The following is a 54,017-nucleotide window of genomic DNA, read 5'->3' as shown; positions in this document are numbered from 1 at the left end:
CCAACATGCCTAGCTTATTTTTTTTGTATTTTTAGTAGAGACGGGGTTTCACCATGTTGACTAGGATGGTCTTCGATCTCTTGACCTCATGATCCACCCGCCTCGGCCTCCCAAAGTGCTGTGATTACAGGTGTGAGCCACTGCGCCTGGCTCCTTTTTGTTTTTAAAAAAAGTGAGTCTCACTGTCACCCAGGCTGAAGTGTAGTGGTGCACTCAGCTCACTGCAGCCTCTGCCTCCCGGGGTCAAGTGATTCTCCTGCCTCAGCCTCCCAAGTAGTTGGGACTACAGGTGTGTGCCACTATGCCTGGCTAATTTTTTGTATTTTTTTTTTGAGACGGAGTTTCACTGTTGTTACCCAGACTGGAGTGCAATGGCAGGATCTTGGCTCACTGCAACCTCCACCTTCTGGGTTCAAGCAATTCTCCTGCCTCAGCTTCCCGAGTATCTGGGACTACAGGCGTGCACCACCATGCCCAGCTAATTTTTGTATTTTTAGTAAAGACAGGGTTTCACCTTGTTGACCAGGATGGTCTCAATCTCTTGACCTCATGATCTACCCGCCTTGGCCTCCCAAAGTGCTGGAATTATAGGCGTGAGCCACCGTGCCCAGCCAATTTTTGTATTTTTAGTAGAGATGGGGTTTCACCATGTTGGCCAGGCTGGTCTCAAACTCCCCACCTCAAGTGATCCGCCTGCCTTGGCCTCCCAAAGTGCTGGGATTACAGGCATGAGCTGCCACTCCTGGCCACTTTTGTATCCTTTTGAACCAGTCTAGAAAGCTGTACCATATCTACAGCAAGCTTGAGAGTTATTTATGTCTTTGATAAAAGACTCAAATCCAGAACTGGAGTTGAAAAAAAAATTCAATGAAAGACTGTTTCATAGGGTATAAAAAGACAGATGCAACCATATATTTAATTTTAAAAAATGGAATCTATCTTACATAAGGATTTTGTGAAAAATCTTATACCTATCTGTGTATTACAGAGATGGATAGGCCTTCCACAGCTCATTGAGGAAAGAGTATATAAACAATTTTGATAAGGAGTTGAAGAACAATTTGAAAATAGTTTACAAAGAGAATCAAGAGGCAGAAAAAGCTTCAAGAGGCATGGAGGTCTTCAGAAATTGCTCTGGAATGCTGTTTCACTTGTATCAATGTTATGTTCCTGGATAAGAGAATAAGACACAGAATTTCAGTATTTCAGTACAAAGCCTGAAATGTAAACTCTTCAGTGCTTTGGACTTTAGAGATTCTGAATCTTCATTAATTAGGACACATAGGTAATATCTAGCTTTAGGGCTGAATCCAACCCAAAGATCAAATTTTCACTACGAGGGCAGAGCTTGTGACCACTGTACACCACCCATCATGATGAGTAACAGAGTTGAAAGCACTAGTGCAAAGTACATTGGCCTTGGGTGCCTGTCCAACCACGCCACCAGGGTAAGTATTACTGGGAACCTACCCAACCTCTCATCCCATCATTCTCTGCACTAAGCAGCCACATTAATACCCTCATCTCTGGGTTCCCTTCGTGGATGGCACTTAGAGTATGATAATTGCCCATACACTCCTGTCTCCCATTACACAGAGCTCTGAGAGGGTTAGCAAAGACTGCACTCATTTTGTTCACTGCTATGGCTCCAGCCTCTACCACTATGCTAGAGGTGGAGAGTAAAACACTGCCAAATGAGAATCTGGCAGAGCCAGCTTCCTTCTAGGAGAGGCTGAGAACCTAACTGGTCTTTCCACTCAGCGTCTAAAATCCTACGCTTATATTTTGCCTGCTTACATTAAAAAACAAAATACTCGGCCGGGCGCGGTGGCTCAAGCCTGTAATCCCAGCACTTTGGGAGGCCGAGGCGGGTGGATCCCAAGGTCAAGATATCGAGACCATCCTGGTCAACATGGTGAAACCCCGTCTCTACTAAAGATACAAAAAATTAGCTGGGCATGGTGGCGTGTGCCTGTAATCCCAGCTACTCAGGAGGCTGAGGCTGGAGAATTGCCTGAACCCAGGAGGCGGAGGTTGCGGTGAGCCGAGATCGCGCCATTGCACTCCAGCCTGGGTAACAAGAGTGAAACTCTGTCTCAAAAAAAAAAAACAAACAAAATACTCAGCGGGGTGTGATGGTTCACGCCTGTAATCCCAACACTCTGGCGGGTGGATTACCTGAGGTCAGGAGTTCAGGACCAGCCTGGCCAACATGGTGAAACTCTGTCTCTACTAAAAATTAAAAAAAAGCCAGGCGTGGTCATGGGCATGTGTAATCCCAGCTACTCATGAGGCTGAGACAGGAGAATTGCTTGAACCTGGGAGGTGGAAGTTGCAGTGAGCCAAGATTGCGCCACTGCACTCCAGCCTGAGTGACGAGAGAAATTCTGTCTCAAAACAAAAAACCAAAACTTTTTTTTGCAGCAAAAGTGACACAGTCACTATAGAAATTTTAATAAAGAAGGAAAATAAAAATCAAACACTATATATCTTTTTTTTTTTAAAAAGATAGGGTCTGTGTCACCCAGGATGGAGTGCAGTGGCATGATTACAGCTCCTCAGTGATCCTCCCGCTTCAGTCTGCCAAATACCTGGGACTACAGGTGTGTGCCACTATGCCAAGCTAATTTTTCCGGTTTTGTAGAGATGGGCTTTCACTTTTGTTGCCCATGCTCAGCTTCTAAATCAGGAGTGTCTGACCTTTTGGCTTCCCTGGGCTACACTGGAAGAATTATCTTGATTCATACATAAAATATACTAACGATAGCTGATGAGCAATAAATAAATAAATAAATCCCCCCCCCCCCAAAATTGGATGTCAAAATAAATAAATCTTTTTTTTTTTTTGAGACGGAGTTTTGCTGTTGTTACCCAGACTGGAGTGCAATGGCATGATCTCGGCTCACCGCAACCTCCGCCTCCTGGGTTCAAGCAATTCTCCTGCCTCAGCCTCCCGAGTAGCTGGGACTACAGGCGCACGCCACCATGCCCAGCTAATTTTTAGTAGGGCCGGGGTTTCACCTTGTTGACCAGGATGGTCTCGATCTCTTGACCTCGTGATCCACCTGCCTTGGCCTCCCAAAGTGCTGGGATTATAGGCATGAGCCACCGCGCCCGGCCAAAAATAAATAAATCTTATAATTTTTTTTTTTTTTTTGAGACAGAGTCTTGTTCTGTCACCCAGGCTAGAGTGCAGCGCTGTGACCTTGGCTCACTGCAACTTCTACCTCCCAAGCAGCTGGGACTACAGGCATGCGCTACTACGTCTGACCATGCCTAGGTAATTTTTTTTCTTTTTTCTTTTTTTTTTTTTTGAGACAGAGTCTCACTCTGTCACCCAGGCTGGAGTGCAGTGGTGCAATCCTAGCTCACTGCAACCTCTGCCTCTGGGGTTCAAGCTATTCTCCTGTCTCAGCCTCCCGAGAAGTTGGGATTGTAGGCCTGCACCACCATATCTGGGTAATTTTTGTTTTTTTGTTTTTTTTTGTGTCGGAGTTTCACTTTTGTTGCCAAAGCTGGAGTGCAATGGCACAATCTTAGCTCACCGCAACCTCCGCCTCCTGGGTTCAAACAATTCTCTTACCTCAGCCTCCCAAGTAGCTGGGATTACAGGTATGTGCCATCACACCCAGCTAATTTTGTATTTTTAGTAGCAATGGGTTTCTCCATGTTGGTCAGGCTGGTCTCAAACTCCCAACCTCGGGTGATCCGCCCACCTCAGTGTCCCAGAGTGCTGGGATTACAGATGTGAGCCACCGCACCCAGCCAATTTTTGTATTTTTAGTAGAGATGGGGTTTCGCCACATTGGCCAGGATGGTTTTGAACTCCTCACCTCAAGCGATCCATCCACCTTGGCCTCCAAAAGTGCTGGGATTAAGGGCATCAGCCACACACCTGGCCTCTACCCCTGGCTAAATTTTGCATTTCTTGTAGGGCTGCAACCTCCCACCTCAGCATCCCAAGTAGCTGGAACCACAGGTGCACAGCACCACACCTGGCTAATTTTTGTTTTTTTTTGAGATCGAGTTTTGTTCTTGTTGCCCAGGCGAAGTGCAATGGTGCGATCTCGGCTCACTGCAACCTCCGTCTTCTGGGTTCAAGGGATTCCCTTGCCTCAGCCTCCCGAGTAGCTGGGATTACAGGCATGGACCACCATACACAGCTAATTTTGTATTTTTAGTAGAGATGGGGTTTCTCCATGTTGGTCTGGCTGGTCTTGAACTCCCAACCTCGGGTGATCCACCCGCCTTGGCCTCCCAAAGTGCTGGGATTACAGGTGTGAGCCACCGTGCCTGCCATTTTGTTTTTTTTTTTGAGATGGAGTCTCGCTCTGTTGCCCACGCTAGAGTGGTGGGATCTCGGCTCACTGAAACCTCCACCTTCCAGATTCAAGCAATTCTTTGCCCCAGCCTCCCAAGTAGCTGGGATTACAGACACACGCCAACATGCCCAGCCAATTTTTTGTATTTTAAGTAGAGACCGGGTTTTACTATGCTGGCCAAACTGGTCTCTAACTCCTGACCTCATGATCTGCCCGCCTCGGCCTCCCAAAATGCTGGGATTACAGGCATTAGCCACCATGCCCGGCTGAGATGGAGTCTCATTCTGTTGCCCAGGCTGAAATGCAATGGTACAATCTTGGCTCACTGCAACCTCTCCCTCCTGGGTTCAAGTGATTATCTTGCCTCAGCCTTCGGAGTAGCTTACAGGCATGTGCCACCACGCTGGGCTAATTTGTATTTTTAGTTTAGAAGGGGTTTCTCCATGTTGGTCAGGCTGGTCTCGAACTCCCGACCTCAGGTGATCCACCTGCCTTGGCCTCCCAAAGTTCTGGGATTACAGAAGTGGGCCACCACACTTGGTCTGCAGTTACCATTTTCTAGCATCCTATGTTACTCACTTATGTTTATTGCTTATTGTCTATATCTTCCAGCTAGTATATAGGTTCCGTAAGTACAGGGATTATTGTCTGTTTTGTTCACTTAATAGACAATAAATACTTGTGGGCTGAATCAACATAATAAAACATGACAAGCACAGTTCATGGATGATACCAGTACTGGAGGGGCTCCCACTACACTGTGCCTTCTAAGCTCTGTACCTGGTTCAATTTCTTGAACTCCACTACTTGGAAGAAGATGTGCTCAAGGATATGTTTGGCATCTTGTTGGTCCTTTGGGAGTTTACTGGTTACTCCAAGAATGTCACCACACTTCCTGACATAGAATTCCAAGTCTTCTTCGGTACCTAAAACAGTTGGGGTAGTAGTTAGATTAACTCTTAACTTCTGCCCTTCCCAAAGTACAGACTTAGTGTATTTCAGATATGTCCTATTATGTTTCCACATTTCCTTTTTTTTAAAAAAAAGATGGGGCTTCACCATGTTGGCCAGGCTGGTCTTGAACTCCTGACCTCTGGTGATCCACCCACCTCGGCCTCCCAAACTACTAGGATTACAGGCATGAGCCACCACGCCTGGCCATGTTTCCAGATTTCCTAAGATCACTCACCTTTTCCTAAAATAATGTGACTATAGGGTTTCAACACTGGAAAAGTCTAGAGCTCTCCAATGTGCTGCTTTTATAAATTAGGACAGAAGTCTGACACTCCTAATCAGAATAACACTGGACTGGTACTGGCTTTCCTATTCCTCAGATCTAGTATTCCTACATTATAAAGAACAGGTGCAATAGTAGGAAATAAAATTATCATTCCCTGAATGCAACAAAGATCAGTATGAGAAAAGCATATAGGTAATTAAAAATACCATTTACTAAAACAGTATTGTATGGCCAGGCGCCATGGCTCACGAGGTGAGGAGTTTGAGACTAGCCTGCCAGCATGATGAAACACCATCTATACTAAAAATACAAAAAAATTAGCCAGGCATGGTGGTGCACACCTGTAATCCCAACTACTCGTGAGGCTGAGGTAGGAGAATTGCTTGACCCCAGAAGGTGGGGGTTACAATGAGCTGAGATCATGCCACTGTAATCCAGCTTGGGCGAGAGAGCAAGACTCTGTCTCAAAACAAAACAAAACAAAAAAACCCCAACAATATTATAGAAAGAAAATTAAAGAAAAAAAAATAACCTAGAATTCTACCAACAACATAGCTCTGTGAAGCCATCCTCTGGAGCCCTGCGTATAGGATGGACAGCCATTACTGCCCTTCTCACACTATAATTTCTTTCTTCCTTTTTTTTTTTTGAGACAGAGTTTCACTCTTTTTTTGGGGAGGACGGAATTTTGCTCGTTACCTAGGCTGGAGAGCAGTGGCACAATCTCAGTTCATCACAACCTCCGCCTCCTGGGTTCAAGCAGTTCTCCTGCCTCAGCCTCCTGAGGAGCTGGGACTACAGGCTCACGCCACCATGCCCAGCTAATCTTTGTATTTTTAGTAGAGACGGAGTTTCACCATGTTGACCAGGATGGTCTCAATCTCTTGACCTCGTGATCCACCTGCCTTAGCCTACCAAAGTGCTGGGATTACAGGCTTGAGCCACCATGCCTGGCCTTTTTTGTACTTTTAATAGAGATGGGGTTTCACCATGTTGGCCAGGATGGTCTCGATCTCTTGACCTCATGATCTGCCCAACTCGGCCTCCCAATGTGCTGGTATTACAGGCGTGAGCCACCATGCCTGGCCTCTTTCTTTTTTTTTTTCGAGACAAGGTTTGGCTCTATTACCCAGACTGGAGTGCAGTGGCATGATTTCAGCTCACTGCAACCTTTGCTACCCAGGCTCAAACCATCCTCCCACCTTAGCCTCCCAAGTAGCTGGGACTACAGGTGCGCACCTCCACGCTTGGCTGATTTTTTGTATTTGAGATGGGGTTTCACCATGTCGCCCAGGCTGGTCTTGAACTCACAAGCTCCAGCAATCTGCCAGCTTTGGCCTCCCAAAATGCTGGGATTATAGATGTGAGCCAGTACCAAGCCAGGCTGTAATTTATTGATTCTCCCTCTGATTTGCATTTAAAAAGTTATGATAGAAATGCATGGCTTTCTTTCTTTTTTTTTTTGAGACAGAGTCTCACTCTGTTACCCAGGCTGGAGTGCAGTGGTACAATCTTGGCTCACTGCAACCTAGTCTCACTCTGTCACCCAGGCTGGAGTGCAGTGGTGCAACCTTGGCTTACTGCAACCTCTGCCTCCCGGGTTCAAACAATTCTCCCGCCTCAGCCTCCTGCGTAGCTGGGATTATAGGTGCCCACCACCATGCCTGGCTAATTTTTGTATTTTTAGTAGAGATGGGGTTTCACCATGTTGGTCAGGCTAGTCTTGAATCCTGACCTCATGATCCACCCGCCTCGGTCTCCCAAAGTGCTGGGATTACAGGCTTGAGCCACCGTGCCCGGCTTTTTTTTTTTTTTTAAAGACGGAGTTTCGCTCTTGTTACCCAGGCTGGAGTGCAATGGTGCAATCTCGGCTCACCGCAACCTCCGCCTCCTGGGTTCAGGCAATTCTCCTGCCTCAGCCTCCTGAGTAGCTGGGATTACAGGCACACGCCACCATGCCCAGCTAATTTTTTTGTATTTTTAGTAGAGATGGGGTTTCACCATGTTGACCAGGATGGTCTCGATTTCTTGACCTCGTGATCCACCTGCCTTGGCCTCCCAAAAGTGCTTGGATTACAGGCATGAGCCACCGCGCCTGGCCCGAAATGTATGTTTTTTACTAAGACACTCAAACCCACAGCTGTAACAATCTTTCATTCTAGTTCTATTGCTACCAACTACCTAAAATTACTGCTATGTGTAATTCTGTGTGTAAATGCAAGTTTTCGCAAAAATGGGATCAAACTATAATAGTTTGGTAAGTTGCCTTCATCATTTAATGATGTATTATGGACATTCCATGTCAAAGTTTATGCCCTACATTTTTTTTCTTTTCTTTTTTGAGACAGGGTCTCACTCTGTCTGCCAGGCTGGAGTGCAGTAGTGCAATCTTAGCTCACCGCAGCCTTGACTTCGTAGGCTCAAGCAATCCTCTCACCTAGGCCTCCTAAGTAGCTGGTACTACAGGAGTAAGCCACCATGTCTAGCTAATTTTGTTTATTTTTCTATAACGAAGAGGTCTCACTGTGTTGCCCAGGCTGGTCTCAAGTGATCCTCTTGCCTCTGCCTCCTAAAGTGCTGGGATTATAGGTGGGAGAGCCATTGCACCCAGCCTACATTTTTTTTTTAACAGATATATAATATTCTCCTTTGTTTCTATTTATTTATTTTTCAGAAACAGGGTATCCCTCTGTCACCCAGGCTAGAGTGCAATGGTGTATCATACCTCATTCCAGCCTCCAACTCTTGGGCCCAAGTGATCCTCCCGCCTCCGCCTCAGCCTTAATAGAGACAGGGTTTCACCATGTTGACCAGGATGGTCTTGATCTCTTGATCTTGTGATCCACCCGCCTCAGCCTCCGAAAATGCTGGGATTACAGGCGTGAGCCACCACACCCGGCCGCAATTTTTTTTTTTTCTTTAGAGACGAGGTCTCTCTATGTGACCCAGGCTTATTTCAAACTCTTTTTAACCAATATCCCTACTGACGGATAAACCATTAGGCTGTTCTCAATTTTTTGAATGCTACAATTAACATCTACAGAGCTGTTTCATCTTTGTTTTGCATTTCTACAAGTATTTCTGTAGGACAGTTGCTAGAAACAGAAATGCCAAGTCAGAGCTTCTGCTTCTTCACCATTCTGTGATTCCTCCTGAACAAATTACTATGTCTTGCTTATTTTTGACTGCCCAGCGCCTGCCATGCCTGGCACAAAATACAGATGTAGTAAAGGTCTTTGTTTGCACTGAACAATTTCCATTTTGCTTACTTCTTTCTGGGCTTTGGGCATATTCAGATGTTGCCAACATAGCTGGTATCCTCTTGTACATGCAGTATGTATTTTTTCTTTTTTTTAAGATGGAGTGTTGCTCTTGTTGCCCAGGCTGGAGTGCAATGGTGTGATCTCAGCTCACGGCAACCTCCCACTCCTGGGTTCAAGCAATTCTTCTGCCTCAGCCTCCCAAGTAGCTAGGATTACAGGAATGCACCACCACGCCCAGCTAACTTTGTATTTTTAGTGGAGACAGGGTTTCTCCATGTTGGGCAGGCTGGTCTGAAACTCCCCACCTCAAGCGATCTGCCCGTCTCGGCCTCCTAAAACGCTGGGATTACTGGCGTGAGCCACCGTGCCCAGTCCTGGGGCCTCATTTCTTCATCCACATGTTAAGGTGGGCACACTTGGCTCTCTCTCAGATCCTGTCCAATTTGAAATCTCTATGATTCTTTGGGCCCTGATTCAATTTCCTTATTTAGGTGCTCCTATGACCACTGACTGAGTTTTGCTAAGTGGCAGCCAGTCAACATTAATTCTATGGTCTCTCAATAGGTCAGAACTAAGAACTTACAGGGATCAAAGCTGAGACCTCTGGCTTTCTACTTGGCACCATGTTCTAATTCGCTGAGCTAAATGGCCTTGAGAAGAACAACCAACATTATTTACATGACAAATAAGAATTTTAAGTTTATACTCCTATTCATATTTTGTTTTCCCTAAACAAACTCTAAGCTTTCTCTCATAGCAACTGTCAGAAATTCACGATCAAATAAAATTCATGGCCGGGCACGGTGGCTCACGCCTATAATCCCAGCACTTTGGGAGGCCGAGGTGGGTGGGTCATGAGGTCAAGAGATCGAGACCATCCTGGTCAACAAGGTGAAGTCCCATCCCTACTAAAAATACAAAAATTAGGTGGGCATGGTGGTGCGCGCCTGTAGTCCCAGCTACTCAGGAGGCTGAGGCAGGGGAATTGCTTGAACCCAGGAGGCAGAGGTTGTGGTGAGCCGAGATCGCGCCATTCCACTCCAGTCTGGGTAACAACAGCAAAACTCCGTCTCAATAAATAAATAAATAAATAAAATTCATAAGAGAAAACAAAGTTTAAAAGTTGGCCAAACTTACACTTATTGGTAATCTGAGCAAGCCGTGCCTTCTCAGAGGAGAACGTTTCATCTAAGTCAAATAGCTCCAGAGGAAGTGGTGGTAACTCCCGGAAACTGGGAGGAAAAACCTAAAAGGAAATAAAGTCGTCATTCAGAAATGAGCGGGATAATGCAAAGGACATAAAGTCTCTTAAGAAAGAGCTTGTCCAAAGTCATAACTAACAATGATGAGACACAAGGAGAATAAGGAAGTCCACACCCTTAATTCCTCAGCTGGGAACCACACCATGTGGAAATCACTACAGAAAACTAACTCAGTTCTTCCCTGAGGATGAAACACCCAAAATCCCATCACCTCATCTACCCTCACCCATCAGACCCCTATCAAGAAAGATTACCAGCCCTGTGTAAACAACCAAGTGGAACCAGTTCTAATCACCACTAAACTGACCAAGCTGACATACCAATGCCAATTAACTTAGCACAATGACACAAAGCTTGAGACTTAGGTTTGTGTTCAACATTTGATTGTACAATTTGTTTTTCATTTAATCCTAAGTATTTAGGGATGGAAGTTATTTGGAGAAGCAGATGCAGATTAGTGTAGAAAGTATTGAACTTGGGAGTCAGATTTTGCAGGTATGAACCAATGGTATGCAGGTAAATGTTTAACTACTGACTTTCAAAACAAAATTGAAGCCCTGCTTTGTAGCATTTGCCATTTTTTTGTAATGTAAATCTTCCCAGTATGGCCAATTTCAAGCTACCAAGGAAGATCAAGCCAACTGACTCAACATTTCAGAATGCGGTGAGGCAGGGCAATTTTATTTATTTATTTTTATTTTTTATTTTTTTGAGACGGAGTTTCGCTCTTGTTACCCAGGCTGGAGTGCAATGGCGCGATCTCGGCTCACCGCAACCTCCGCCTCCTGGGTTCAGGCAACTCTCCTGCCTCAGCCTCCCGAGTAACTGGGATTACAGGCACGCACCACCATGCCCAGCTAATTTTTTGTATTTTTAGTAGAGACGGGGTTTCACCATGTTGACCAGGATGGTCTCGATCTCTTTACCTCGTGATCCACCCGCCTCGGCCTCCCAAAGTGCTGGGATTACAGGCTTGAGCCACCGCACCCGGCCCCGGCAGGGCAATTTTAAAGGCAAGTTGAGTGAATGTTGGACTGAAATGTTTAAAAATAACCTGTTTACATATATAACCAACCATAACTATCCCCTGGGCTGCGAGAATTATTCTATGAATCAGGGACTTACACCTGGAAAGGCAGTATACAAAGTTTTCTTCCTTATTATCCAAGAAATCTCATATATGCCCTCCAACCCCATAAGATGGGAATAGGAAATGTTTAACAGACAGAAGGCTCTACACCACTGATTCCTCAATTTGGAAGCACACCACATGGAAGTCCCTATAGAAGACTAACAAATTTGGTGTCCATGCATGTTTAGAGGCAGAGCACTATGACTTCACGAGGAATGCCACAAATGTCACATAGAAGGGTCTACAGTGAGGGCCTGCTGACAAGATAAGAGCAACAGTGGGGCTCTGCAGTGGGATCCCCCAGGCACACCTACTCACCGCAGCCTGAAGGGTTGGCAGTGGCGTCTCAAACTGAGGCTGGATGAGCTGGAGCGGTTCATGTTTCACATTTAGCTGCTCGTAAGCCCTGTGTTCATAATCAAACAAAAAAGCAAGGATCAACAAGACACCATAGCACAGCATGTCTAACTGACCATACTGTGTTGTTCTCCTTTTAGAAATACCACTGGACCCAGCATCCCATTACTGGGTATATACCCAAAGGAATATAAATCATTCTGTTATAAAGACATATGCACACATATGTTCACTGCAGCACGATGCACAATAGCAAAGACATGGAATCAATCGAAATGCCCATCAATGATAGACTGAATAAAGAAAATGTGGTACATATACACCATGGAGTACTATGCAGTCATAAAAAAGAATGAAATTGGGGGCCAGGCGCGGTGGCTCATGTCTGTAATCCCAGCACTTTGGGAGGCCGAGGTGGGTGGATCATGAGGTCAGGAGTTAGAAACTATCCTGGCCAACATGTTGAAACCCTGTCTCTACTAAAAATACAAAAACATTAGCTGGGCGTGACACACGCCTGTAGTCCCAGCTACTCAGGAGGCTGAGGGAGAATTGCTTGAAGCCAGAAGGCAGAGATTGCAGTGAGCCAGGATCTCACCACTGCAGTACAGCCTGGGTGACAGTATGAGATTACATCTCAAAAAAAAAAAAAAGAATGACATTGGCCAGGCATGGTGGCTCTTGCCTGTAATCCTAGCACTTTGGGAGGCTGAGATGGGTGTTCACCTGTGGTCAAGAGTTCTAGAGCAGCCTGGTCAACATGGTAAAACCTCATCCCTACTAAAAATACAAAAATTGGCTGGGCATGGTGGCGGGTGCCTGTAATCCCAGCTACTGGGGAGGCTGAGGCAAGAGAATCCCTTGAACCCAGGAGACAGAGGTCTCAGTGAGCCGAGATCACTCCATTGCACTCCAGCCTGGGCAACAAAGCAAAAATGCTGTCTCAAAAAAAAAATGAGATTATGTTCTTTGCCAGGGACATGGATGGAGCTAGAGGCAATTATCCTTAGCAAACTAACAGAAAACCAAATACCATATATCCTTATAAGTGGGAGCTAAATGATGAGAACACACAGACACATAGAGAACACACACAGGTGATGAAATAATCTGTGTCACCACCCCATGACACAAGTTTACCTATGTAACAAACCTGTACTTGTACCCCAAACTTAGAAGTTAAAACAAGGCCGGGCGCGGTGGCTCAAGCCTGTAATCCCAGCACTTTGGGAGGCCGAGGCGGGTGGATCACGAGGTAAAGAGATCGAGACCATCCTGGTCAACATGGTGAAACCCCGTCTCTACTAAAGATACAAAAAATTAGCTGGGCATGGTGGCGTATCCCTGTAATCCCAGCTACTCAGGAGGCTGAGGCAGGAGAATTGCCTGAACCCAGGAGGCGGAGGTTGCGGTGAGCCGAGATCGCGCCATTGCACTCCAGCCTGGATAACAAAACCAAACTCCGTCTCAAAAAACAAAACAAAACAAAAAAAAAAAAAAAAAAGAAGTTAAAACAATCTCATAAATTATCAGTTACTTAACTCTCTAAATAGAATATGCATTCTTTTTTTTTTTTTTTGAGATGGAGTTTCGCTCTTGTTACCCAGGCTGGAGTGCAATGGCACGATCTCGGCTCACCGCACCCTCCGCCTCCTGGGTTCAGGCAATTTTCCTGCCTCAGCCTCCTGAGTAGCTGGGATTACAGGCACATGCCACCATGCCCAGCTAATTTTTTGTATTTTTAGTAGAGACGGGGTTTCACCATGTTGACCAGGATGGTCTCGATCTGCCGACCTCGTGATCCACCCGCCTCGGCCTTCCAAAGTGCTGGGATTACAGGCTTGAGCCACTGCGCCCGGCTAGAATATGCATTCTAACATACAGATTACATAGTTAAATTTGTTTTCATATTAGATCAGAAAATGTTAATGTATTTCAATGAAGTATCTTTTTTTTTTTGAGATGGAGTCTCTCTGTCCCCCAGGCTGAAGTGGTGCGATCTCAGCTCACTGCAACCTCCATCTCCTGGGTTCAAGCAATTCTCCTGCCTCAGCCTCTCAAGTAGTTGGGACTACAGGCACATACCACCATGCCCAGCTAATTTTTCGTATTTTTAGTAGAGATGGGTTTCACTGTGTTAGCCAGGTCGGTCTCGATCGCTTGACCTTGTGATCTTCCTGCCTCGGCCTCTCAAAGTGCTGGGATTACAGGTGTAAGCCACTGCATTTGGCCTCAATGAAATATTTTAATGGAATTTAATTTCCTGGTAGTTAGTCTAGTTTCTGTCTGTTTCAGATACCCATGTAGATATGTAGTGTTTCACTTTCTTTGGTGACTGCTTGAAATTTTGACTTTTTTTCTTTGATTTAGTGTAAAGGGTTGAGATATCCCCTTCCAACAATAGTAATAATAATACGTATAAAAAAAATTTAAAATACCTATATTAATTCCAGCTTTGAAATTTGAATTTATTCTTCCCATCTCACTCATATGCATCAATATGTTTAAAGTATTATGTGCTTTATTTTTTAATTTTTTTTATTTTTTTCATTTATTCACAAAAACCACAATATAAACTTTTTTTTTTTTTTAGATAAATTTTCACTCTGTTACCCAGGCTGGAGTGCAGTGGTACAATCATAGCCCAGTTTAATCTTGAATTGCTGGGCTCAAGCAGTCATCCCACCTCAGCCTCCTGAGTAGCCAGGACTACAAGGCAGCATGCACCACCATGACTCATAATTAAAAAAAAAAATGTAGCCAGGACTACAAGGAAGCGTGCACCACCATGATTCATAATTTAAAAAAACTTTTTCAGCTGAGCGCGGTGGCTCATGCCTGTAATTCCAGCACTTTGGGAGGCCAAGGCACGCGGATCATGAGGTCAAGAGATGGAGACCATCCTGGCCAACATAGTGAAACCCTGTATCTACTTAAAAAAAAAAAAAAAAAATTAGCTGGGTGTGGTGGCGCACATCTGTAGTCCCAGCTACCTGGGAGACTAAGGCAGGAGAATCACTTGAACCTGGAAGGCGAAGGTTGCAATGAGCTGAGATTGCACCACTGCATTCCAGCCTGAATGACAAAGCGAGCCCCATCTCCAAAAAAAAAAAAAAGATAAAGCTCACATGCTAGACTGTAGAAAGAAAATTAAAAATGTTAAATTAAAAAAAGATAAAGCTATGAATATAACAAAGTCCAAAGTAAAATGTGAAAAATAGATAAAATGTGTTATTATAAATAATGTAATGATCTTTTCAGGAATCTTCTCTACTGAATCATATATTATTACTCATTGAGAACTGAAAGGAAGCATTTCTTTCAAGTTTCCTATCATGTTTCTTCTAAATAAGTTTTTTGCTTCTGCCTGACAGAAACAGTGAATCTTGTAACTCCTGTGTTTTCTTATTTGTTTTCACCATCAAGAGACAGCAGTCAAATTTGAAGTCTGTTTCTGGCAAGTAAACAGATTTGTATGATACTCACTTCTGTGTGCTCACTCAACAAATAATTCCTGAATGTCCACTACATACCAGGCAGTTCTACACAGTAGGAGTATAGCAACAGTGAAAGATGCCAAGGCAGGCCATCATGGAACATTATATGGGGAGGAGAGGCACATACTAAACAAAAAAACTAGTAAGATGTCAGGAACTGATAAGTATTAAGAAGACAATAAATCAGAGGAGAAAGATAGAGACAGGGAAGCGGCGGGGAGTGCGGCTTGTCAGAGGAGCCCTGAGTGAGGGAGGAAGTCATGCAGTTATCTTCTAAAATGTCCCTGGCAGAGGCAAGAGCAAGAACAGGCTGAAGGGTGCCAGGAATTTTCACAGAACAGCAGGCCACTCAGAGCAGCTCCAGCAGAGGATCAGTGGTAGGAGTGAGCTTACAGAGCTAACAGCTCATCTTACCCCTATGCTATTTTTCTATTGTGGCTTCTCCTTCGCCTTCATTCTCTCAAACATTCAAGTTATGCATTCTCTCCTAAATCTCCACTATCTCTTTGGAAATTTTTAGCTGATTATCTTGTTTCCTATTTTATCAGAAAGACTGAAGCCCTAAGAATTTCCACAATTTTCAATCAACACCTTTTCTCATCCACCAGAGTCTGCATCCATGTTTCCCATCTGTTACTGAAGGATCCATGCTCCTGTCTAAAAGCTAAGACTGGGCTGGGTGTGTTGGCTCTCATCTGTAATCTCAGCACTTTGGGAGGCTGAGGTGGGTGGATCACTTGAAGTCAGGAGTGCGAGACCAGCCTGGCCAACATGGTGAAACCCCATCTATACTAAAAATACAACTATTAGATGGGTGTGGTGGTGCATGCCTATAGTCCCAGCTACTAAGGAGGTTGAGGCGGGAGGATTACTTGAACCCAAGAGGCGGAGGTTGCCGTGAGCTGAGATGGTGCTACTGCGCTCCAGCCTGGGTGACAGAGTGAGACTGTGTCTAAAAATGTGTGTGTGTGTGTGTGTGTGTGTGTGTGTGTGTGTGTGTATTAAAAATAAAAGCTAAAAGCTAAGACCAGGCTGGGTATGGTGGCTCACATCTATAATCCAATACTTTGGGAGGCCAGGGTGGGATGACTGCTTGAGCCCAGGAGTTCCAGACCAGCCTGGGCAATAGAGTGAGATCCTGTCTTAAAACACACAAACAAAAAAAAGCTAAGACTTACCAAACCCCCTTTTTCCCATTCTCTCTTGCTTACTCTCATGTTTCACTCCAGCCATTCCCCTCACTGTCTCCTAAAGTATCCATTTTTCTCTCTGCTCGAACATTCCCAGAAGTATAAAAACATCCTGTGACTTCTTCCATCCAAAAAACATCTTTCTTGGCCGGGTGCAGTGGCTCATGCCTATAATCCCAGCACTTTGGGAGGCCGAGGCGGGTGGATCACGAACGAGGTCAAGAGATCAAGACCATCCTGGTCAACAAGGTGAAACCCCCTCTATTAAAAAAATACAAAAATTAGCTGGGCATGGTGGTGCACGCCTGTAGTCCCAGCTACTTGGGAGGCTGAGGCAGGAGAATTGCTTGAACCCAGAAGGCGGAGGTTGCGGTGAGCCAAGATTGTGCCATTGCACTCCAGTCTGGGTAACAACAGCGAAACTCTGTTTCAAAACAAAACAAAACATCTTTCTGTTGTTGTTTTGAGACGGAGTCTCGATCTATTGCCCAGGCCTGAGTGCAGTGGCACAACCTCGGCTCACTGTGATGACCTCCGCCTCCCAGGTTTAAGTGAGCCTCTGGCCTCAGCCTCCTGAGTAGCTGGGATTACAGGCATGAGCCACGCCCGGCTATTTTTTTGTATTTTTAGTAGAGTTGGGGTTTCATTGTATTAGCCAGGACGGTCTCGATCTCCTGACCTCATGATCTGCCTGTCTCAGCTTCCCAAAGTGCTGGGATTACAGGCGTGAGCCACCACACCTGACCCAAAAAATACCTTCTTGACCTTACTTCCTCCGGCTCACTGCTGACCCTGGCCCTTACCCATGCTCTGTTCCTCTCTGTAGAAAATACCTCAAAAGAGCTATCTATATCTGCTATCACCAATTCTCTCTTAAACCAACTTCAAATAAGCTTTTGCTCCCACCATGTCATAAAAAAGACTTTGTCTATATCACCAGTGACCTCCATGTTGTTAAATCTGATGATAAATTCTCAGCCCTCATTTTTTATGATCCATCAGAAGTATCTGACACAGCTGATTACCTTTTTCATCTTGGTAAGACTTTCTTTACTTGGCTCCCAGAATACCATGCACTTGATTTTCTTCATCTCACACTGGCTGATGCTTTCCATCTTTTCTCTTGGCTTTTCTCTTTTTTTTTTTTTTGAGGCAGAGTCTTGCTCCGTTGCCCAGGCTGGAGTGCAGTGGTGCCATCTTGGCCCACTGCAAACTCTGCCCCCTAGGTTCAAGCGATTCTCCTTCGTCAGCCTCCTGAGTAGCTGGGATTATAGGCATGTGCCACCATACTTGGCTAATTTTTGTATTTTTAGTAGAGACAGGGTTTCATCACCATACTGGCCAGGCTGATCTCAAACTCCTGACTCCATGGATCCACCTGCCTCAGCCTCCCAGAGTGCTGGGATTACAGGCATAAGCCACCGTGCCCGGCCATCTCTTTCTGCATACTTAGTGCTAGATAATAGCATTACCAGTTGACCAGATACCCAGGGAGAAATGGGGGTGACAACCATCTCCATTTACTGATGGTGTTCCTGGGACTTAGGACTCTCTGTGCTAAAACCAGGAGAAGTGTGGGGCAAAATGAAAGAAGCTGGTCACCCTAAATGCTTGATCCAGAGTCTGGAACATGCAGGGGCTAAGAACCTCTGGCAGTTCCTCTGCATCAACCCCTCATGCCTAGCCCAGTTTCTTTGTTGACCTCATCATAGATCTGAGAACATATTTTGCATGCCACATTTACTGTAATTCTAACTCCCGTCTCAGGCTCATGTTTCCAAGCCAAACACTCTAATGGAGCACAATGTAGCTCAGAGGCCCACAGGTACTTACTCGATGACACTGTGGAAGGAGGTTGTATCCAGCTGGAAGACAGACAGGTTGAAGAGGGTGGTAAAGTCCCTCGGGATCTCATCGCTCTCCTGGAGACACTCCCGATTCCGCTTTGATAGGGTTGCTGTGTGGGGCAGCATCACGTAGTCAGAAATCTGAAAGCCACAAGAGAGTTCCTTTCAGCACAGTAAGAACAAGAATTTATTCTGTCACGTCTCCACTGTTTCAGGTCTAAACCTGTAACCTTTATACTTTCTTGCCAAGAAATTTTACTGTTCATGATCACTGACCACTAAATCTTAAATAAGCCAATCTACGTGGAAAGAGGAACAAAACTCACTTGGCTAAACCCCAGCAGTGGCTAAATTCAACTCTCCAATTACACCAGTACTCATGGCTGAACACAGCTGGAGAAACACACAAACCTGTCAACTGGTCTTTTGATTTCATGATCTCTGATCTTGAGTGCTCAGCAATCAACTACATCTCCGCAGTCTACTCAGTTTCCCATTCTTCTAGACAATACTTCCCTTTTGTCGTTCAGCTGTCAAAATAATTTTCCCAGCTGGGTGCAGTGGCTCACACCTGCAACACTTTGGGAGGCTGAGGTGAGTGGACTGCTTGAGCACAGGAGTTGGAGACCAGACTGAGCAATATGGCAAAACCCTATCACTACAAAATTACAAAAAAATTTAGCTCAGCATGGTGGCATGTGCCTGTAGTCTCAGCTATTTAGGAGGTTGAGGTGGGAGGATCACCTGAGCCCAGGAGGTCGAGGCTGCAGTGAGCTGTGATCATACCACTGCACACCAGCCTGGGTGACTAAGACTTTATCTAAAAAAAATTGGTTTTCCCTTTCACCATTTTAGCAATGACCTTATATTCAATTTTAGTAAGAAAATAGAGGCAATCATGAAAGAAAGTCCACAAGCTCCCACCACATGTACCCACCCACTAGCATCCAGGCCTTGTCCTCTTGGTTACTCCTGGTGCATGACAGAGCACCTGTGATGCCAGTACAGACAGTTCTTCCATTGGTACACCAGATCCCAGTCCTTCTTCCCTACCCAAGGGCATCCCTCCAGCACTGCTGAGAGCCCTCAGTTATGACACATACTGCAGACTGGTTAAAAGTAAAAGACCAAGAAAGCCTAAATGCCCACCAACAGGAGAGTGGTTAAATATATTACACTTAAGGCTGGGCGTGGTAGCTCATGCCTGAAATCCAAGCTCTTTGGAGGCCAAGGAGGGCAGATCACCTGAGGTTGGGAGTTCAAGACCAGCCTGACCAACATGGTGAAACCCCATCTTAAAAATAAATAAATAAATATTACACTTAAACAATGAAGCAAAATATCCATATACACTTAATGTTTCCATATAAGGAGAGACATGCAGTTCTCTTGTTTCCTAAATCAAATCAGTCTCTGAGAAGCCATGTCCCTAGGTGAGGGAAGAAAGAGTCAGTGGACAGCCATCTTTGACTGTCTTCTCACCTACCTTCTATGACCAATGGCCAAGAAATCATTTTCCTGACATTTCAGAGTTTAAGAAATGGAGAGGCAGCCAAGCGCAGTGGCTCACGCCTATAATCCTGCACTTTGGGAGGCCGAGGCGGGTGGATCACGAGGTCAAGAGATCAAGACCATCCTGGTCAACAAGGTGAAACCCCATCTCTACTAAAAATACAAAAATTAGCTGGGCATGGTAATGCGCGCCTGTAGTCCCAGCTACTTGGGAGGCTGAGGCAGGAGAATTGCTTGAACCCAGGAGACAGAGGTTGCAGTGAACCAAGATCGTGCCATTGCACTCTGGTCTGGGTAATAACAGTGAAACTCTGTCTCAAAAAAAAAAAAAAGAAATGGAGAGGCCGGGTGCGGTGGCTCACGCCTGTAATCCCAGCACTTTGGGAGGCAGAGGTAAGGTGGGTGGATGACGAGGTCAAGAGATCGAGACCATCCTGGTCAACATGGTGAAACCCCGACTCTACTAAAAATACAAAAAATTAGCTGGGCATGGTGGTGTGTGCCTGTAGTCCCAGCTACTCAGGAGGCTGAGGCAGGAGAATTGCCTGAACCCAGCAGGCGGAGGTTGCGGTGAGCTGAGATCGTGCCATTGCCCTCCAGCCTGGGTAACAAGAGTGAAACTCCGCCCCCGCCCCCCCCAAAAAAATGGAGAAACAATCGCAGAGTAAGCAGAGTTTGAATTAGGAGACCTGGATTTGGAACATGGCTCTGAACTTGCCTGCCATTTGAATACACTGCAATCCTGAAAGATTTTAGTTTCCCCATCTATAAAACAGGAATAAGACCACCTGCCTCCCAGGGCAGTTGTGAGGATTAAGTAAGATGACTTATGTGGAAGAATACAACACACAATGCCTGAGACATTGCCATCTATTAACTTAGCCCTCACAATCATCCTGTGAGGCAGAGAAAACAGGTATTAGTGCCCCCTCTTCACAGATAAGAAAACTAGAATGAAGGCTGGGATTGGTGGCTCACGCCTGTAATCCCAGCACTTTGGGAGGCCAAGGTAGGTGGATCACTTGAGGTCCGGAGTTTGAGACCAGCCTGGCCAACATAGTGAAACCCCGTCTCTACTAAAAATAAAAAAGTAGCCAGTCATGGTGGTGCACATCTATAATCCCAGGTACTCGGGAGGCTGAGACAGGAGAATTGCTTGAACCCGGGAGACAGAGTTGCAGTGAGCCAAGACTGCCCCAGCCTTGGGTGACAGAGTGAGAATCCATCTCAAATAATAAAAAAATAAATTAAATAAGATAAAATAAAATATAAAATTAAAAAAACAGAAAACTAGGGATGAAAAATGGTCAGAAAGAACCTGTATAAGGTCCAAGAGCCAGTGGTGATTTCACTGTGTTGGTTTCACCACTCTCCATTGTCTGATGAATATTATCATAATGCCTTTAGAATTCTTTTTTTTTTTGAGACGGAGTTTTGCTATTGTTATCCGAACTGGAGTGCAATGGCGTGATCTCGGCTCACCACAACCTCCGCCTTCTGGGTTCAAGCAATTCTCCTGCCTCAGCCTCCCGAGTAGCTGGGACTACAGGTGCACACCACCACGCCCAGCTAATTTTTGTATTTTTAGTAGAGACGGGGTTTCACCTTGTTGACCAGGATGATCTCGATCTCTTAACCTCGTGATCCACCCACCTCGGCCTCCCAAAGTGCTGGGATTATAGGCGTGAGCCACCGTGCCTGGCCTGCCTTTAGAATTCTTAAATCTAAAGGCAACAGAATTATAGTTTGCAACATAAATTTTGATACTCTTTGTTTCTTTCTGAGAAAATTTCATATTTCTGAAAAAAGTATTTCTTTGTGAAAGCCCATTTTGAAAGTTTGGGCTAGAGTGCCCATAATTTAAATTCTGATTTATATACATGCATACATATATATGCTTCCCCCTCCAATGAATTAATTAATTACATATTTTGTTTATTGACTTATTTTTTTTGCCTCCCCATTATTTTAAACAATGTGACCTTCATCTCCCCAAAATAATTCCTTCTTTCCATTTGTCTTACAGATGAGGTAAGATAGACATGTATTCCTTTTGAGTTGTTACAAGTGGTATTGAGAAGCTGGACCCATTTTTCATTTAAAAGTTTCTAATAATTCGTAGCATCCTACCTCTGGGTCCTCAGCATCAATCTGGTTTAGGTGGATGTCTCCTGTTGTAAGCCACTGGAAAACAACATCCTAAATAAAAAAAAAAAAAAAACATAATTAAGATAGTTTGTTATTTGAAAAGAACTGAGGGTCAGGACTAGAAAATTAAATCAAGAAAAATGATAAATGAAAAAAGATTAAACCAGTGATTCAGAAAAGGGTAGCTAGCCTTGTCTTGATGCAATCATATGAGAACTCAAAGGTTTTCTTCACCCCCTAATGCAACGTTTTTTTTTTTTTTGAGACAGAGTCTCACTCTGTTGCCCAGGCTGGAGTTCAGTGGTGTGATCTTGGCTCAATGCAATCTCTGCCTCCTGAGTTAAGGTGATTCTCCTGTCTCAGCCTCTTAAGTAGCTGGGATTACAGGAACCTGCCACCACGACAGGCTGATTTTTGTACTTTTAGCAGATGGAGTTTCACCATGTTGGTCAGCCTGGTCTTGAACTCCTGATCTTAGGTGATCTGCACCTTGGCCTCCCAAAGTGGCAGGATTACAGGCATGAACCACCGTGCCCATCATAATGCAACTTTTATTATCAGAAATTTATAATTTATCTACTTTTTTAAATAATTTATCTTTAAGCACTCTAACCTCTAACCACAAGCTAAAATTTATTAAAACTTGTTCACAATCCTGATTAATCTGTTTCCAACCCAAATGCCCATTGATGATAGACTGGACAGAGAAAATGTGGCACATATACACCATGGAACACTATGCAGCCATAAAAAACGATGAGTTCATGTCCTTTGTAGAGACATGGGTGAACCTGGAAACCATCATTCTCAGCAAACTGACACAAGAACAGAAAATCAAATACCACATGTTCCCACTCATAGGCAAGTGTTGAACAATGAGAACACATGGACACAGGGAGGGGAGCATCACACACTGAGGTCTGTTGTGGGGGAATAGGGGACGGACAGTGCGGAGTAGGGAGATGGGGAGGGATAACATGGGGAGAAATGCCAGATATAGGTGATGAGGATGGAGGCAGCAAACCACATTGCCATGTATGTACCTATGCAACAATCTAGCATGTTCTTTATATGTACCCCAGAAGCTAAAATGAAATAAAATGGATAAATAAATAAAGTAAAACTTTTAAAAAGCAGAATATCTAGGCAAGGCGTGGTGTCTCACACCTGTAATCTCAGCACTTTGGGAGGCTGAGGCGGATGGATCACCTGAAGTCAGGTGTTCGACACCAACCTGGCCAACATGATGAAACCCCGTCTCTACTAAAAATATAAAAATCAGCCTGGTGTGGTGGCAGGCGCCTGTAATCCCAACTATTCAGCAGGCTGAGGCAGGAGAATCGCTTGAACCTGGGAGGTGGAGGTTGCAGTGACCCAAGACGGTGCCATTACACTCCAGCCTGGGTGAGATAAGGAGACTCCATGTCCAAAAAAAAAAATAGAATATCTAGATCTCCCATAATGTGTCTAGAGACATTTGAAACTTCATGTAAATTCCACAGAAATAAGATCTTAATCTCCCAATATAACAATTATAAGGCTGAAGGAATTTATTTCATGAAAAAAATAGTTCAGCGGGAGTTTCTTCCTCTCACTGGAATCACACCAATGGACAGCTCTGACACATGGTCTACAGATATTTGCTTCCTCCCTCTGCCATCCTCCAGAAGACATGTTCCCTTTGCATTATTTTGACAAAATTGCAATGCCTTTACTTTACTTGCCACATCAGTCAGTGAGCACACCTCTACAGAACCCATCCTAATTACCATTCCATGACATCGGCCCCTCCTCTCCATTCACACCTTTACTCCCATAATTCAGGTCTCTATTCTTTCTTGCCTAGTAATACCACTGGCTTCCTAACTGGATCTAGGCTGCTTCCTCCTTTCCACCTTCCACACAACTGACAGAAGAGTCTTTCTGGGCCAGGTGCAGTGGCTCACACCTGTAATCCTAGCACTCTGGGAGGCTGAGCTGGGCGGATCACCTGAGGTTAGGAGTTTGAGACCAGCCTGACCAACACGGAGAAACACCGTCTCTACTAAAAATACAAAATCAGCTGGGTGTTTTTAACGCATGCCTGTAATCCCAACTACTCGGGAGACTGAGACAGGAGAACTGCTTCAACTCAGGAAGCAGAGGTTGCGGTGAGCGGAGATCAGGCCATTGCACTCCAGCCTGGGCAACAAAAGTGAGACACCATCTCAGAAAAAAAAAAAAAAGAATCTTTCTAAAACATTCTAGAATTTCTTTCATTAACAACAACAACAAAGAGGTTTCCAAAACACAGATCTGGCATTGCCCAAGGCTGCAGAAAACCCAAGGGCTCCCTGTGGCTTTCAGCATCAAGTTCAAGCTCTTTGGCCTTACACGTGATACTGCTGTTGAACTTGTTCCTCTCTGTCTCTCCAGGCTCAGCTCCCACCCTGCCTGGCATGCTTAGAAATACCCTTCTGGGTTTACTAATTTGTCTTTCTCGCTCAGTGTATTACAGATTTTTCCAAAGCAGGGACTATGCCTGACTTGCCTTTGTATTCTTAGTGCCTGGCATATAATGGGTTCTGAGTAGCTGGTTTTAAATGAGCAAATAAACTTGTCAGTATTTTTTTCAATGACATGAAAATAGGACTTATACATTGTACATTAATGTGACAAAAAAAAAAGCTCACCATGATTTTGCTGTTTTCTTCTTTGTCCAAATACTGGTCACTGAACATGTGACATGAACCAAGCACTGCCAGCTTCCCACCTTGGTTCTATTAACAACAAAGCAGGGTCAGATACTCAAATCTGAAAATGCATCTCATGTATCCTAGTCCCCAGACACTTTTCAGAATCATGCTGGCAACTGTCTTATATACTGAAGAATGCCAATTCACAACTAGATTTTAAAGTTTAGAAATACCAACCATAATAACTACTATACTTTAACCTGCCTCTCATTTTAGGCACTTCTGTATTTTTCTATTTAACAAAAACTAACATAAATTAATTCTACATTAGCTGGGTGTGGTGAGGCACAACTATAGTCCAGCTACTTGGGGCAGGAGAATCACTTGAGCCCAAGAGTTCGAGGTTACAATGAGCTATGACTGCACTACTGCACTATAGCCTGGGAGACAGAACAAAATCCTGCCTCTAAAAATTAAAAAAAAAAAAAAATTAAATTGATTCTACAGCATTTTCCCATTTTTATTTATCTTATAAATGAAGATCATAATTTTAAGGGAAAAAAAGATGAACCTAATGACAATCTGCACAGTTAAAGATACCTATGGCTACCAAAAAAAAGTATTTAAATAAGATCCAAATAGAAAAGCTAAGGCAGGCTGGGTGCAGTGGCTCATGCCTGTGATCCCAGCACTTTGGGAGGTCGAGATGGACGGATCACCCTGAGGTCAGTAGTTTAAGACCAGCTTCGTCAACATGGCGAGGTGAAACCCTGTTTCTACTAAAAATACAAAAATTAGTCGGACATGGTGGTGTGTGCCTATATACCCACAGCTACTTGGGAGGCTGCAGCGGAAGGATTGCTTGAACCCAGGAGGCAAAGTTACAGTGAGCTAAGATCATGCCACTGCACTCCACGCTGGGCAACAGAGTAAGACTCTGTCTCAAAGAAAGCTAAGGCAAGGCTGGGTGAGGTGGCTCATGCCTATAATCCTAACACTTTAGGAGGCCAAGGAGGGTGGATCACTTGAGTTCAGAAGTTCGAGACCAGCCTGAACGTGGTGATACCCTATCTCTACTAAAAATAAAAAAATTAGCCAGGCATGGTGGCATGTGCCTGTAATCCCAGCTACTCGGGAAGCTGAGGCAGGAGAATCCCTCAAACCTGGGAGGGGAGGTTGCAGTGAGCCAACATCATGCCACTGCACTCCAGCCTGGGCAAGAGAGTAAGACTCCATGTCACATAAAAAAGAAAACTAAGGCACAAGCATGAAAGAGTCACAAAATAACAACTGGCTAATGAGAAAAATTTTTAATAATTTTTTTTTTTGAGACAGTCTCACTCTTGTCGCCTAGAGTACAATGGCCTAATCTCAGCTCACTGTAACCTCTGCCTCCCAGGTTCAAGCAATTCTCCTGCCTCAGCCTCCTGAGTAACTGGGATTATAGGCATGCACTGCCATGCCTGGCTAATTTTTATATTTTTAGTGGAGATGGGGTTTCACCATGTTGGCCAGGCTGGCTCGAACTCCTGACCTCAGGTAATTCCCCTGCCTCGGCCTCCTAAAGTGCTGGGATTACAGGTGTGAGCCACTGTGCCTGGCCCCAATACTTGTAATTTTTAACAAATAAAAACAAAGTACTTTTGCCTATCAGATAAATTAATATGAAAAAATTATATAAACAGTGCTGATCAAGTTTTAGTGAAATGAGTTCTTCAAAAAAAAGGGAAGAAACCAACAAAAAAAAGAAATGAGTTCTTCTACACATTGTTGCTGAAACTGTTAACATATGCAACAAAGCAGTCTGAAACATAAAAAATTCTATGCACAGTTGTGTAGTTATAGTCACAAAAAATTAGAAATCCAAATGTTCTCAAAAAAGTAATTCAGAATAATGGAAACTTCTTCAGCAGTTAAATTTCATATCATAAAGGGTTTTCAGTAACATGGGAAAATGCTTCTAAAATATCACTGAGTTAAAAGAAAAAAAAGTACACTGTAATTTTTTTTTTCTTCCATTTTTAGAGACAGGGTGTCACTCTGTTCTGTCAGGATGGAGTGTAGTGGCACAACCACAGCTCACTATAGCCTTCAACTCCTGGGTTCAAGTGATCCTCAGTCCCCCCCAAGCAGCCAGGACTACAAGAGTACAACATGACATCCAGCTAACTTTTTTGTAAAGACAGGTCTTGTTATGTTGCCCAGGCTCGTATTGAACTCCTGGCCTCAAGTGATCCTACCTCCTTAACCTCCCAAAGTGCTAAGATTACAGGCTGAGTCAGCACGTCTCACCTATACTATAAATTATATAGCTATCCTACTTTAAAGCTTATGAGGCAAATAAAATAAGGCAAAGCAAAAGTGGGAGAGAGTGAATAATATGTCAGCCTGGGCTGTCTTGGGAGTTTTAGAGTAATGTGATGGGGGAATTCTTTTTTCCTTCTGCTTTATCTCTGTATTGTTCAATTTTTCTACAACTATTGTAATATTTCTGCAACGTTATTTTTTTTATTTTTTTTTTGAGACAGTGTCTTGCTCCGTTGCCCAGGCTGGAGTGCAGTGGCATGAACTTGGCTCACTACATCCTCTGCCTCCAGGGTTCAAGCCAATCTCTTGCTTCGGTCTCCCGAGTAGCTGGGGTCACAGGCACATACCATCACACCGGGTTAATTTTTTGTGGTTTTAGTAGAGACAGGGTTTCACCATGTTGGCCAAGCTAGTCTTGAACTCCTGACCTAAAGTGATTCACCTGTCCTGACTTTCCAAAGTGCTGAGATTATAGGAGTAAGCCACCACTCCCAGCCCAACAATGAGCATTAGTTTTGTAATGAGAAAAACAGTTCAATAGTAAGAATACAAAATGAAATTAGTTTTTCTAGCTACATCACATACAGGGAACAGGCAGTTATAATATCCCTAGGAAAAGAATTATACTAAGCCAGAGATGTAAGAGATATAAGTACATACTTTCTATACATTTTTTAAAAACTGGCAAAACAAACTCTGATTTGTACCACATCAAAAGCAAATGCTTCATAGCCCTCCACAAGCTAATTTTTTTTTTTTTGAGAAGGAATCTTGCTCTGTCTCCAGGCTGGAGTGCAGTACCGCCATCTTGGCTCACTGCCACCTCTGCCTCCTGGGTCCACGAAATTCTCATGCCTCAGGCTCCCAAGTCACTGGGATTACAGGCACATGCTACCACACTCAGCTAATTTTTATATTTTTAGTAGAGACAGGTTTCATATCATGTTGGCCAGGATGGTCACAATGTCCTGACCTCATGATCTGCCTTCCTCAGCCTCCCAAAGTGTTGGGATTACAGACATGAGCCACCGCACCCAGCCAATTTTTGTTTTGTTTTGTTTTTGAGACCGAGTTTTGCTCTTGTTGCCCAGGCTGGAGTGTAGTGGTACAATCTCGACTCACTGCAACCTCCACCTACCAGGCTCAAGTGATTCTTATGCTTTAGCCTCCCAAGTAGCTGGGATTACAGGAATATGCCACCACACCCAGCTAATTTTGTATTTTTAGTAGAGATGGGGGTTTCTCCACATTGGTCAGGTTGGTCTTAAACTCCCAACCTAAAGTGATCCACCTGCCTCAGCCTCCCAAAGTGCTGGGATTACAGGTGTGAGCCACTACGCCTGGCCAATTTTTATATTTTTAGCAGAGATTGGGTTTTATCATGTTGGCCAGGCTGGTCTCAGACGCCTGACCTCAAGTGATCCGCCCACCTTGGCCTCCCAAAATACTGGGATTACAGGCATGAGCAGCATGGTGGCAGATGCCTGTAATCCCAGCTACTCAGGAGGCTGAGGGAGAATTCCTTGAACCTGGGAGGCGGAGTTGCAGTGAGCCAAGATTGTGCTACTGCACTCCAGCCTGGGTGACAGAACAAGACTCTGTCTCTAAAAAATAAAAAGGCAGTGGGATGTTGGGTCACTACCTGAGACTAGCTGTGCCCACATTTCTATGGGATCTGTAGGAAAATAACTGGAAAAATCATTTCCTGATATGTTTTCCTAGGATAAACTAACAGCAATATAATTCTGTGTTATTTTGTATAATATGTTGACTCCATCTATTCCTGAATGTATTCTCTTTACACTGAGGGTGACAGCCCATAGTCACAGATAGGATTAAAAGTTATTTTAATCAATATGCTGCCATAGAATTAAAAAAACAGAAAAAAGAAAAAAATAACTTTAAAAGTTATAATACAGGTAGCCTCATGCTATAGTGAAAAAGCTTTGGGTTTAGAATAGTAAGAGCTAGGTTTAGGCCTTAACTTCATCGGTTGCTGGATAATCCACTGTTTCCCCATAAGCAAAATGCATAAAACTGAAATACTACTTTGCAGGACTGGCAGGAAGACCAATGAGAAAACATATAAAAGATTTCTGGAAATGGTAAGGTAGTTTTTATTATTTCAACAATAAAAATAACATCTATACCCATATCTAAGAAAGGCTGTACCTTTGAGTGATAGAAAGCCAGAATGGGTCTGTTAAGTGGGAAGCAAACAGAGCCTGTAGACAGAACAGCCACTGCTGGTTTCATGACACTCAATGTGGCACCAAAAGGATATAGAAAGGTGAGAGCCCTGCAAGAAATTAAACACATTCAAATCTTAAAAACATGAATACAAAAATTCTAAAAATAATTTCAGCGTTTCTTAACAGTCTTTTTTGAAAGTCTCATTCTGTCACCCAGGCTGCAGTGCAGTGGTGGGATCTTGGATCACTGTAACCACCTCCCAGGTTTAGTAACCACCTCCCAGGTTTAAGCTATTCTCCTGCCTCAGCCTCCCAAGTAGCTGGGACTACATGTGCCTGCTATTGCACACAGCTAATTTTTGTATTTTTAGTAGAGCCAGGGTTTTACCATGTTGGCCAGGTAGGTCTTGAACTCCTGGACTCAAGTCATCTGCCTGCCTCAGCCTCCCAAAGTGCTGGGATTATAGCCATGAGCCACTGCACTCAGCCAAGTAACACTCCTCTTTGATTTATTATCAAACACAAAATTCCTTGTAAGCTTCGGTTTAACTTAAAAATTGGGACAACTCTAGCTACACATTTAACAAAGCATTTTAACAAATATGAAAGAAAATTAATAGGAAAGTATAAATGACTGTATCTGCGAGAACTAAAGTAGCCCCTAATGGAGCGGGGAGAAAGAGGATGGGGCCTCATCCAAGAACTGAACTCCAGCTATACTTGAGTTGCTCTGCAATAATATCTTAGTGGCAAATATGCTCTTTTTCCTTAGGTTTGGCTGGTGCTATCTCTAAGAATTAATGTCTGTCAATGGAAGGGTATGTTACTAGTTGAATGTCACATGAACAGAGGCATAAATATACTCCATATTGGACATCTCTACACAGATCTGCTTTGGAGTCCCTCCTCTGCTCTACACTGTCCTAACAAAGACTTGCCTTAGATTATCCAGAGTGAATTGGTCTGACCTGGGGCAATGTACTCCTGGAGAGGGTGTGGGATAGAGGAGCAGGGGTGATGTACAGATCCTGGGGTGAGGCCAACCCATGCAGGACGGGCTAGGGTTTTACTGAAAGGTGGAGCTCTGCAAAGCTTGAAAGAATTGCTTTCAGAATGGAGAGAAACAGATCTCAAGACCAGAGCATAAGGTTAGAAACCAGGGGGAAGCGCCCATGAGGAGTTCCTCATAGAGATTTTAATTTACCTTTTTCTTTAGACCACAAAAATTCTTTTTAGCTTAAGTTTAAAATTATTTCCCTCCAGTGTTTTTGCTTTTTAAGACAGGGTCTTACTTTGTTGCCCAGGCTGGAGTGCAGTGGCATGAACATGGCTCACTGCAGCCTCAATTTCCTGGGCTCAAGTGATTCTCTTGCCTTAGCCCCCTGAGTAGCTGGGATAACAGGTGCATGCCACCACACCCAACTAATTTTTGTAGTTTTTGTAGAAATGGTGTTTCACTATGTTGCCCAGGCTGGTCTCGAATTCCTGAGCTCAGGACATTTACCCACTTTGAATTCTCAACATGCTGGGATTACAAGGGTAAAACACCAGGTCTGGCCTCCCTCTGGTGTTAATCTTCCCCATTCCTTCAGTAAAGTCTCATGTATCCTATGACTTTTGTTGTCATACCATGAAAGAGAAGTGGTACCTGACCCAGATTATCCTTACTCTCCCTTCCACCCTTACTCCAGCAGTATCCCAGCAAGGTGGATTACAGCCCATGAGCTCCAGGCCAGAAGCAGAAGAAAATGAGCAGTTGTCCATGGACGAAGAAAAGGTAAGTGGGAGAAATAGTCATATGGAGGTCAATGCACATCTATCCCCACCACTTTCCCCAAATGCAATCAATGGAAGATGATTCTCAAGACAGAAGGGAGTAATAAGATAAAAACTATCCACTATTATTTACATGCCTCTATTTCTTTTATTACTACTAAGAAATAAATGAGACTAGGCAGTGTGGTGGCTCATGCCTGTAATTCCAGCACTTTGGGAGGCTGAGGCGGGTGGATCACCTGAGGTTAGGAGTTCGAGCCCAGCCTGGCCAACATGGTCAACCCTGTCTCTACTCAAAATACAAAAATTAGCCGGTGTGGTGGCAGGCACCTGTAATTCCATGTACTCAGGAGACTAAGGCAGGAGAATTGCTTGAACCCGGGAGGTGGAGGTTGCTGTGAGCTTAGCTGGCACAACTGCACTCCAGCGGGGGTGAAACTCTGAAAAGAAAAACAAAAAAACAGAAATCAATGAGATTGACATTTTGATAAGACTAAGTATAAACTTAAACACCCATCCCCAAAACAGAACTTTCCAAACCACATGTGAATGAATAAGATTAGCTCAGTGAAAAGTTGGGGAAAGAGTTTTCCTAAAAGAGAGAATAGCTTGTGTAAAGTCCCTAAGGTGAGTACAAGCTTCACTTATTTAAGGATTCAAACAAAGATAGTGTGGCTACAACAGAGTGAGAGAAGGAAGAAGGGACCTAATAGGAAATGAGGATAAATGAGAATCTGAGACTCCAACAGGCCAAGATATCTCAAAGTCTACCAGGAAGCTGTGTTTCCTAGATGACCCAGGAAAGGAACAACTAAACATATTCCCTTCACCAAAATTAATTACAAAGTCATAATGCAACAACAGGTAGGGTACCATGCTTTAAACTTTACAAAGCACTTTCACAAATATCACTTCACTGAAATTTTCCAACAATTTTGTAAGATTAACATTGTCTCCATTACACAGATAGCGAAACAGTTACTACGCCTTGGGTTACCCTTGGAAAGTAAGAGAGAAATCAGAAATTTCTAACAATTCCTTCTAACTCCAAGTCTACAGTTCGTTTACCTAAACCAATTGGATAAGCCGACAGAAAGTCAAATAATTAGATTGATTATTGATGGTCAAAAATATTAACTCTGTGAATGATGTTGCTATACAATTTCCCCCTTTACGACTTTACTTTGGTTTCTACTAAGAAAGGTATTCCCTACTCCAAGAATTTAAAATATACATACACACACACACACACACACACACACACACACACACACAATTTTTTTTTGTTAGAGTCTCACTCTGTTGCCAAAGCTGGAGTGAGTGTAGTGGTGTAATCTCAGCTCATTGCAATCTGCACTTCCCAGGTTCAAGCAATTCTCCTGCCTCAGCTGCCTGGGTAGCTAGGATTACAGGCATGTGCCACAACGTACAGCTAAGTTTTGTATTTTTTAGTAAAGATGGGGTTTCACTTGTTGGCCAGGTTGGTCTTGAACTCTTAACTTCAGGTGATCTGTCTGCCTCAATCTCTCAAAGAGCTGGGATTACAGGCATGAGCCAGAGTAACCAGCACTTCTCCATTCCATTTCATTTATCTCATTTCAATATTTCATTTCATTTCATCATTTTTTTTTTGAGACAGAGTCTTACTCTGTTGCCAGGCTGGAGTGCAGTGGCATGATCTCGGCTCCCTGCAACCTCCACCTCCCAGGTTCAAACAATTCTCCTTCTTCAGCCTCCTGAGCAGCTGAGACAACAGGCACGTACCACCATGCCCAGCTCATTTTTGTATTTTTAGTAGAGTTGGGGTTTCACCATGTTGGCCAGGATGGCCTCCATCCCTTGACCTCGTGATCCGCCTGCCTTGGCCTCCCAAAGTGCTGGGATTACAGGCATAAGCCACCACGCCTGGCCTCATTTCACCATTTCTTTTTTTTTTTTCTATTATTTCTTTTTTCATTTCATCATTTCATTTTATTTCTTCGAGACAGAGTCTCGCTCTGTTCTACAGGCTGGAGTGTAGTGGAGGGATCTTGGCTCACTGCAACCTCCACATCCCAGCAATTTTCCTGCCTCCACCTCCCAAGTAGCTGGGATTACAGGCCTGCACCACTATGCCCAGCAAATTTTTGTATTTTCGTATATATTTTTTTGAGACAGAGTTTCAGTCTTTTTGCCCAGGCTGGAGTGGAATGGTGCAATCTCGGCTCACTGCAACCTCTGCCTCCCAGGTTCAAGTGATTCTCCTACCTCAGCTTCCCAAGTAGCTGGGACTTACAGGCACCTGCCATGGCACCTGGCTAATTTTGTATTTTTAGTAGAGACAGGGTTTCATTACATTGGTCAGGCTGGTCTCGAACTCCTGATCTGAGGTGATCAGGAGCCCATTTCAGTCTCCCAAAGTGCTGGGATTATAGGCATGAGCCACTGCCTCTGGTATATGCTTTCATTTTTAATATTTCATTTCTAATATTAAAAATTATAGCCTATCCAGAACGTATTTTGGGGTATGATATGAAAATTAAACTGTTTCTCCAAATGGTTAGCTAGAATTATGTCATCCATCTCTAATTACTTTTACTATACACAAATAACCCCCACCCTCCACATTATTTTCATTACTAAAACTTTGCAACATACTTTAACTACATAAAAATGTCAATTTTTATTGGGTAAAATATCTCAAAGTACAGAGGTATTATACATTTTTTACTATTTCTTTACTAGGACCAGATCTTATTTTATTTATTTATTTTTTTAAGACAGTCTTGCTCTGTCACCCAGGCTGGAGTATAGTGGCATGATCACAGCTCACTGCAGCCTCGACCTCCTGGGTTCAAGCAATCCTCTTGCCTCAGCCTCCAGAGTAGCTGGGACTATGGGTGTGTGCCACCACATCTGGCTAATTTAAAAATATTTTTTGTAGAGACAGGGTCCCACTATGTTGCCCAGACTGGTCTTGAACTCTTGGCCTCAACCCATCCATCCGTCTTGATCCCCCAAAGTGCTGGGATTATAGGTGTGAGCCACTGCACACAGCTAATCACATTATTTTATTTTTTAATTTCATTTTGTTTATTTATTTTTTGAGACAGGGTCTCATCTGTCACCCAGCTGGAGTGCAGCAGTGCAATCTCAGCTCACTGCTACCTCTGCTTCCCGGAGTCAAATAATTCTCCAGTCTCAGTCTCCTGTGTAGCTGGGAAAACAGGTGTGAGCCACCAACACCTGGCTAAATTTTTGTAATTTTTTGGTAGAGACAGGGTTTCACTATGTTGCCCAAGCTGGTCTTGAACTCCTGAGCTCAAGTGATCTGCCTGCCTCAGCCTCCCAAAGTGTTGGGATTATAGGTGTGAGCCACAGTACCCGGCCCACATTATTTCATTTCTAAAATTTTGAAATGTGCATGAAAATTGAATAAAAATTCCAATTTTTATTGGGTAAAATATCTCAAAGTACAGAGTTATTATAAATGAATGAGAAAAGACAAACCATCAGTAGAAAAATGGCCAAAGAGCAGTAAACAGGAAATTCACAGAAGAAATACAATCAGCCAACAGACTTTAAAGGCCATACTAATAATAAAAAATGCAAATTAAAAGAAACAGATACCATTTTTACTAGAATACTCCATGCTGGCAAGAGAGGAAAATGGGGTGTGCTCATAGGGACTGTAAGTGCTACCATCTACCTGACAGACATCTATCAGTGCATTATATTTGGTAACCCATCAGTTGAAAGACCTCTGACCCAGAAATTTCAATGCGGAGAAGTTTACTCTAAAAAATACTGCCACAAGTGCACAAAACTGTACATACAAAGATGTTCACTTATCCTAGCACTTTGGGAGGCTGAGGGGGGTGGATCACCTGAGGTAAAGAGTTCAAGACCAGCCTGACCAACATGGTGAAACTCTGTCTCTACTAAATATACAAAAATTAGCCCTTGGTCACCGCGCGGGAGAGAGGCAGAGATGGCAGATGAGAGCGCCAAGGCTCAGGTCGCTCGGCCTGGTGGCGACACGATCTTCGGGAAGATCATCCGCAAGGAAATCCCAGCCAAAATAATTTTCGAGCATGACCGGTGCCTTGTTTTCCACAACATTTTTCCTCAAGCACCAATACATTTTCTGGTGATACCCAAGAAACATATATCCCAGATTTCTGCAGCAGCAGATGATGATGAAAGTCTTCTTGAACACTTAATGATTGTTGGCAAGAAATGTGCTGCAGATCTGGGCCTGAATAAGGGCTACCGAATGGTAGTGAATGAAGGTTCAGATGGTGGACAGTCTGTCTATCACATTCATCTCCATGTTCTTGGAGGTCGGCAGATGCATTGACCTCCTGGTTAAGCACATTTTAGGGATAATTTTCCCTTCTCTAGGCAATGATTAAGTTAGGCAAGTTTCAGTATGTTAAGTGGCACACTTATTTTTGCCTGTGTATGGAGAGATTCAGTAAATAATTTTCAAACCGGATACATAATAAAAGACATTGTTGCATGGTTAAAAAAAAATACAAAAATTAGGCCGGGCGCAGTGGCTCAAGCCTGTAATCCCAGCACTTTGGGAGGCTGAGGCGGGTGGATCACGAGGTCAAGAGATCGAGACCATCTTGGTCAACATGGTGAAACCCCGCCTCTACTAAAAATACAAAAAATTAGCTGGGCATGGTGGCGCGTGCCTGTACTCCCAGCTACTCGGGAGGCTGAGGCAGGAGAATTGCCTGAATCCAGGAGGCGGATGTTGCAGTGAGCCGAGATCGCACCATTGCACTCCAACCTGGGTAACAAGAGCGAAACTCTGTCTCAAAAAAAAAAAAAAAAAAATACAAAAATTAGCCAGGCATGGTGGCAGGTGCCTATAATCCCAGCTACATGGGAGGCTGAGGCAGAAAAATGGCTTGAACTCAGGAAGCAGAGGTTGCAGTGAGCTGAGATCAGGCCATTGCACTCTAGACTGGGTGACAGACCAAGACCCTGTCTCAAAAAAAAAAAAAAAAAAAAAAAAGCACACGTGAACTTCTTTTTTTTTTGAGATGGAGTTTCACTCTTGTTGCCCAGGCTGGAGTGCAATGACACAGTCTCTGCTCACTGCAAGCTCTGCCTTCCAGGTTCAAGTGATTCTCCTGCCTCAGCCTCCCAAGTAGCTGGGATCACAGGCATGTACCACCACACGTGGCTAATTTTATATTTTTAGAAGAGACAGGGTTTCTCCATGTCAGTCAGGCTGGTCTTGAACTCCTGACCTCAGGTGAACCACCTGCCTTGGCCTTCCAAAATGCTGGGATTACAGGTAAGCCACTGTGCATGGCCTATGCTTTATTATATATAATAACAAATATAATTTTTTTTTTGAGACAAAATCTCGCTCTGTTCCCCAGGCTAGTGTGGAATGGTGCAATGGCAGCTCACTGCAACCTCCACCTCCTGGGTTCAATCGATTCTCCTGTCTCAGCCTCCCGAGTAGCTGGGACTATAGGCATGTGCCACCACACCCGGCTACTTTTTGTATTTTTAGTAGAGACGAGGTTTCCCCATGTTGGTTATGCTGGTCTCAAACTCCTGACCTCAGGCGATCCACCTGCCTCGGCCTCCCAAAGTGTTGATTACAGGTATGAGCCACTGCGCCCAGCCTCAATACTATATTATTATTATTTCTGTGACAGAGTCTCACTCTGTCATCCAGGCTAGAGTGCAGTGGTGCAATCTTGGCTCACTGCAACCTTCACCTCCTAGATTCAAGCAATTCTCCTGCCTCAGCCTCAAGGGTAGCTGAGATTACAGGCACGCACCATCATGCCCAGCTACTTTTTGTTATTTTTAGTAGAGACAGGGTTTCACCATGGTGGTCAGGCTGGTCTCCAACTCCTGACCTTGTGATCTGCCCACCTTGGCCTCCCAAAGTGCTGGGATTACAGGTGTAAGCCACCACACCCAGCCTGAATACTATATTATTAAGACTACCTCCGGAAGAGGAACATGGACTTACAGTGCAGAGCTTCTACTTTTTTCCTCTTGACCTGTTCAAATTCTGATTATTTTTTTAACCCTGAAAAAAAAATCTTTTCATTTAGAAAAAGCAGACTCTTCAACAAAATGATACGTCCTCCTCATGTGGCATCAGAAAACCCACTCACTGGGCATTGTTTCCACTGCTTTCCTCATCAATGATTCCAGGCACAGCCTTTCCCGCAGCTCGGCTAATTTCCCTTGAAGAAGAAAAATTAAAATCTAGTAAACAAAAAAAAAAATTTGAGAATTTCACACTGCATTCATTAATATAGTAAGTATGAACTGGATGCAAGGATTTTGGAGACTTCAAGACACAATTTTAAAAAATAAAAGTAGACCCACACATCTTTTGGAATCTTGCAAAAGTTAACATTAGTGTCAGAATCAGTTCTCCTCTCTTGTGACTTTTGAGGAAGGGGTTCATATTCTAGGTCCACATTTCAGTAGAATTCCTAGCATAAAGGAAGTGTGGAATGAATAATTTTAAACATAGAAAAGCTCAGAAGGCATCTGATGCTACCCCCCTCATGCATTCATTTCCAACTTCCTAAGAACCTCTGATTTATGTTTTAGGATCCAGATAAGAGAAAGGTGACCCCATCACAGGCTGCAGGGGATGGATGACCTAGCTATGCGATCAGGCCACTTTGGGACACACACTGTAGCTTAGGCCAGTTTAAACAGAGCAAATCTCAGGACTACTTTTTTTTTAAGACAAGAGTTTGCTCTTGTTGCCCAGGCTGGAGTGCAATGGGGTGATCTCGGCTCACCACAACCTGTGCCTCCAGGGTTCAAATGATTCTCCTGCCTCAGTCTCCCAAGTAGCTGGGATTTCAGGATTGTGCCACCACGCCCAGCTAATTTTGCATTTTTTAGTAGAGACGGGGTTCCCCCATGTTGGTCACACTGGTATCAAAGTCCAGACCTCAGGTTATCCATCCGCCTTGGCCTCCCAAAGGGCTGGGATTACAGGCATGAGCCACTGCGTCCGGCCTTTCAAAAAATTTATTTATTTATTTTTGAGACAGGGTCTCTGTCTGTTGCCCAGGCTGGAGTGTAGTGGCATGATCTTAGCTCACCACAACTTTTGCATCACTTGGGTTCTCTCATCTCAGCCTCCAGAGGAGATGGGATTATAGTCTCACACCACACACCTGGCTAATTTTTGTATTTTCAGTAGAGATGGGGTTTCACCATGTTGGCCAGGCTGGTCTCAAACTCCTGACATCATGTGACCTGACTGCCTAGGCCTCCCAAAGTGCTGGGGTTACAGGTGTGAGCCACCACACCCAACCAGGACTACTCTTCCTGGGAATGCTGGGACCAAGGCATACTCTCTTGTTTCAGATGGTATGGCATGCAGATATAAATATGGGAACTGTTAAAACTATTCAGCTCACACATAGAGGAGAGCAGAGCCAAGAGAACTGCAGAGAAATAGACCTGGATCCCTGATGACAGGAATCTTTCAGTTAATCCATATCCAATACCTGCACTATTTCTGGGCTTTCTGATTACATGAATTTACTGTTTATTCTCTTTATCAAAAAATTATTTATTGTTTAGTCTCTTTATTGTTTAACCCCATTTGAATAGGGTTTTCTGTCATTTGCAACTGGAAGTATCCTAAATGGCAAAAAGGTAAATGTGGGCGAGGCATTATGGCTAAGCTTGTAATCCTAGCACTTTGGGAGGCCAAGGTGGGAGGATCACTTGAGGCCAGGAGTTCAAGACCAGCCTGGGCAACATGGTGAGGCCCCATTTCTACAAAAATTTAAAAAAATTAGCCAGGCATGATAGTGCATGTCTGTAGCCCCAGCTACTTGGGAGACTAAGGTGGGAGGATCACTTAAGCCTGGGAAGTCAAGGCTGCAGTGAGCTGTGTTCCCACCACTGTATTCCAGCCTGAGCAACAGAGCAAGACTCTGTCTCAAAAACAAAATAAAAAATAAGGTGTATGTGAAGTAAGTTTCAAAAGATGGAGAAATATAATTTGATGAATGAGAAGTAGTAATATAGTAAAATAAATTATATCATAAAAAGGCAAGAAAGAAGAAGGGATAGTAAAAAGAACTGTGTGAGAAGAGATGAGGGAAGATTCATGTAAAAGAAATGAATTATGTGTAAAGATATTTCTGTTTTCTTTCTTTTTTTTTTTTTTGAGATGAAGTCTTGCTCTGTTACTCAAGCTGGAGTGCAATGGTACAATCTTAGCTCACTGCAGCCTCCACTCGATTCTCCTGCCTCAGCCTCCCGAGTAGCTGGGAGTACAGGTGCACACCACCACACCCAGCTGAGTTTTTGCATTTTTAGTAGAGACAAGGTTTCACCATGTTGGCCAAGCTTGTTTCAAACTCCTGACCTCAAATGATCCACATGCCTTGGCCTTCCATAGTGCTGGGATTACTAGTGGCCTAGGCATGAGCCACTGTGCCTGGCCAAGGTATTCCTGCTTTCAACATGCTTACCTGTTCAAGACTCCACTGGAAACTAGAGCTTCTTTAGGATGGAAATATTTATGATATACAGTTCTAACCACAGCATCTACGAGTCAAAAAGAGAAGGAGACATATTTTAGGTTAGAAATAAGTTTGATATTACAGACTCATACTAATTTTGACATGAAAGGCACCCTGAACTCAGTTCCAATTCATCTCACTTTATACATGGAAGCAGCCCAGGCCCAGGAGGCTCAGAATGCATATGAGAATGGAACATTAAAACATGCACACTCAGCCCAGGGCTTTTTCCATGATGCCACTGGACCCAGAGGGCTGATATCAAATAATAAATAGAAAATTACTCTGTCTACTGAAAATAATAAAAATAGTTACCATTATTAATCATGATTCCATATTCTTCTAGTAAAAAGTTAATATTGGTGCCAAATCTGGATTCTCCACCTTCACCTAGCATCACAAGGATATCTCCACCGCTGTCAAGGTATTTCTTCAGGATTTCAAACTACACAAAGGAAAAAAGCAATCCATGAATATACTCAAAAGACTTTTGCCCAAAATACTATGAATAAAACCTTAACTAGATGAAAAATTAATACTTCAAATCTATAAGGCATTCACATATAAACATACAAGAGAAAATGTACTCTTTTTTTTTTTTTTTTTTGAGATAGAGTCTAGCTCTGTCACCCAGGCTTGAGTGATCTTGGCTCACTGCAACCTCCGCCTCTCAGGTTCAAGCGATTCTCCTGCCTCAGCTTCCCAAGTAGCTGAGATATAGATGCATGCCACCACACCCAGTTAATTTTTGTATTTTTAGTAGAGACAGGGTTTTACCATCTTGGCCAGGATAGTCTTGATCTCTTGACCTCGTGATCCGCCTGCCTCGGCCTCCAAAAGTGCTGGGATTACAGGTCTGGGCCACTGCACCCAGCCAAAATGTGCTCTCTGTGTATGATCTCCAAGCTTGTCTCTGAGTATAAAGCTCCAAAATTCTCAAACTAAATGAACAGTTTCAAAGCTATCCAGACAGCAAACAAAAAGTGAAAAACATTACTAAAGGAAGCTCACAGTTCTCCATTCGGCAGCAGATGCCAGCTGTACCTACTTTCCCCTGGCAACCAAAAATGTCTCTTGAGATTGCCATATGTTCCCTCGGGAGAAGAAGAAACAGAATCACCCCTGGTTAAGAACCACTGATTTAGACAATGCCTTTGCTTGACTGCCCACAGAGGATATCAGGATGAAGGCATTTCATACGACACCTCGGAAGAATTCTGTTCAAGGTCAATGACCAAGCCATAAAGAGAAATGCACGTTTTCTGCTCATCTCCTGGAAGCTCTCTCTTGTTTTCACAGAGCTGGGGATGGGAGAAAAATCTAGGGTTAATCTTGCTGGTCTAGCCTGAGAAAATCTGGGGTGGGTGGTTGAGACAAACAGTTTCTCAACTTTTTTCATCAAGTACTCTAGCAGAAAAAAATATGAACATGTGTATAAATACATCCAATATATATGTATCTCTATATAAAATATGTACCTTATAATTTAAAACAACTCCCAAAAAGGAAATGTTTTAAAGGTAACAAAAATATGAATAGGGTCAGGTGCAGTGACTCATGCCTGTAATCCCAGCACTTTGGGAGGCCAAGGCAGGTGGATCACAAGGTCAACAGATCAAGACCATCCTGGCCAACACGGTGAAACCCCATCTCTACTTAAAAAAAAAAAAATACAAAAATTAGCAGGGCTTAGTGATGCACATCTATAATCCCAGCTTCTTGGGAGGCTGAGGAAGGAGAATCACTTGAACCTGGGAGGTGGAGGATGCAGTGAGCCAAGATCACACCACTACACTCCAGCCTGTGCAACGAGAGCAAAACTCTGCCTCAAAACAAAAATATATATGAATAATAAATGTAATTTCTTTCTGGTACCCCACTGATTCATCACATGCATCCTACTTTGGAAACTACTGCCCATACTAGCTTTGCCACAGCATAGCCCTCTTGCTCTTGCATGCACCCTAAATTTTCCTCTCTTTCTGCCTTCCCCACATTGTAGAAAACAAATGAATCTTCTGAGGCCAAGGGGGGCAGATCACTTGAGGTTAGGAATTTGAGACCAGCCTGGCCAACATGGTGAAACCTCGTCTCTACTAAAAATACAAAAATTAGGGCCGGGCGCAGTGGCTCACGCCTGTAATCCCAGCACTTTGGGAGGCCAAGACGGGTGGATCACAAGGTCAAGAGATTGAGACCATCCAGGTCAACATGGTGAAACCCCGTCTCTACTAAAAATACAAAAAATTAGCTAGGCATGGTGGCGCGTGCCTGTAATCCCAGCTACTCGGGAGGCTGAGGCAGGAGAATTGCCTGAGCCCAGGAGGCGGAGGTTGCGGTGAGCCGAGATTGTGCCATTGCACTCCAGCCTGGGTAACAAAAGCGAAACTCCGTCTCAAAAAAACAAAAACAAACAAACAAAAAAACAAAAATTAGCCAGGCATGGTGATGCATGCCTGTAGACTGAGCTACTCAGGAGACTGAGGCAGGAGAATTGCTTGAACCCAGGAGGCAGAGGTTGCAGTGAGTCGAGATAGCACCACTGCATACGAGCCTGGGTGACAGAGCAAGATTCCATCTCAAAAACAAAGCAAAACAAAACAAAAATGAATCAATTATTTCAAAATCAAAATTAAGGCGGGGTGCAGTGGCTTACTCCTGTAATCCCAACACTTTGGGAGGCTGAGGTGGGTGGACCACTTGAGGTCAGGAGCTAAAGACCAGCCTGGCCAACAGGGTGAAACCTCATCTCTACTAAAAATACAAGAAATAGCTGGGTGTGGTGAAAGATGCCTGTAATCCCAGCTACTCGGGAGGCTGAGGCAGAAGAATCAGTTGAACCTGGGCGGTGGAGGTTGCAGTGAGCTGAGACTGTGCCAGTGTACTCCAGCCTGGGTGACAGAGCAAGACTCTGTCTCAAAAAAAAACATTAAAAAAAAAAATCAGCTCAAAGGCCAGTTCCTCTAGCCCCTTTAATCCAATACCTCTTTTCTGTGCTTCTGTAGAAATGTGGAACTTAGAACATTGATCATTATTGCTAAATGGTCCATTTGTTTGATTTCCCCTAGAATATCAGTTTCTTGAGAGACCATTTGCTATTTGACTTTGATCCCTAGCATTAGTCCTAGGACTTGGCACATAACTAGGTACGTAACAGATCCTTAATAAATATTTTTTGGAACAACAGAAAAACAAATGAAATATAACTGCACCGTTCTGGACCCTGAACAACAAGCTGAATCTCTCCCTAAATCCCATCTTCCTTTTGATTTCCTCTCGAACTCCTCTTCCCAGACAGCCCTAAATATATGCTATGTTCGGCCGGGCACGGCGGCTCAATCACGAGGTCAAGAGATTGAGACCATCCTGGTCAACATGATGAAACCCCGTCTCTACTAAAAATACAAAAAATTAGCTGGGCATGGTGGCGCGTGCCTGTAATCCCAGCTACTCAGGAGGCTGAGGCAGGAGAATTGTCTGAACCCGGGAGGTGGAGGTTGCAGCGAGCCAGGATCGCGCCATTGCACTCCAGTCTGGGTAACAAGAGCGAAACTCCGTCTCAAAAAAAAATAATATATATATATATGCGCTATGTTCTATGACTGCTAATAGAAAGCCAGGTATAGTTTGCAACATCTATTCTCAGAACATAGCTTTTGCTTGGGAAATTCTACTGGGACTTGGTATTTATGATTATGTGGTTCTGGGATTTGTCCTTGTTGTCTAAATGCAATGAATATACAGTAGGTATTGATATCTACTGTGTCCTATTGGCCATCTGGCATTTTAAGAAAAAGATACATGAAGGATTTGGTGTAGTAACACAGTTGGGCAAAGGTTGAAGGGGCTTCCACAAATTATGACCCAGGTTCCACCTATGTGTGTAAGTGAGCCCCTTCTAACGAAAGAACATATATTTGGTACAAATTGGAGGTTTCTTACTTCTTGATGGCAAAAACAAGAAGAAAGATTAAATTTGTAGACTTAAATTTTAGAAATGGCTTTGAATGTATTCACACTGTTAAGTTTTACAATGTGGCAGCAAATGTAAGATATTTAACATAATCGATACTGGATGGTCCAGGCCAGTGGCTCTCAGTGGCAGCATTTAAACCATCTAGCATGTATTTTGGATTACCATAATATTAATATGGTAAAATATTAATGCCATAATATTAATACTTAAGGACATTTTAGTGGGTAAAGGGCAGGAAAATTAAGGCCTGCAATGTTCAGACCAGTCCAACAGAGTAAATAACTGATCGACAATATTTGAGTTTCTTCTCAGTCACTTATGTTTAAAAAAGAAAAGCAAACAAACAGAAGAAACTTAGCCTAGAATCTAACTAAATTTATTTATTTATTTTTTTGAGATGAAGTCAAAGGTCTCAGCTCACTGAAACCTTCACTTCCCAGGTTCAAGCGATTCTCTTGCCTCAGACTCCCAAGTAGCTGTGACTGACTACAGGCGCCTGCCACCACCTCCGGCTAATTTTCATATTTTTAGTAGAGACAGAGTTTCACTGTGTTGGCCAGGCTGGTCTCAAACTCCCGACCTCAGGTGATTAGTCTGCCTTGGCCTTCCAAACTGCTGGGATTACAGGTGTGAGCTACCACACCCAGCCTAAATTATATATAAATTTTATAAAGTATTTTTTGCACGATTTAACATACTAAATTCGCAGATACCCAACTACCATGTAAATTCAGAAAAAAATTACACCCTTTTTATTAATAGAACTTTACCAAGAGTTAGTATTTTAGAAAAATCACATCACTGACAGCAACACGGCTCGATCTGAATTGCCAATTCATCACTGCCACCAGTCTGTATCTGTATCTAACCCACTCATGGGAGTTCTATATATTTATTAAATATTTATTTCAAAATGCCAAACATAAAGAAGTGTTCTGGGCCGGGCGCGGTGGCTCAAGCCTATAATTCCAGCACTTTGGGAGGCCAAGGTGGGTGGATCACGAGGTCAAGAGATCGAGACCATCCTAGTCAACATGGTGAAACCCCATCTCTACTAAAAATACCAAAAAATTAGCTGGGCACGGTGGCGCGTGCCTGTAACCTCAGCTACTCAGGAGGCTGAGGCAGGAGAATTGCCTGAACCCAGGAGGCGGAGGTTGCGGTGAGCTGAGATCGCACCATTGCACTCCAGCCTGGGTAACAAGAGTGAAACTCCATCTCACAAAAAAAAAAAAAAAAAAAAAAAAAAAAGAAGTGTTCTAATGCATGTATGCCCAAACTTAAATACATATATTCTTCTAGTGTATATATGCCTAAACATTACAGTTTAAAATACATATATTCTTTTATAAATCATCCTTTAATTTCTGAATATTAAAGTCAGGATGTTATACTGCCTTTATAAAAAATGATGGTGGGTTAGATTGTCTTAGCATTTCAGTTCAGGATAATAAAGGTGGCATTTGTAATATAGGTGGATGCTGGTCTGTCAGGGTTGGAAAATACTCATCTCACCTACATGGTTTCCTGGTGGTAACTGAATACCACCACAAAGCTAGTGTGATGAGTTACTGTAGTTGAGGTGGAAATAGGGGAAGGCTTTTCAGCCTAGTTTCTAGCCTGATACTAGCATCTACTATCAGACATATGATATCTGTTCTATCACAGAAGCTTCTGGAAGCCAACATTAAAAAGGCACCTAGCTGTGTGTGGTGGTGCTTTCCTGTAGTCCCAGCTACTCAGGAGGCTGAGGCAGGAGAATCACTTGCACCCGGGAGGCAGAGGTTGCAGTGAGCTGAGATCACGCCATTGCACTTCAGCCTGGGCAACAAGAGTGAAACTCCATCTCAAAAAAAAGAAACAGGCATCACACAGCTTTCCAGGGGTAACAGTCTGGCAGGCCAGCAGTGATGACAAAAGCAGTGATCTTACCAGGATGAGCCCACTGGAAGAACAGAAACTCAAGGGAATGCTGGTTCCTAGGGAAAAAGCCAAAGGCTTTTCTTACCACCCCACTCCAACTCTAAAGAGAAGGCATGGTGTCAGGGATTGGTCTGGGAGGTTTTATTAGGCTAAATTATATCACACTTGCCTCTTGAAGGACTCGTGTCTCTTGGATGTAACAGCCTTCCATCCCTGGAAGCCCAAACTAAGGCTTGGGCTGGCACCCATCTCCACTTGGGAAAAGGCCCAGGCACCAGGTTCTGACCTTCTCTCCAGATGCCCCTGCGTTTCTGAAGCTGGTTGGTCCCTGGCAAACACCAGGTCAACTCTCTCTTTGGCTTCACCAGGTAGATGGGGAGATGGAGCCAAAGCCCAACAAGTAATAAATTGTTGCTCTGCAGGCCACTGCCCTCTCTGTATACATTTCCCTCAGGGTCTCAGTGGGTAGGAGTCGCTGGTCACCTCCAAATTCCCAAGAGTAATTCCTACTTATTCTGTCAATTAAGCTGATCAAGCAATCATCTCTCTCTCCATGCCATTCCCAGAGGAGGAGGTCACCTTGCAATCAAATTGAGAAACAAAGGACACTAGAAATGTTCTTCAGTGGACATCTTCCCCATGACACCATCCAGAGTAACAGCAGGAGACCTTAGCCTGCCTCAATCTAAGGACCACATTGGCCTTGCCCTGCCTCAAACTACCTACTCCCCATATTCCCTCTGAGCACAAAGGTACTTCTCATGTCTCTGTAAAATGGCTCTTTCTGTGTTCTGGGTTTTTTGTTTTATTGACTGTGAAAAAACACACGCAATCTTTCCTAAAATGTACCATCTTAACCATTCTGAAATATTTAGTTCAGCAGTATTTTTTTTTTGAGACAGGGTCTCACTCTGTCGCCCAGGCTGCAGTGCAGTGGTACGATCTCGGCTCACTCGAGTGCAGTGGTGCGATCTCGGCTCACTGCAACCTCTGCCTCTTGGGTTCAAGCAATTCTCCTGCCTCAACCACCCAAGTACCTGGGAGTACAGGCATGTGCCACTGTGCCCAGCTAATTTTTGTATTTTTAGTAGGGAGAGCGTTTCACCATGTTGGCCAGGCTGGTCTCGAACTCCTGGCCTCAAGTGATCTATCCGCCTCCACCTCCCAAAGTGCTGGGATTACAGGTGTGAGCCACCATGCCTGGCCTAGTTCAGCAATATTAAACATACTCACACTATTGGGCAACCAATCTCCAGAACTCTTTTCATCTTGCAAAACTTGAAACTCTGTATATATTAAACAGCAATTCTCCATTCCCCGATTCCCCCAGGCCCTGGCAACCGCCACCATTCTATTTTCTGTCTCCACAAATTCGACTACTCTATATACCTCATGCTTGCATAAGTGACACCACAAAGTATTTGTCTTTTTGTCTGCCTTATTTTCATTTGGCACAACGTCCTCAAGGTTCGTCTATGTTGTAGTATGTATCAGAATTACCTTCCTATTTAAGACTAAATAATATTCCATTGTATGTATGTACCATATCTTCTCTATTCATCTGTTGATGAGTACTTGGGGTATTTCCCCCACCTTTTGGCTAATGTGAAGAGTGCTGCTAAGAAGATGGGTGTGCAGCTATCTGTTTGAGATCCTATTTTCCATTCTTTCGGGAATGTACCCAGAAGTGCAACTGCTAGAGCATATGGCAGGTTTGTCATTTTTTTTTTTTTTTTGAGACAGTTTAGCTCTGTCATCTGGATTGGAATGCAGTGGCCCAATTTCTGCTCACTGCAAACTCTGCTTCCCAAGTTCAAGCAAATCTCCTGCCTCAGCCTCCCGAGTAGCTGGGATTACAGACACACAACACCATGCCTGGCTAATTTTTGTATTTTTAGTAGAGATGGGGTTTCGCCGTGTTGGCCAGGCTGGTCTCAAACTCCTGACCTCAAGTGATCTGCCTTTCTCAGTCTCCCAAAGTGCCGGGATTATAGGCATGAGCCACTGCACCCTGCCATTGTATGGCAATTTTAGGTTTAAGTTTTGAGGAACTGTCATACTGTTTTTCACGGTGACTGTACATTTTAGATTCCTACCATCAGTGTGGAAGGGTTCCAATAACTTCCTATTCTTACCAATACTGTCATTTGTATTCTGGGCCTTACATTTTTCATTCTTTATCCATTCCATGACTTAGAATAATAAACATCTTTATTTTAAAGGGAATTTTCCTATTTTTAAAGTAAAAATACAGCAAAAAAGTGTGGCTAATATTTAATTAACCTACACTATGCATTTGGCCTACACAATGTGTTTTACAAGGAGTATCTCAGTTAATCATCACAACTTCATGATGAAAAGAGAGATGAAGTAACTACCTTAAGGCCACACATAAGTGGTGAAGGGGGATTCAAATCCAGGATTTCAGAACCCAGGCTCCTAATCATTTCACTATTATTTATTCTATAATGGCTATTTCTTACCTCAGTTGTAGTAAATTTTTCCCTTGGCCCAGCTGTAATCCACAGTTTCACTCCAATTAACTTCTCTGATGTGATTTCATCTTTTAAGCTAGAAATACAGTTTTAAAAGCAAATATTAGGTCCAGAATTTAAACCAATTTATGTATTATTTTAGTCTCTCAACTATTTTGAAGCAGAGGCCACAGAGGCTCAGACATGAAGGGACTAAGAGGTAACTGGTCCATTCTCTCTCAAAATGAGAATCCCCTCTACAGGCCTGCTCCAGAGTCATCCAGCTTCTGTTTAAATTCTTCCAGCAAGTCAAGGTGTTCAAATCAAGCCATGCTAAAGCAAAAGAAGTCCTCAATTACTTATTTAATCAGCCCTACCATTAGCTTGTAATGATTACACATCCTCACCTATTAAGAAGAAACATACACATAAACACATATAAAGTCAAAGTTATTCACATTTAATTATCATGTTTCCTTTCCCTAGTATTGACCTGAATCAAAAATACTAAGAAAACCTCTAACATCTTAAAAAGCTGTATGTGTATAATTAGAGTAATTTTTGGATTTGTGATTTAGAAAACAACTTAATAATATGCTGCCTTAATAATATGCTAATTGCTTATTTCAAAAGAAATTCTCTCTCTCTCTTTTTTTTTTTTTGACAGAGTCTCCCTCTGTTGCCCAGACTGGAGTGCACATGATCTCGGCTCACTATAGCCTTCACTTCCTGGGTTCAAGTGATTCTCATGCCTCAGCCTCCTGAGTAGCTGGGAATTATAGGCATGTACCATCACACCTGGCTAATTTTTGTATTTTCAGTAGAGATGAGGTTTTGCCATATTGGCCAGGCTGGTTTCGAACTCTTAACCTCAGGTGATCTGCCTGCCTCAGACTCCCAAAGTGCTGGGATTACAGGCATGAGCCACCGTGCCTTGCCCAAGAGATGTTTTAATAAGAATCTATTTCTGAATAATCTTTAAATTGAGTTTCTCCCACCTAAACAATCTATGTTACATAGGAAAACAAAGACTTTTCAGCTTTATCAGCAGGGCAATATCCCTTAGAAGGGAAAACAATATACATGGTGAGTCACCTCTGAATCTTCCAATTACTCCGAAGTTTTTTCTGCATGGATTTATAGCCATTGTTGGTGGTAAATATCTCCTTTTTGTAGGCATTGAAAAGAATGGTGCTCCGCAGCTCTTTCTCCATGGTTACCTTTATGGAAGAAAGATGGAATCAGAAAACCAATAAACAATATTCCAAAGACCCTAAAAGTAATAAATAGTTGCTTTCTACTTCTAATTTATCAAGAAAGGGTATACAACTGAAACCCATCTATGAAACTCCTACAGTTCTCAAAGGTTGAGAGTGAAATGCAAAAGCATAGTACAGAAACCTAAGACCAAACCAAACTCAGACCTCCCCCACTGGGTTTTGTTTTCTGCCTCTTGCCCAGGCCCTCCCAACAACCTATACCTATGGCCCTGCCCTGCCATCTCCCTGCTCTTTTGTCCCAAGACCATGTTTCCAACCTGATTCATCACTGCTAACTACTATTAAGTATGGGGTATAGTTGTAGATTCTTTATACACACACTCACACACACACACACACACACACACACACATTTTTTTGAGACAGAGTCTCACTCTGTCGCTCAGGCTGGAGGGCAGTGGTGCTATCTCAGCTCATTCAACCTCCACCTTCTGGATTCAAATGATTCTCCTGCTTCGGCTTCCTGAGTAGCTGGGACTACAGATACGTGCCACCACACCCGGCTAAATTTTTTTTTTAAAGATGGGGTTTCACCATGTTGGTCAGGCTGGTCTTGAACTCCTGACCTCAGGTGATCCGCCCGCCTTGGTCTCCAAAGTGTTTGGACTACAGGCGTGAGCCACCACGCCCGGCCCTAATTTTTTATTTTTAGTAGAGACAGGGTTTCACCATGTTGGCCAGGCTGGTCTCAAACTCCTGACCTCAGGTGAACTACCTGCCTCAGCCTCCCAAAGTGCTGGGGTTACAGGTGTGAGCCACTGCTCCTGGCCTTTATACATATATAAACTTACAGTTTTATGAAATAGGATCTTACCATATGTATTATCCTGAAACATACTTTTTTCACCTAATCTTGTATATTTGACATCTTTCTATGTCCGTACACATGGATCTACCATATTCCTTTAAACAGCTACACAGGGCCAGATGTAGTGGCTCACTCCTGGAATTCCAGCACTTTGAGAGGCTGAGGTGGGACGACTGCTTGAGCTCAGCAGTTCCAGACCAGCCTGGACAACATGGTAAAACCACATCTCTACCAAAAAAAAAATACAAAAAAATCAGCAGGGTGTGGTGGCACACATCTGTAGTCTCAGCTATTCAGGAGGCTGAGGTGGGAGGATTCCTTGAGCCCAGGACGTTGAGGCTGCAGTGAGCCACAATCACACCATTCTACACTCCAGCCTGGGCAACAGAGTGAGACCCCGTCTTTAAACAACAACAACGACCAAAATAAAAAAAGCAAAAAAGCTGCACGGTATTCGTTTTATGGATATACCACAATTTATTTAACCAGTCATATACTGATTGACATATTTTTTCAAATATTTTCTAGTAAAACAATACTAAAAACATCAATGTTAAACATGTTTTTGTGCCCTCTGCATATTTGTAGATTCTTTCCTATTGAATAGCCAAGTAAAGAATTTCCAAATTGCCCTCCAAAAAATATACTCATTTATACTTCCATTAACACACTTCTGTTTCCACACAAGCCTATTTCCAGTCTTTGTCATCTTTGTCAAAAATCCCCCTTAATTACTGTTTTAATATGCACGTTGAAATTCGTGAGATGGCAGTCTCTTGCTAGAGATTTCTGCCACTTGGATTTCTTCCGATTTTCTGTCCATGTACTCTGCTCATTTTTCTCTTTAAATTTTTCTTTCTTTTTTTTTTTTGAGACGGAGTTTCGCTCTTGTTACCCAGGCTGGAGTGCAATGGCGCAATCTCGGCTCACCGCAACCTCCGCCTCCTGGGTTCAGGCAATTCTCCTGTCTTAGCCTCCCGAGTAGCTAGGATTACAGGCACATGCCATGATGCCCAGCTAATTTTTTTTTTATTTTTAGTAGAGACGGGGTTTCACCATGTTGACCAGGATGGTCTCGATCTCTTGACCTCATGATCCACCCGCTTCGGCCTCCCAAAGTGCTGGGATTACAGGCTTGAGCCACCGCGCCTGGTCTAAATTTTTCTTTTTAAAAATTTATTCTTATTACCATTTGAGATAAAAGTCCCACTATGTCACCCAGGTTGGAGTGAAGTGGTATAATCACAACTCATTATAGTCTTGACCTGCTGGGCTCAAGCAATCCCACCTCAGTCTCTTGAGTAGCGGGGACTACAGGCACGAACCACCATGTCCATCCAGCTAATTTTTAATATTTTTTGTAGAAATGGGGTCTCACTATGTTGCCCAAGCTGGTCTTGAACTTCTGGCCTCAAGTGATCCTCCTACCTCAACCTCCCAAAGTGTGGGTACCCAGTTGGGTTTCATATTTTTCTAATTGATCATTAAACAAACATTTTCATAAGTTTATTTGGCTTCTGGTAGTTTTTTGCTTTGGTTGAATTTTGCAGGACACATAGATTTAAAATGTTAATGGAGTTAAAAGTATTTGTCGTTTCCTTTCTGGCTTCTGGATTACATGACACATTTAGAAGAGTTTCTGTTATTCTAAGATTATAAATAAATTCAACAAAGCTTACTTTCAGTACTTTGCGATGTAATTTTTTTGTTTGAGACAAGTCTGCTCTGTTGCCCAGGCTGGAGTGCAGTGACACAGATCTCGGCTCACCATAACCTTGGCCTCTCAGGTTCAAGAGATTCTTGTGCTTCCGCCTCCTAAGTGGCTAGGACAACAGGTGACCACCACACTTGGCTAATTCGTGCTGTAATTTTTTTTAACATCTAAATTTTAGTCCGATTGGAAATTACTGTGGTGCTCAATATGGGCTTCATTCCTTTTTTTTTTTTTTTTTTAATTTTCCATAGTCTCACTCTGTCACCCACGCTGGAGTGCAGTGGCGCAATCTGGGCTCATTGCAATCTCCACCTTCCAGGTGCAAGCGGGAGAATTCCTGGCTCAGCCTTCCCAGTAGCTGGGATTACAGGTGCGTGCCATAGTAGAGACAGGGTTTCACTATGTTGTCCAGGCTGGTCTGTAACTTCCGACCTCAAGTAATCCACTCCCTTCAGCCTTCTAAAGTCCTCGGATTACAGGTGTGAGACACTGCACTCAGCGGTTTAATTACTTTCTAAATTACTAAAAAGCTGCCCAACCCCAATCCATCTTTTCAATGCTGATTTGAAATACAGTACCACCTTGCCTATATAATAAATCCTATATATATCTGGCTCTTATTCTGAGTTCTAATATATTCTATCTGCCTGTAAGCTCCTGCTGTGTTCCATACTGCCTTTTTTTCATTTTTCCCCCAGAGGCAGGGTTTCCCTATCATGGCCCATGCTGGTCTCTCCTGGGCTTAAGGGACTCCTGGGCTTAAGGGATCCTCCCACCTCAGCCTACCAAGTAGCTAGGACAACAGGTCCACAGTGCTGTACCTATCTTCCATGCTAGTTTAATTGCTATACCTTTATAATATCTGGTGGTTCTGGAGAGCTAATCTCCCTTATTACCATTAATTTTAGAATTTTCCTGGCTACTCTGACATATTCTTCCTTATGAACTTCAACGCCATTTTGTCCAGTTGAAAAACTCCTCCTTCCATGATGCCACCATTGTGATACATCTATCTTTTTATGTTCTACTGTTAGTTCAGCCCCTGGTGAGGGTAGCAGGTCTGCGTTTCTGTACAGTCAGAACTAAACAAAAATGCACTTCCTTAATAATAGTATAAGGCCTTTAAAAAGATAAAAAGAACGAATATTCGGGTAGCGCTGTCCAACCATTCTCTTGCTTTCTTTTCAATAACATTACCAGTCAAATCAATATTTTCCCACACAAATGACCAAGGGGTCGCAGCCACGACAGAAGACAGATTAAGACTTTACAATGCCAGAACGCAATAAAATATATATTAAAAAAAAAAAAAAAAGACGGCCGGGCGCGGTGGCTCAAGCCTGTAATCCCAGCACTTTGGGAGACCGAGGCGGGTGGATCACGAGGTCAAGAGATCGAGACCATCCTGGTCAACATGGTGAAACCCCGTCTCTACTAAAAATACAAAAAATTAGCTGGGCATGGTGGCGCGTGCCTGTAGTCCCAGCTACTCAGGAGGCTGAGGCAGGAGAATTGCCTGAACCCAGGAGGCGGAGGTTGCGGTGACCCGAGATCGCGCCACTGCACTCCAGCCTGGGTAACAAGAGCGAAACTCCGTCTCAAAAAAAAATGACTTTACGATGCCTCGTCCGATGCTCTTTCATAGTCAACGGAACGACTCAACACCCGCGCCACAAGAGGCGGTGGAGATGGGCGCCCAACAGGAGCGCCAGGACACCGGCCTACGTCCGCGCCCTCAGTTTACTTCACTCCAGTCACCCCGGATGTTTCATGACCGGTCCAGCGGCCTCGAAGAGTGTGGCGAGGCCCTTGCCAGCTACCAGGCCGCCCCAACGCCCCAGCCGGCCCACCACGGTTGGAGAGCTTTACCTGAGGCCCAGGGACCACCTTCACCTGACGCCACACAGCAGCCTGCGGCCAGGTATCTAAGGCCGCATAGTAACCGGGGAGGCGCGGCGGCGCGCAGAGAAGGCGCGGCCCAGGGCGCTGCGCTACCTCCGGTCGACGTGATGACGACAGCACGGGAGGCGCCTTTCCGTCGCGGGCGCCGTGGGTGTTGGAGGGAGCCTGGCTGATGTGGGACTGTGCCATTTGGTGCATGAGGGGTAAATCCAAACACAACGAGAATTAACTTTTTTTTCCAACCCCCTCCCTCCAGAGAATTAACTTTTCACCAAAAATCAACCCACTGAATTTTGTTCTTTAATACCAATTTTGACTAAAGACTAATAACAACAGTAGGACCCAAGGGCACAAACTCTGCTCCACCCGCAGGTAGGAGAATAGTGAAGACTTCCGGGAGCGGTTGGAGGACGCCCCCCGACGATTCCCAAGTCCCAGGCATAGGGCGGAGTCGGGCGAGGGCGGGGCCGGACTATTAGGAACTACTTACCAGAAAAGGGTGGGCAGGATTAGTGTTGAGACTAATAGCACCGGATAATTCTATTTTATTAACCCCGTATCTTCGCTTGCCATGTTACCAGACCTGAGCGCCAGCGCGGATGGCTATAAGCCCGCCGCCCCTTGGGTGGGGAGTTAGAACTTGAACAGATTCTACAAAATTGTGAAAACTATTAACTGTATTAGGGAGT

At 43.7% G+C, this 54,017-nt stretch overlaps 1 protein-coding gene and 1 pseudogene across 8 annotated transcripts; one reads left to right on the top strand and one right to left on the bottom strand.

Annotated features, from left to right (window-relative positions):
- Window positions 1-883: 883 nt before the first annotated feature.
- Window positions 884-53,434, bottom strand: IFT52 (intraflagellar transport 52). Of its 7 annotated transcripts, XM_078371718.1 has the most exons (15): window positions 53,296-53,434; window positions 48,720-48,844; window positions 47,634-47,721; window positions 39,567-39,696; window positions 39,201-39,276; window positions 36,858-36,929; window positions 31,051-31,160; window positions 28,925-29,051; window positions 24,443-24,529; window positions 21,753-21,821; window positions 18,097-18,251; window positions 11,538-11,625; window positions 9,963-10,071; window positions 5,103-5,248; window positions 884-1,170 (listed from the first exon to the last, which is right to left on the bottom strand). In XM_078371718.1, exons 8-15 carry the CDS (start codon window positions 29,006-29,008, stop codon window positions 1,123-1,125), a joined length of 786 nt encoding a protein of 261 aa, XP_078227844.1. In that variant the 5' UTR covers window positions 29,009-29,051; window positions 31,051-31,160; window positions 36,858-36,929; window positions 39,201-39,276; window positions 39,567-39,696; window positions 47,634-47,721; window positions 48,720-48,844; window positions 53,296-53,434; the 3' UTR covers window positions 884-1,122. The 7 variants fall into 7 exon arrangements, with proteins under 7 accessions (XP_078227844.1, XP_054111362.1, XP_035154544.1 ...); XM_054255387.2 differs by lacking the exon at window positions 28,925-29,051; XM_035298653.3 differs by lacking the exon at window positions 31,051-31,160.
- LOC103792900 (adenosine 5'-monophosphoramidase HINT1 pseudogene) lies at window positions 33,774-35,176 on the top strand (annotated as a pseudogene). The gene has a single exon (XR_013535206.1). The product of XR_013535206.1 is annotated as an adenosine 5'-monophosphoramidase HINT1 pseudogene (transcript).
- Window positions 53,435-54,017: the final 583 nt, after the last annotated feature.

The sequence above is a fragment of the Callithrix jacchus genome, chromosome 5, assembly GCF_049354715.1.
Source record: "Callithrix jacchus isolate 240 chromosome 5, calJac240_pri, whole genome shotgun sequence".
NCBI classification, from domain to species: Eukaryota; Metazoa; Chordata; class Mammalia; order Primates; family Cebidae; genus Callithrix; species Callithrix jacchus.
This window is presented reverse-complemented; position numbering and strand designations above follow the sequence as displayed.

Coding starts and splice junctions, on each gene's coding strand:
- IFT52 (XM_035298653.3), bottom strand. CDS start 48,838: ATGGAGAAAGAGCTGCGGAGCACCATTCTTTTCAATGCCTACAAAAAG. Junction 21,822..24,442: donor AAGAAAACAGCAAAATCATG/GTGAGCTTTTTT, acceptor TTTTTTATTTAG/GATGTTGTTTTCCAGTGGCT. Junction 11,626..18,096: donor TCCTTCCACAGTGTCATCGA/GTAAGTACCTGT, acceptor TTATGAACACAG/GGCTTACGAGCAGCTAAATG.